The sequence below is a fragment of the Palaemon carinicauda genome, chromosome 14 (genome assembly GCF_036898095.1).
Source record: "Palaemon carinicauda isolate YSFRI2023 chromosome 14, ASM3689809v2, whole genome shotgun sequence".
NCBI lineage: Eukaryota > Metazoa > Arthropoda > Malacostraca > Decapoda > Palaemonidae > Palaemon > Palaemon carinicauda.
Genome location: NC_090738.1, coordinates 114,190,700 through 114,243,199, shown reverse-complemented (window position 1 = coordinate 114,243,199; position 52,500 = coordinate 114,190,700). Strand labels below are relative to the sequence as shown.

At 39.3% G+C, this 52,500-nt stretch overlaps 1 protein-coding gene and 1 long non-coding RNA gene across 2 annotated transcripts; both read left to right on the top strand.

The window, feature by feature from the left end:
• The first annotated feature begins 2,554 nt into the window (after positions 1-2,554).
• On the top strand, positions 2,555-3,715 carry LOC137653227 (uncharacterized). The gene is made up of 3 exons (XR_011046434.1): positions 2,555-2,644; positions 2,814-3,302; positions 3,556-3,715. It is a non-coding gene; the product is annotated as an uncharacterized lncRNA (long non-coding RNA).
• A 25,565-nt stretch (positions 3,716-29,280) lies between these two features.
• Positions 29,281-29,791, top strand: LOC137652933 (uncharacterized). Its single transcript, XM_068386327.1, has 2 exons — positions 29,281-29,460; positions 29,495-29,791. The coding sequence occupies exons 1-2, from the start codon at positions 29,281-29,283 to the stop codon at positions 29,789-29,791; spliced, it is 477 nt and encodes a 158-aa protein (XP_068242428.1).
• Positions 29,792-52,500: the final 22,709 nt, after the last annotated feature.

Below are 52,500 nucleotides of genomic sequence, written 5' to 3'. Positions count from 1 at the left end.
ACATAAGGATAAAAATTTGTAAGTCTGTGCTCTAGAATTGCTCATTTTTTTTTTTTTACAACCCATATTCATTTCATTTATGGATTACACAGGGAAATTATTCGGCCTTTCGTTGAAGTCCTTATTTCTACATCATTATTTATTATATAGTAATCATATGAAATGGCGGCATAGATATGTTCAAAGTAAAATAGTTCCCGTTTTTATACGTGATTTTACACATTCTACTTAAGAATGTTTTTAAAGAATTACAAATGTTATGTTTCATTTGAAAGGACATTCTATTTTAATATAGCATATAGAAAAGGGTAAACATATGAATATTAATATACTGAATAAAGGACTCTTATTGTAAATTTGGTTGCGTAAAAATAAAAGGCAATAGGACTTTTGTTTATGGGTTATATAGGAACTTTTTTTTTTTTTAGCTCTGCAATGTAATTTTCAGTTTCCTCTAGCTTTAGACTTTAGTTATACTAGAAATTCTACATCTTGACTGTACCCAAAAAGAAAAAAAAAATCTCTGGGGCAGTACCTCTTTTCCGTGGTCATGAGCAATGAACCTGATATAGTGTGTTATGGGAGAGAACACAAGAGTAACCGGTTAACGTAACTTGTCAAGAAGTTTGACAGTTTCTTAATAAATATTTTACAGTTGCTTACTAAATATTTTAGTTACTTGATGAATATCATAAAATATCTGAGGAAAAGCTGGTGACTACAGTTTTGTATATTGTAAGTTTTAGATATTATACTTGTCTTGAAAAAAAAAATGCAAGGCAAAAATTTTTTTAATTAACGATTTTCCAATTCTTTTTGGCCTGGTTCATATACTATGGTCTGTATTTTTCATAAATTATTTCTTATAGCAAACGTTCAATTAAATCATTGAGGAATGCCAAACTTCATTAATGACTGAATAACTGTAGTTTAGGTTAACAGGTGCTTAGTGCTTGGTAAACAATTAGGTTTTTAATCTTGTGAATCTATAATCTGCTTTTTAAACCTTAATTCCTAAAGAAGCTTAGTTACTTTTGTAAATTGGACGGTTAGTTTTTCCTTAGTTTTCGGTAAATGACTAAGTAAAGAAATTAAATTCTCTTTATTCTAAATGTATTTCATGTTGCAATTTTTTTTTTTTTGGGGGGGGGGGTGGTAGGGGAGAGAATATTGCAGTTTTAATGTATAGCTACACCCAAATAGAATGCTATCAAAGTAACTAATGGATAAAAGGGCTCCTACTGGATGGGCTATATTACTTGTAATATTTAAAGCTCGATGTAATTACTGTATTTTTTCTTTACAAGGGCTTGCATATTTATTTATATATAAGGAAAGAGAATCTATGATATAGGCCAATATTTTTTAAGGCAAGAGCTTTTAGGTATAGAGCTCTTGATTTTTTTTTAACAGAGCCTTTAGATATAAAGCTTTCATCTTCTAAAGTAAGAGCATTGTGATAGCCAGCCTTCGTTATTCGCGGGTTCTAAATTCGCGGATTTGGTTATTCGCTCCTCGGACATCCATATAACATTAAATAAAAATTCACGTATTCATGGTTACAACTTGGTGCTTGTGGGCAGACTTTTTCAAACCAGCTGTGCTCCTTTGCACCCGGTCTTCTTGCCTCTCTGCATGGCAAAACACCCTCTCTCTCCCGATTCTCGCTCTCGCATAGTCTCTACTTGTGCTCGCATCTCCCGCTACTCTATGTGAAAGCATCATATGATATTCCTTTCTAGACATCATGGGCACCCAATAGGTCTGCTTAATCATCTGAAGATTCTGCCAAGTGGCAGAGGAATGTCGTGACCCTTTCTTTGAACTTATCAAGGACTTTATCCTTGATAAGTGCAAGCAAGGGGTGTATGCAACCATACGGTGACTTTTCGAAATCAAGAATACCGTGAAGTACATGGATACGAACGAGAAGAAAAAAAAATTTGTGTTGCTGTGGCAGCCAGTAACCCATGAAATGTGATGGTTTTAACAAAGGTGAGGGAAAAGAGCATAATCTCGATCTTTGTATGAAAAAAAAAAAAGTCTATGCTCCACAATTCCACACAAGATAAACCACAGCTGCCCACCAGTCAATACAGCACATCCATGTATATGCCATAGCCATAAATGGCTGATTTGGCAAGTTTTTACAGCATTTTGCTTTGAAAAACATGAAAATTACCGGGAGTCGGCTTCTACGGACCATGAAGCGGAGGAGGGGAACTACCCAGAACAAGTTGGGAATATTGGTGAAAAAGGCAAGTTTATAAACCTTTATATGAAATTCTTAAATATTTGATGTCTTGATTTAGCTTTTTCAAGTGTTATGCACACTAAATATTAGACTATCAAATAATTGGTTGGTAACTATTTGCTTTCTTGATTTAAATTTTTGTGGTGTACTGTATGTATGCTTAATGTAAATTAGCATGCATACTTAGCACATAAAAGTTTAAGTAACTTGCATGAATAATACTTTTATTCTAATTATGTAATACTGTATTACATTAATCAAAGTACTGTAGCATTAAGATAATGTTAATTTTTTTTCCTTTATTGCTTGAAAGATTGGTTTTGGAAGAATGCCGCAGAAGACCTTCATTGGCCGTGAATGCTGTGCTCCAACGTAGTAAGCAAATGCCAGGTAGCCTTTGTAAATATTTTCCAGTTTCTGTAATTTAAATGCATGTATTCTTTTTCAGAATTTTGTTATTTGGTGAAGAAATTATACGTAACTACATATATTGTAATTGCACTTAATGAAATTATACAAAACCTTATTCTAATAATTGTGGCTTTTCTATCTTCCCCAGGTGTACATTAATTTTGTGAGGAAACTCCACAGGACTACTTATTCGGCAAGGTCCTGTGCACCAGCCCATAAATTTGCTACCCTTTTTACTGGATGCACAATAAGAAGACATGGAAAAAAAAGATAGGTCTTCCTGATTTGATCTTCCTCCCCTTATACCAGAATAAGAAATTTTTCTGATTTTTTTTTTTTTTTAAATAGCTGTAATAAAAGTTGACAGTACTAGTGTTTTGTCGAGATTAATTATATTGTAATGGGAATTTCATCCAAATTAGTAAGTAAATTTGAAATTAATAAAAATATACAGTGCATAATGTAATAATTTCTTTAAAAATTTATCTAAGCTAATGTGGCTTTAGCATACCTACTGTATTGTACAGTAAGTACTTTTATATATTTTGCAGTTCCATTATCTGAACTAATCCCTTTTAAATATCTTATTTCTTTACGGCAGTGATGACTTGTCCTCTTAGATGTGACATTCCAACCAGTTACGTCCCTACATCGTTCATTCCATCATTCATGCTCATTCTGCTCCCCAACTGTGACTGCTGAATATTTTCTGGGGTTATGTTACTATATTTAAACTTGCATTTTTTTAATTAATAGAATAAGTGTATTACTTTATGTAATTTAACAATTCTGTATTGGTATAAGTATGCACTATAGATGTACAGTATGTGCGTAATATTTGTAAAAAGTTGATATTTGTGTACATTGTTACTAATTACAGTATTTTTCAGGTTTTCGTACATTTTGTACAGTATAGTCTTTACTGTTAATAAATGTGTTATTGAATGTATGTATGGTATTGAAGTTACTGTAATGGACGCAACTACCAATCTCTCGACGCCTTAAGAATTGCATCATTTATCACAAGATGTTATAACTTTGAACTTCATACGAAAAATGGTTAGTGGTCACTGTTTTTCTCTGATACAGTATTTTTGGGCTCGAGCCATGACATCCTGATGGAAGGTTCCTTCAGCAGCTTCCTGAGGGTATATATGACTACAGTAGATATTCCCAGAGAATTAAACTAAAGGTTTCACAGAATTCTAACTTCTGGCGCGAGTACCCTAAAGGTTTCCTTTTAGGATATCTTATATCAACAGGGGACGTCTGCTTGACACGCCACATGGCTATTTGCGCCCCACATAGCGTTTACGCTTCGAGGGGGATAAGGTGGCAAGTTATAGGAGGACCCGTTGCAAAGTTATCCTCCTGCGTTACTGTTACTGTACCTCGCGACGTAAACAAACGGCAGCCATAGCTGTCCGCCATCTTGACTGACGTCACATCCGCCCGCTTCATTCCTTTATCTGTAGCATATCCTACCAGTTGTGTTTTTCCCACAGTATTCATATTCAATGATAAATACAATATAGTAAATGGTAGGTATACAAATTTGTACTAATAGTTTTTTGACGAGTTGGTAGGGTTGCGAGTCGACTTCGCCAGCCCTTCCGAGTGATATTTCTTCACCTTGGCTAATTAAGCTGTACTTTGGTGATAGTACGATATATATATTACAGAAATATACACTACAGTTGGAAGGGTCACACCTTTGTGTGGATTGGCATAGAGGTGTTGCTTTTTGTAATGGCTAGAGTGGTTAGTTCGGGCTTCTGACAGTCTTTCTTAGATGTTGGTGAAGGAGTTAGATCGTGTGGAAATGGACATATCGCCTGCATGTATGTACCTGTGGATGTTCTAGTACTGCGGCTGGTATTTTTTATAGACTTTAAGTAGCATCAGCACTGACCCTTGTGGAAGGCCGTTGTTTTGTATCCTACGTCTGCTTTTTATGCCATCCATTAGTAGGAAAAATTTCAGATTGGTAAGCAATGACTCGGTACAGACCTAGAACAGTGAAAAACATGAAGTGGGCCCTACTTATGAAACTTGACTTAATCTCAATTTAGGAAGTACTTGAATGCCAAAATTTATAATACATAAAGCTTTAGTTAAGAATGTCTCTAAAATATTTTGTAATAATATTGAATAACAGAGAATCTGTAAGCATAGAAAATTTAGAAATAATGAGTTGGATATTTTAGATTTTCTCCAGTTTCTCATAACTTTCTGTAGGGTCAATAGAAGTTATGAACAAAATGTTAACACTCAAGGAAAATTAGAAGCTTAAGGCTGATGGTCCCCCCCCCCCCCCCAACCTTTAAAAAGGGGAAAATCAACCCGTAAAATGGGTCTTTTTGTAATTATGGTATACATTATATAGATTTCTGTCAGACTGCTATTCTGATAATGTTTAATAATCGTACCCATTTGAATTTCAGACCATCAGCTTGTAGCATTAATAGTTTGTTTGAGGCTTCAAAGAGACTTCGCGGAGTATTCATTGATACCATTTGTGATAGAAATTAGTACATGGAGAAAGTAAACCTCATTAATGGACGAGGAAGAAGAAACTTGTAATAAAGTAAAACTATGAACTAATATATACACAAGTAAGTTTCAACCTAACCTTTCATCATGATGAGCTTTCACTGTGGGTGGGAACTTCTAGTGGTGTTGTGTTTATGCCTAGAACTTAGAGAAGTTATCTGCATACTCCTTTTCTTCACTTGATCTTCAAAGCAGAATTTCAGGCAACACTTTTTCTTTTTTATTTCACTTCCTGTCAAACTGGTATAGCTTCTTTAAAAAAGAAAAATAACTAAAATGAATGACAAATGAGGGAAATGGTATATATATCTTTTAGGAAGAAATATCACTATGCAGTTTCGATATAAGAACCAAATTAGGCATTTTTAAAACAGTAGATTTAACTTTCGTAGTAAGGAAAATTGTCACAACACTGGAAAAGACTAACTAAAGCACACCTATTTAGAGATTTATATATCTGTGCAGATGTTAGTTATTCCGAGAACACGGGAGTCTGTAGAATTTGAAGATTGAAAATATCCCAAACTTTGTGTGATTTCAATTCATCATAGTTTTTAGGTGATTTTTCAGGTAATATATTTTCTGTTTATTCTATTTAGTCATTTTTATAACTAAAGCTGTTAAATTTGTCTGTTTTTTAATGATTTATTGAATAAATTTACTATTGATCGGTTTTCTGTACACCATCATAATCATCATTATCATCATCACCATCATCGCGCAAATGTTGAACTCTCAGAAGGGCTTTGTGTGGCTCTCAGAGGTCTTGATCTGAGCAATGAGGGGCCAGTAGGCACCCTCGTAGGACGTGTTGCATTGTTTGAGGTGTTTTCCCACATGGCCATTTAGGATTGGTGGCTAATCCCCATATGTGGCAATTATTTCCAGTTGCAAACTTTTACCCTCTTCTGTTTAGGGTTTCCCTGTCCTTCCTGGTGAGGGTTGTTCCACTGGGCAAGCCTTCGTTTGGGCTGGGTAGTGCCTCATTGGATGGCCATCGGTCACATTCCCACCACTTCTTTAGCTTGTGAGCAGCTTCCTGGTTTGGATCTAATTCATCCACTATTGGGAAGCTTTTACAGGATTTCAGTTTTTGCTTTGTTTCCTGATGATTGTGGACTGGATACCTAGGGTCATTAATTTGTTTATTCTTTTCAATTTGTACTACAGTTTCTCATCTGATATGGGATTGGTGGGATACAGACTATTTTATATAAAGATGGTGGAGGTGTTGGTTTTAGGGTATCGGAAATAGACAGGACTTGTTTAGCTCTTGGTCTACCTTCTGCATATTGTATGATCTTGCCCTCACTGATGCACAGTATTCCGCAGTAGAGTAACTAAGCGCTAGGACTGTCTGTCTCCGAATCTTAGGTGTTCCCCAGCTGGTGTTGGAGAGTTTGTTGAGGAGGTTGTTCCTAGTTGCTATTTATTTGTATTTATTTATGTGCTCTTTCAAGGAGTGCTCTGTCAAGGGTGACACCTAAATAAACTGGGTAGGGGCGATTTTCCATTTCTTTGTCATTCCACTTGATCTTTAGCTTTTTGTTTGCCCTGTGATTATTCAGCTGGGAGGCACACACGTGTTTTGCTTGGATTGGCATTGAGGTGCCACTTTTTGTAGTAAGTGGAGAGGGTAGTAAAGACTTTTAACAGCCATCTTTGATGGTTGTGAAGGAGTCTATGTGGAAATGCACATGGCGCCTGCATGTATGTACCTGCGGGTGTTCTGGTACTGCGGCTGGTCATTTGTATAGATGTTAAATAGCATCAGCGCCAGCACTGACCCTTGTGGAAAGCTGCTGTTCTGTATCCTCCATCTGTATTAACTGCCATCCATTTCTATGAAGAATCGCTGCCTGATAAGCAATGATTCGGTACAAACCTATTACAATGAAAAACATCTGGTGAACCATACTTTTGAAACTTTACTAATCTAGATTTAGAAATGATTTGAATACCAGAATTTAAAATGTAGGTTTAATTAAGAATGCCTTTAAGATAATTTATTATAACATTGACTAGCAGGCGAATCTTCAAGCATATAAATTTTAGAATTTATTTATAGTTGGATATTGTAAATTGCTTGGTTTCTAATAACTATTTGTGGATTCAATGCAAATTAAAAAATAGAGAAGTAAGTGTAGGAAAATCAGGATAATAACACTGTCTCCTCTTAAAAATTGGAAAACCAACCCTTAAAATGGGGCTCTTTGTAAATCTGATATTCATTGTATGAATTTTTGTCACACTTTTATTCTGATCATGTTGACTAATCTTTTCCATTTAATTTCAGATCATCAGCTTGTAGCCTAAACAATACTTTGTTTGGGGTTTCAAAGACACTTCTGTAAATATTCTCTTTCAACTTTGATAAAAATTAGAACATGGAGACAGCGACTTTTGCTGATGGACAACAAAGTACCGAAATATAAACCTATTAAATAAAACTATGGACCAATACATTAACAAGTAAGTTTCAACATTTCATTATCTAAAGCTATTACTGTGTGTGGGAGCTTCTGGTGGCTGGTGTATTTATCCCTAATACTTTGAAAGATATCTGCTGACTCCCATTTCTTTGTGTAATCATCCAAGAAGAATATTGGCTAAATATTTTTTTCATTTTAGTTTAAACTCCATTTGTTATATATGTAAAACTATGACAAATAAGGGTTATATTTCATATAACCCTGAAAGAAATTATACTGGTGAGGTTTCCATTTCTGAAACCATTTATGGTGAGGTTGCAGTGACTAAAGGAACTAACGAGCTTGAGCGTGACTCTAACCCCAGTCTAGCAATCACCAGGCAAGGACGCTAGCACCAGGCCACCACAACCCTTAGTTAAAGAAAATTTAGAATTTCCGACTTTGCTTGAAATTAATTCAGTATAATAGTATATCATTACTTAAGACTAGACATTTTAAAAATCCTCTTCAGATGGTAAATAATTCCCAGATATGATGTTACTACTCTCGCCATCTGTGTGTGCTCCGTGCGGATATTGCTTGCCACTCCAGTCTTTGACTTGCATACCTTTCCACAGATGAGGATTCGAGGCTGTTATGACCTATCTTTTTCAGGAATGTTGCTTATACTTCCACCTATTTAAAGTGATGGACTGCACAGCCCTACGCCAAGGTGGTAACCCTTGTTGTTAACCTCCTCCAGACTATACCGTTACTTTTAAGGGTTTCCAGATAACATTATCCAGACTATACCGTTACTTTTAAGGGTTTCCAGATAACATTATCCAGACCACACCGTTGTTTTTAAGGATTTCCAGATAACATTATCCTGACCATACCATTACTTTTAAGGGTTTCCAGATAACATTATCCAGATCATACCGTTACTTTTAAGTGTTCCCAGGTTAGTTGGGGTTTTTATGCCAGCATAACAATCTAATGGTGAACAGCTTATCGTACTTTTTGTACTTTATTCAGGTCCCGTCATCATAAGATTTTTGCAATACTGTACATTAATTTTTTAGATTTTCTGGCCCTATCCTTATCATTTGTTTAATTCTGTTTTATTATCATTTCCATTGGTTAGGTTGACTTCCATGCTGCCAATACTGACTTTATCTCTTTTACTCCAACATCGAAGCTAAAGTATTTTGAGAAAATTTTCTAAACTTAATATTTCGTAGTATTTTCTTTAGGAGCTTTTACAACAGTGTTAAGGCCTTGCCGAGGTTAATAGAGATTGCTTTTTAAATGTGTATTTCCTGTACTTGCCTTGGTAAGGATGTATGTGGTCCTTCTTTCCATCCTAAGTCTCTGTGGCATTGAATCAGATAAATTTATAAGTGCAAGAGCATAACTCGACCTAATATTTTAGCTGCGGATAGAAGGAAAAAACTGTCTTTGCACTCTCTCTCTCTCTCCTTGTTCTTATGGATAAGAATTATTATGCTGTCTACCCAGGACTTTGGTATTTAACTTTCCATAATAAGGCACAGATGATCTTCTGCAGCACCTTTTTGAGAAGGTTTTAACAGGAATGCCATCAGAACCTTAACTTTTGCCTTCTTTAATACTTCTTTATTATGTCTGGAACTTGGTACAATTCTGAAAGCTTGTTGAGTTCCTAGATCATTGCTAGGCTCAGCGAGTATCAATAGGCTACCATTCTTCAATGACATTGCAATGGTTCTGTTTAACATGTGAATTCTCAGCCTTGTGGTTCGAAATCTGTTCTTTTGAGGGTGGTTGTGCCATAAAGTTTCCTGACAGGCAATTTTTTTTTTATCGAAGTCCATAAAATTATTTTATGGCATTTTGTTATAAGAGCCTTGCAATTAGATTTTGTCAGTAGAGGTTTTTAATTTCACCTCTGTAGCATACATATTTTGACAATGACGGCCTTAGGTCCATAAATTCTTTGGCTAATGAAAATGAGTGAGGGTTTATAGGGTAAATAACGGTACTTTCTGGACTTCTTGAAGTAATTGGCGTAGGCTACACTGTTAGTTCTCATAAAACCAGTCTGCATAAGAGAAGCCTTAGTGAAACTATTGTTGTTCTCTCAACATCCACTGTTTCTGGGTCTTCCTCAAAAATGCTGGTAAAGAAGGGTGAAAGGCAGTCTAGAATTTCGAGGGGCAAAGGAGCTCTTTTGTCTTTAGGTTTTCAGTGCAGCTCGGGTTGATTTTTTTAAACATCCTTGCAGATTTGATGTCAAATTTGAAGATGGATTTTGCCAGTCTATGATCAGCTCCAAGCATGACTACAGTTTTATATACATATTGTTATGAGTGGCTCTGCCTAGTTAGTTGTCTAGCATGTCTGTTTGGATGTGGAATGGTTTCTTTTAATGAAAAGATAGTGCTAAGTTGTTCCTCTTGCCAGTGATATATCGTTATTCATAAGGCTTTCACTTCACTGATACATGTTGGATCTTGGGTAGGTATGAAATTATTTTGGTTCTTAAATCAAAATTCATTGTGTGAATACTTTGAAGATTCTTTTGGTAAGCCTCTCAAGGCGTATCCATTGTTCCCTTTGGCGAGTTTATCCTTGCACAGGAGGCGTTTCGGTACAACAATGTTAAAGTTGTATCCACGAAGTTTGTTAGTAACTGATGCAGTTCTCCACGGTGGTCTTGTAGTTCTGTTGGTAGTTGGGTCTTCTTCTTTTTTTTTTTTTTTTTCTTTTTGTGATAAAAATTAATTTCCGGAATGTCCACAACTGGACATCTAGGAAAGTTTGAGGCCCCCTTTCTACGACTTTGCCTTTTAAAAGGTGAGCTGTGTGGCTTGTTACAAGGATAGCTCTGTCAGACGTGTGACTGTTGAAGACAGGGTACCACTTCAAAATCAGCTTGCTCACCATTAATCAAACATGCTTCACTCTTCATACAGGACTCTAAGAGCTATAAGTTCCAATGCAGACCTGCTCCAAAGGCTCTGCTCCATTGCTCGAGGAACTTGACAATTAAGGTGTTGAAAGATCAGAATCTGTGAGCTTGTCATGTGAAATCATTAATGTGAGATAAAGGCTTTGGCAAGAGTCTTGACTCCAAAGCTTGTCCAAATTCCTTAATGTAAGATGGGAAGGAGAAACCTTGACAAACTTGCAGGTGGCCCTGTTCAGGGGGACTTCCATAAAATCATATGTATGTATCTTAATTCATGCTTCAATGCCTGGACCCAGTCCCAGTGCATGTTCCAACCTTAGGGTGACACCTGCAGTCTTGGTTTCAAGAGACTTGACCGAGATTGTGGAACCACAAAATTTTAGTCAGTCAGTTGAGAGGGTGTGCCTGGATGTAGCACTTTGAACTAACAAGATTGAGTAGAAGTGCCAGTAGTGAACCCTCTTGGGCAAGATTGAGTAGATATGATGTTCCTATCAATAAAAAAAAAAAAAAACTATGCCACCTGACACCACAAAACACACCATACTAAGAAGTTACTTTTTCATAATTAACAAATGTCATGAACGTTGAAGCCTTGACACTTAATTTTGGAGCAATCCTTATACACAATTGTAGTCGTTAACCTTATTATATTTAAAGCACAAGCATTTTGAAGTTTCTTAAAGAAGGTTAATGTTCCAACTTTCACCATTTCAGTTCTTTATTTTGTATTAAGCTTTTAATCAAGAAGTACAAATAATTATCTGAAAGTCTGTCCTTACTATTTTGATGCTGAGATTAATAATATTCTACCAGTATGTAGATAACTACCTGTCAATTTGACTTTGAACCCTTGCCTGATCTGATTACAGCCAATTTCAAGTTTTATTGAAACTAAATTATTTTCAGATTTATGATGGTTCCATGGAGCATATTCTAATACGCAAAATGCATATACTGTACATATATTTAAAGTAAATCTTCAAGACAGTGGTATCCTACTTCGTTATACTGGTTGATATTTTTATTTGAAGGTCGGTGTGAAATTAATTTTTGAGTGAGTTCTTATTTTGAAATATAGTTTTAATCTAATATAGAACATCTAAGTAACAAAAAGGATGAAATAAACAAATAGAATGGATTTCAAACTCTTCAATTTCCAGGCCAAAAATAATTTTATAATATCCAGGCAAAGAAAATTGTGATTAAATGAAAGATTTCAAATCGCTGAAATATCTAAATAATGTCATTTGCATACTTCCCTTGTTCATGCCATCAACGGTAAAATAAGAAATAATTTTACATGTGATTAATCATGTACCCCTTCTTAAGTTTCTCCATATAGTATGGATGGCTGCTATAGTTTTCCATCTATTCCTTGCATCTTTTCTAGTCTTACCTCGCCACATCTATCCCCCTTCACTGACATGATCTTAGCTCTCTAGATTGGCTCCACCTTCTCACTTCTTTATTACATGACCATGTCGCCATAGCATCTTAGATGAGTTTTCCTAACTTACTCCTTTACATTACATATACAAAACTTTCTTCTTGCATATTTACTCTCTCAACTTTCCAGTAGGATGTTCCAGCAATTCTTCTCGGCCTTGATATCTCTCTTCTTTCCACCAGTCCCTCGTCTTCCTTTTTAAATTATCAAATTTCAGCCCAATATAATATCCTTTTCAAATGATCAAATTCCTTCTCCTCTTTAAATCATCAAACTTCTGCGCCATATATTATCCTTTTTAAATTATATAATTTGTCCCATGTAATAAATATCTTTTTTAGATTATCAAACTTGTCCCATATATATTTTTTAAATGATCAAATTTCTGCCCCATATATTATCCTTTTCAAATGATCAAATTTCTGTCCCATATATTCTTAAATTATCAAATTTCGGCCAAATATAATAGTATCCTTTTTAAACGATCCAATTTCTCCCTCATATATAATATCCTTTTTAAATTATTAAATTTCTGCTCCATATAAGAGAATTCTTTTTAAATGATTAAATTTCTGCTCCATATAATATTTTTTTTTTAAATTATCAAATTTCTGCCCCATATAAGAGAATTGTTTTTAAACTATCAAATTTCTGCCCCATAAAATAGTATGGCCCTGGAAACTTTTAATCTTTGTCTTGAGCCTGATAATATTTTCTTTACTAATCCACTTAAGTTATTCTCTTAGTTCTTGCTATGCTTCTCAAACCCCCCCCCCCTCCGTTCTACATCCTGTATCCTATGTTCTTCAATACTACAATTTAGTCTTATTAAAATCTCCCCCAGGTGTTTTTCCATGACCTAAGACCTCTTGTGGTCATTATTGTTCATTAATCGTAAATCTTTTGTGTGTGTGTGTGCAGGTACCAGTTATTCAGAGAAGTCTGGAATAGGAAGACAGGAACTGGTGGAATTTAAAGATTGAAAATATCCCGTACTTAATGATTTCTAATTCATTGTAGTTTTAAAGAGATTCAAGTAATTGACTATAAATCGGTTTCAGTTATTCCCTAAGTATTTTGGTAGCTAAAGCTATTTGATTCTTTAAAGCTAGTAGTTGATCAAAAACTTACCTTTTTGCACAAACCTGGAACAACGAAATGCATGATGTGAATTAGTGCTTTATTATATAGAGCCTATGAAAATTTCTTATGAAACTCAACTAATCTCAATTTTGAAAGAATATTAAATTAAGATTCTCTAAAATCTTCCGTTTTAACGGTGACTAACAGATTATTTAAGCATGAGAATTTTAGAATTAAAGAATTGGATATTGTAATAAGCACACAATTTCTTATAACTATTTGTAGGTCTAGTTGAAGTTAGCAGAGAATTAACAGCGGAGGAAACTTGGGACAATAAGGCTGAGATTCATTTATAAATGGGAAAAAAGTTAAAATGGTTATAAATACAGTATTAATTGTATAGACTTCATTACTGTCTTCTATTCTGAAAATTTAAATTAATAGTTCCCCATTAACTTTCAGATGAACAGCTTGTATTGTTTTGGGCGCTTCAGAGACACTGCTGAATATTACCTGACAACTTTACTGATAAAAAGGAGTACAAGCAGACAGTGAATTTCATTGATGGACGAGGAAGAAGTGAAATCTTCTGAGTAAATCTACAAACTAATACATTGACAAGTAAGTTTTGGCATTACATAATATTCAGCTTTGACTGTGTATAGGAGGCCTTTGAGGTTTGTATATTTATCTATGAAATCTTGAAAGATACTTGCCAACTCCAGTTGGTTAATTTAATTTTACAAGCTGAATCTTGGGCAACAATATTTTCTTCTACCTATACTTGGCTTCAACCTAAACCAGTTTAAAGTCTATAAAATTTAAAACTAAGGATAAATAAGGGAAATAGTTTATGTAACCTAGAAAAAGAAGTTTTGAACCCATTCAAGTTTTTTAAAAAGTAGGCTATAACTTTTATAGTAAGGGAGCAAGAAGTGTAAAATAAACTTCTTCGATTTTAATATAACCAGGACAACATTTTAAAGCATTATTGATACTGTTTAGTAAACAGAAAAATAAGCACATGTAGACTACTGGTTTACAAAGAATGCATGTAGAATGGGTTAATATTTTATACATTACTTATACAATACTGCATATAAACAAACTTAGACAGTCATTGACAAAATCAGCATTAGTGATTACTTTTCAGTGTCAGTAATTGTATAAAACTAGAATTTTATTTAGTTTTACTCATTCTTAGGATAAATAAAAGGTGTTTGAGAAATTTAATTTTTTTTCATTTTAATTTAATATAGATTGTTACTGAAGTGCTCTGAAATTGCAGATTTACAAATGGGATCGTTTCTGGTATGACAAATTTTATTTACATGGGTATAGGGAAAAAAAGTGGCTGTATACAAATTTTATTTACATGGGTATAGGGAAAAAAAGTGGCTGTATATTCTCAGATATTAAGTATTTACCAATGTCTAGAAGTTTATCCTCTTGCCAGTCAAAGATAAATCTTTGTGTTAGAATACTAGACCTAGGTAAGTTTAATTACTTCACTCTACATAATACGATCAAAAAAAATCTTTGCAATTATCTCTTCTGCGGGAAATTGTGATTCTGAATTTTTTTTTTTTTTTTTTTTTGTGATGTAAAATTAATGTAGTCTAACATTCAGTTGGCTAATTTTTCAGAGACATTAATTAGAAACTAAACTATTTTGCCAAGAAAATTATTCATTTTGCAAGTATAGATGGGCAAAATTTGTTGAAGTATTAAAAAATACAGAGAAAGATATTCAAGTTCAGTGGCTTATACTCTGACTAAAGATTTTGAGTGCTTAGGTTCAGTAATGGGAAAATTAGCAGTGTTGGATAAAATATTGTGATAAATTACACCAATTCTATAGCAATGCCTTTACTTTTATTAACTATGTTTTCAATGCTGCAGCTCGTGACGAGATGAAAGTATACTGCACTCCATGCTGATGCTCTCCACAAGATGTAAGTGATGCTACTCTAGACTAAATGAAAATGATGCTGCTCCATATGAAATGTATATTACTTTTGATACTGCTCTCAACGAGGTAAGAGAGACTGATCTGGTCGAAATGAAAGTGATGCTGCTCAACGAGATGGAATTGAAGCTGCTCGAGAAGAAAGTGATGCTGCTCTCGAGAGGAAAGTGATGCTGCCTTAGATGTTGCTCTAGACAAGATGAAAGTGATGCAACTTGCACTAGACGAGAGTGGTGCTGCGGAAAGTGATGCTGCCTTAGATGTTGCTCTAGACAAGATGAAAGTGATGCAACTTGCACTTGACGAGACGAGAGTGGTGCTGCTCTCGAGATGAAATTGAAGCTGCTCGACGAGATGAAATTGACGCTGCTCTAGATGAGATGATATTGTCGCTGGTCTCTGTGAAATTGACGCAGCTCTCGACGAGATTAGAGTCTTGCTGCTCACGACGTGATGAAATCTGTGCTACTGTCCATGCTGCTCTCAACTATATGAAATTGATACTGGTTTCAACCTAAAATTAATGTTCTTCTCGACGAGATGAAAGTGATGCTGCTCTCGACGAGATGAAAGTGATGCTGCTCTCGACGAGATGAAAGTGATGCTGCTCTCGACGAGATGAAAGTGATGCTGCTCTCGACGAGATGAAAGTGATGCTGCTCTCGACGAGATGAAAGTGATGCTGCTCTCGACGAGATGAAAGTGATGCTGCTTTTGAGATGAAAGTGATGAGATGAAATTGTTGCTGCTCACGACGAGATGAAATTGTTGCTGCTCACGACGAGATGAAATTGATGCTGCTCTCGACGAGATGAAATTGATGCTGCTCTCAACAAGATGAAATTGATGCTGCTCTCAACAAGATGAAATTGATGCTGCTCTCGACGAGATGAAATTGATGCTGCTCTTGACGGGATGAAATTGATGCTGCTCTCAATGCTGCTCTCGACGAGATGAAATTGATGCTGCTCTCAATGCTACTCTCGACGAGATGAAAGTGATGATGCTCTCAATGCTGCTCTCGACGAGATGAAATTGATGCTGCTCTCGACGAGATGAAATTGATGCTGCTCTCGACGAGATGAAATTGATGCTGCTCTCGACGAGATGAAATTGATGCTGCTCTCGACGAGATGAAATTGATGCTGCTCTCGACGAGATGAAATTGATGCTGCTCTCGACGAGATGAAATTGATGCTGCTCTCGACGAGATGAAATTGATGCTGCTCTCGACGAGATGAAATTGATGCTGCTCTCGACGAGATGAAATTGATGCTGCTCTCGACGAGATGAAATTGATGCTGCTCTCGACGAGATGAAATTGATGCTGCTCTCGACGAGATGAAATTGATGCTGCTCTCAACGAGATGAAATTGATGCTGCTCTCGACGAGATGAAATTGATGCTGCTCTTGACGGGATGAAATTGATGCTGCTCTTGACGGGATGAAATTGATGCTGCTCTCAATGCTGCTCTCGACGAGATGAAATTGATGCTGCTCTCAATGCTGCTCTCGACGAGATGAAATTGATGCTGCTCTCGACGAGATGAAATTGATGCTGCTCTCAATGCTGCTCTCGACGAGATGAAATTGATGCTGCTCTCGACGAGATGAATTTGATGCTGCTCTCGATGCTGCTCTCGACGAGATGAATTTGATGCTGCTCTCGATGCTGCTCTCGACGAGATGAAATTGATGCTGCTCGACGAGATGAATTTGATGCTGCTCTCGATGCTGCTCTCGACGAGATGAATTTGATGCTGCTCTCGATGCTGCTCTCGACGAGATGAATTTGATGCTGCTCTAGAAGAGATGAAATTGATGCTGCTCTAGAAGAGATGAAATTGATGCTGCTCTAGACGAGATGAAATTTATGCTGCTCTCGAAGAGAAGGAATTGAAGCTGCTCTCGACGACATGAAATTGATGCTGCTCTCGACGACATGAAATTGATGCTGTTCTCGAAGAGATGAAATTGATGCTGCTCTCACCGAGATGAAATTGATGCTGCTCATGATGAAATTGATGCTGCTCTCAATAGTGCTCTCGACGAGATGAAATTGATGCTGCTCTCAATGGTGCTCTCGACGAGATGAAATTTATGCTGCTCTCAATGCTGTTCTCGACAAGATGAAATTGATGCTGCTCTCAATGCTGCTCTCGAAGAGATGAAATTGATGCTGCTCTCAATGCTGCTCTCGACGAGATTAAATTGATGCTGCTCTCAATGCTGCTCTCGACGAGATGAAATTGATGCTGCTCTCAATCTTGACGAGATGAAATTGCTGCTGCTCTCAATGCTGCTCTCGACGAGATGAATTGATGCTCTTGAAGAGATGAAATTGATGCTGCTCTCAATCTTGACGAGATGAAATTGCTGCTGCTCTCAATGCTGCTCTCGACGAGATGAATTGATGCTGCTCTCGACGAGATGAAATTGATGCTGCTCTCAATGCTGCTCTCGACGAGATGAAATTGATGCTGCTCTCGACGAGATGAAATTAATGCTGCTCTCGACAAGATGAAATTGATGCTGCTCTCAATGCTGCTCTCGACGAGATGAAATTGATGCTGCTCTCAATGCTGCTCTCGACGAGATGAAATTGATGCTGCTCTCGACGAGATGAAATTGATGCTGCTCTCGACGAGATGAAATTGATGCTGCTCTCGACGAAATGAAATTGATGCTGCTCTCGACGAGATGAAATTGATGCTGCTCTCGACGAGATGAAATTGATGCTGCTCTCGACGAGATGAAATTGATGCTGCTCTCAATGCTGCTCTTGACGGGATGAAATTGATGCTGCTCATGATGAAATTGATGCTGCTCTCAATGCTGCTCTCGACGAGATGAAATTGATGATGCTCTCAATGCTGCTCTCGATGAGATGAAATTGATGCTGCTCTCGACGAGATGAAATTGATGCTGGTCTCAATGCTGCTCTCGACAAGATGAAATTGATGCTGCTCTCAATGCTGCTCTCGACGAGATGAAATTGATGCTGCTCTCAACAAGATGAAATTGATGCTGCTCTCGACGAGATGAAATTGATGCTGCTCTCGACGAGATGAAATTGATGCTGCTCTTGACGGGATGAAATTGATGCTGCTCTCAATGCTGCTCTCGACGAGATGAAATTGATGCTGCTCTCAATGCTACTCTCGACGAGATGAAAGTGATGATGCTCTCAATGCTGCTCTCGATGAGATGAAATTGATGCTGCTCTCGACGAGATGAAATTGATGCTGCTCTCAATGCTGCTCTCGACGAGATGAAATTGATGCTGCTCTCGACGAGATGAAATTGATGCTGCTCTCGACGAGATGAAATTGATGCTGCTCTCGACGAGATGAATTTGATGCTGCTCTCGACGAGATGAAATTGATGCTGCTCTCGACGAGATGAAATTGATGCTGCTCTCGACGAGATGAAATTGATGCTGCTCTCGACGAGATGAAATTGATGCTGCTCTCGACGAGATGAAATTGATGCTGCTCTCGACGAGATGAAATTGATGCTGCTCTCGACGAGATGAAATTGATGCTGCTCTCGACGAGATGAAATTGATGCTGCTCTCGACGAGATGAAATTGATGCTGCTCTCGACGAGATGAAATTGATGCTGCTCTCGACGAGATGAAATTGATGCTGCTCTCGACGAGATGAAATTGATGCTGCTCTCGACGGGATGAAATTGATGCTGCTCATGATGAAATTGATGCTGCTCTCAATGCTGCTCTCGACGAGATGAAATTGATGCTGCTCTCAATGCTACTCTCGACGAGATGAAATTGATGATGCTCTCAATGCTGCTCTCGATGAGATGAAATTGATGCTGCTCTCGACGAGATGAAATTGATGCTGCTCTCGACGAGATGAAATTGATGCTGCTCGACGAGATGAAATTGATGCTGCTCTCGACGAGATGAAATTGATGCTGCTCTCGACGAGATGAAATTGATGCTGCTCTCGACGAGATGAAATTGATGCTGCTCTCGACGAGATGAAATTGATGCTGCTCTCGACGAGATGAAATTGATGCTGCTCTCGACGAGATGAAATTGATGCTGCTCTCGACGAGATGAAATTGATGCTGCTCTCGACGAGATGAAATTGATGCTGCTCTCGACGAGATGAAATTGATGCTGCTCTCGACGAGATGAAATTGATGCTGCTCTCAATGCTACTCTCGACGAGATGAAATTGATGATGCTCTCAATGCTGCTCTCGATGAGATGAAATTGATGCTGCTCTCGACGAGATGAAATTGATGCTGGTCTCAATGCTGCTCTCGACGAGATGAAATTGATGCTGCTCTCAATGCTGCTCTCGACGAGATGAAATTGATGCTGCTCTCGACGAGATGAAATTGATGCTGCTCTCGACGAGATGAAATTGATGCTGCTCTCGACGAGATGAAATTGATGCTGCTCTCGACGAGATGAAATTGATGCTGCTCTCGACGAGATGAAATTGATGCTGCTCTCGACGAGATGAAATTGATGCTGCTCATGATGAAATTGATGCTACTCAATGCTGCTCTAGACGAGATGAAATTGATGCTGCTCTCAATGCTGCTCTCGATAAGAAGAAATTGATGCTGCTCTCGACGAGATGAAATTAATGCTGCTCTCGACGAGATGAAATTGATGCTGCTCTCGACGAGATGAAATTGATGCTGCTCTCGACGAGATGAAATTGATGCTGCTCTCGACGAGATGAAATTGATGCTGCTCTCGACGAGATGAAATTGATGCTGCTCTCGACGAGATGAAATTGATGCTGCTCTCGACGAGATGAAATTGATGCTGCTCTCGACGAGATGAAATTGATGCTGCTCTCGACGAGATGAAATTGATGCTGCTCTCGACGAGATGAAATTGATGCTGCTCTCGACGAGATGAAATTGATGCTGCTCTCGACGAGATGAAATTGATGCTGCTCTCGACGAGATGAAATTGATGCTGCTCTCGACGAGATGAAATTGATGCTGCTCTCAACAAGATGAAATTGATGCTGCTCTCGACGGGATGAAATTGATGCTGCTCTCGACGAGATGAAATTGATGCTGCTCTCAACAAGATGAAATTGATGCTGCTCTTGACGAGATGAAATTGATGCTGCTCTTGACGGGATGAAATTGATGCTGCTCTCAATGCTGCTCTCGACGAGATGAAATTGATGCTGCTCTCAATGCTACTCTCGACGAGATGAAAGTGATGATGCTCTCAATGCTGCTCTCGATGAGATGAAATTGATGCTGCTCTCGACGAAATGAAATTGATGCTGCTCTCAATGCTGCTCTCGACGAGATGAAATTGATGCTGCTCTCGACGGGATGAAATTGATGCTGCTCTCGACGAGAGGAAATTGATGCTGCTCTCGACCAGATGAAATTGATGCTGCTCTCAATGCTGCTCTCGACGAGATGAAATTGATGCTGCTCTCAATCTTGACAAGATGAAATTGATGCTGCTCTCGACGAGATGAAATTGATGCTGCTCTCGACGAGATGAAATTGATGCTGCTCTCGACGATATGAAATTGATGCTGCTCTCGACGAGATGAAATTGATGCTGCTCTCGACGAGATGAAATTGATGCTGCTCTCGACGAGATGAAATTGATGCTGCTCTCGACGAGATGAAATTGATGCTGCTCTCGACGAGATGAAATTGATGCTGCTCTCGACGAGATGAAATTGATGCTGCTCTCGACGAGATGAAATTGATGCTGCTCTCGACGAGATGAAATTGATGCTGCTCTCGACGAGATGAAATTGATGCTGCTCTCGACGACATGAAATTGATGCTGCTCTCGACGACATGAAATTGATGCTGCTCTCGACGACATGAAATTGATGCTGCTCTCGACGAGATGAAATTGATGCTGCTCTCGACGAGATGAATTTGATGCTGCTCTCGATGCTGCTCTCGACGAGATGAATTTGATGCTGCTCTCGATGCTGCTCTCGACGAGATGAATTTGATGCTGCTCTCGACGAGATGAATTTGATGCTGCTCTCGATGCTGCTCTCGACGAGATGAATTTGATGCTGTTCTCGATGCTGCTCTCGACGAGATGAATTTGATGCTGTTCTCGATGCTGCTCTCGACGAGATGAATTTGATGCTGCTCTCGATGCTGCTCTCGACGAGATGAATTTGATGCTGCTCTCGATGCTGCTCTCGACGAGATGAATTTGATGCTGCTCTCGATGCTGCTCTCGACGAGATGAATTTGATGCTGCTCTCGATGCTGCTCTCGACGAGATGAATTTGATGCTGCTCTCGATGCTGCTCTCGACGAGATGAATTTGATGCTGCTCTCGATGCTGCTCTCGACGAGATGAATTTGATGCTGCTCTCGACGAGATGAATTTGATGCTGCTCTCGATGCTGCTCTCGACGAGATGAATTTGATGCTGCTCTCGATGCTGCTCTCGACGAGATGAATTTGATGCTGCTCTCGATGCTGCTCTCGACGAGATGAATTTGATGCTGCTCTCGATGCTGCTCTCGACGAGATGAATTTGATGCTGCTCTCGATGCTGCTCTCGACGAGATGAATTTGATGCTGCTCTCGATGCTGCTCTCGACGAGATGAATTTGATGCTGCTCTCGATGCTGCTCTCGACGAGATGAATTTGATGCTGCTCTCGACGAGATGAATTTGATGCTGCTCTCGACGAGATGAAATTGATGCTGCTCTCGACGAGATGAAATTGATGCTGCTCTCGACGAGATGAAATTGATGCTGCTCTCGACGAGATGAAATTGATGCTGCTCTCGACGAGATGAAATTGATGCTGCTCTCGATGCTGCTCTCGACGAGATGAAATTGATGCTGCTCTCTACGAGATGAAATTGATGCTGCTCTCGATGCTGCTCTCGAAGAGATGAAATTGATGCTGCTCTCTACGAGATGAAATTGATGCTGCTCTCGATGCTGCTCTCGACGAGATGAAATTGATGCTGCTCTCGATGCTGCTCTCGACGAGATGAAATTGATGCTGCTCTCGACGAGATGAAATTGATGCTGCTCTCGATGCTGCTCTCGACGAGATGAAATTGATGCTGCTCTCGATGCTGCTCTCGACGAGATGAAATTGATGCTGCTCTCGACGAGATGAAATTAATGCTGCTCTCAATCTCGACGAGATGAAATTGATGCTGCTCTCGACGAGATGAAATTAATGCTGCTCACAATCTAGACGAGATGAAATTGATGCTGCTCTCGACGAGATGAAATTGATGCTGCTCTCGACGAGATGAAATTGATGCTTCTCTCGACGAGATGAAATTGATGCTGCTCTCGATGCTGCTCTCGACGAGATGAAATTGATGCTGCTCTCGATGCTGCTCTCGACGAGATGAAATTGATGCTGCTCTCGATGCTGCTCTCGACGAGATGAAATTGATGCTGCTCTCGATGCTGCTCTCGACGAGATGAAATTGATGCTGCTCTCGATGCTGCTCTCGACGAGATGAAATTGATGCTGCTCTCGATGCTGCTCTCGACGAGATGAAATTGAGGCTGCTCTCAATCTCGACAAGATGAAATTGATGCTGCTCTCGACGAGATGAAATTGATGCTGCTCTCGACGAGATGAAATTGATGCTGCTCTCGACGAGATGAATTTGATGCTGCTCTCGACGAGATGAATTTGATGCTGCTCTCGACGAGATGAATTTGATGCTGCTCTCGACGAGATGAATTTGATGCTGCTCTCGATGCTGCTCTCGACGAGATGAATTTGATGCTGCTCTCGATGCTGCTCTCGACGAGATGAATTTGATGCTGCTCTCGATGCTGCTCTCGACGAGATGAATTTGATGCTGCTCTCGACGAGATGAAATTGATGCTGCTCTCGACGAGATGAAATTGATGCTGCTCTCGACGAGATGAAATTGATGCTGCTCTCGACGAGATGAAATTGATGCTGCTCTCGACGAGATGAAATTGATGCTGCTCTCGACGAGATGAAATTGATGCTGCTCTCGACGAGATGAAATTGATGCTGCTCTCGACGAGATGAAATTGATGCTGCTCTTGACGAGATGAAATTGATGCTGCTCTCGACGAGATGAAATTGATGCTGCTCTCGACGAGATGAAATTGATGCTGCTCTCGACGAGATGAAATTGATGCTGCTCTCGACGAGATGAAATTGATGCTGCTCTCGACGAGATGAAATTGATGCTGCTCTCGACGAGATGAAATTGATGCTGCTCTCGACGAGATGAAATTGATGCTGCTCTCGACGAGATGAAATTGATGCTGCTCTCGACTAGATGAAATTGATGCTGCTCTCGACGAGATGAAATTGATGCTGCTCTCGACGAGATGAAATTGATGCTGCTCTCGACGAGATGAAATTGATGCTGCTCTCGACGAGATGAAATTGATGCTGCTCTCGATGCTGCTCTCGACGAGATGAAATCGATGCTGCTCTCGACGAGATGAAATTGATGCTGCTCTCGTCGAGATGAAATTGATGCTGCTCTCGTCGAGATGAAATTGATGCTACTCTCGACGAGATGAAATTGATGCTGCTCTCGATGCTGCTCTCGACGAGATGAAATTGATGCTGCTCTCGATGCTGCTCTCGACGAGATGAAATTGATGCTGCTCTCGATGCTGCTCTCGACGAGATGAAATTGATGCTGCTCTCGATGCTGCTCTCGACGAGATGAAATTGATGCTGCTCTCGATGCTGCTCTCGACGAGATGAAATTGATGCTGCTCTCGATGCTGCTCTCGACGAGATGAAATTGATGCTGCTCTCGATGCTGCTCTCGACGAGATGAAATTGATGCTGCTCTCGATGCTGCTCTCGACGAGATGAAATTGATGCTGCTCTCGATGCTGCTCTCGACGAGATGAAATTGATGCTGCTCTCGATGCTGCTCTCGACGAGATGAAATTGATGCTGCTCTCGATGCTGCTCTCGACGAGATGAAATTGATGCTGCTCTCGATGCTGCTCTCGACGAGATGAAATTGATGCTGCTCTCGATGCTGCTCTCGACGAGATGAAATTGATGCTGCTCTCGATGCTGCTCTCGACGAGATGAAATTGATGCTGCTCTCGACGAGATGAAATTGATGCTGCTCTCGATGCTGCTCTCGACGAGATGAAATTGATGCTGCTCTCGATGCTGCTCTCGACGAGATGAAATTGATGCTGCTCTCGACGAGATGAAATTGATGCTGCTCTCGATGCTGCTCTCGACGAGATGAAATTGATGCTGCTCTCGATGCTGCTCTCGACGAGATGAAATTGATGCTGCTCTCGATGCTGCTCTCGACGAGATGAAATTGATGCTGCTCTCGATGCTGCTCTCGACGAGATGAAATTGATGCTGCTCTCGACGAGATGAAATTGATGCTGCTCTCGATGCTGCTCTCGACGAGATGAAATTGATGCTGCTCTCGATGCTGCTCTCGACGAGATGAAATTGATGCTGCTCTCGATGCTGCTCTCGACGAGATGAAATTGATGCTGCTCTCGATGCTGCTCTCGACGAGATGAAATTGATGCTGCTCTCGACGAGATGAAATTGATGCTGCTCTCGACGAGATGAAATTGATGCTGCTCTCACAGAGATGAAATTGTTGCTGCTCGAAAAATTTATGTTGCTCTCTACCAATGATGAAAGTGGGGCTGCTCTCTACCAATGATGAAAGTGGGTCTGCTCTCGACCAATGATGAAAGTGATGCTACTTTCACTTGAGTAGCAAGATGGTGATGCTATTGTTGATAGAAGATGGATGTGACTCTGCTTTCAACATAATATTGCCTTGTCTCTGTGCTGGTCAGCAGAGGCTGACATGTTACCAATAGTGACATCAGATGCAAATTGATCTACCAAACGATACATTGTCTCCCACCTTTACACTAGATGCTGCTTTGTCCCTTGCTTGGAACCAGGTGCTTTTTCATTTTCTGCTAGCTCCCAATGCTACATTACACCGAGACTATGCCGAGAGAACTCTAGTTTGAAGTTATGTACAATATAGGATATTGCAATAAAAAGTGAATATGGCTCTTCTTACTTTTCATTTTCTAGTATATGTTAAGGTAATCGCAATATGGCCTTGCTCTCTAATTTGATTGTATCAAATATTAGCATTAACTTCAACTCAATAAAAAATCTATTCACATGCAAACTATGAGTTCCTCATGATATTTTTTGTATGTGATAGATCGATAAAATAAAACATCTATATTTACCTTTAATCTACTACATTAAAATATTGCGTGACATTTGTTGGAAATAAACTAGTTTACCCTAAATGACTACAGATGTTACGGAACTCTTATAATTTTCTATTAAAATTAATCTTTTATAAATGACCTTTTATAATGTTATATACACTATGGTCTTACTGATTCCACTGCCAAGAAACCAGTGTTTGTTGTTAAATAAAAAAAAATTAAAACTAAAATTTTATTTTACTTAAAGATTCTTTATGTTAGTCTTAGATATTTTTTAGGCAGTGTTATTAACTCTTCTTATTCAGGAGTTTAAAAGGCTTTTCAGTCTTTTTCTTTTTTAAATTTAACTAAAGTATTGAATAAGATTGTAAAACATGGTAGATGTTGGTATTATAAGTAATGGTATGTACGTTTCCTAATTCTGTTTAACATAACATTCTAGTTTTAAATTTTCGAAATTTTTAGGAATTTACGTTAAACAGAATTAGGAAATATAGATACCAACATTGAATTAGGGAATGTACATACCATTATTTATAATACCAACATCTACCATGTTTTACACTTTTATTCAATACTTTGTTAAATTTAAAAATGAAAAAGACTGAAAAGCCTTTTCAAATCCTAAATAAGAAGTGTTAATAACACTTGTCATATGTTGTCACTCAATAAAATAAATAGATAAACCCCCTTTTCCCATCCATATTTCTTTCAACTTTTCAGGACCTGCTAATATGCACTTAATATTCCCTAAATGCAAAATTTGAAGTGGAAAATTCTAAAAGATGTTGAGATTGAGAAAAAGTTGAGTTTTAAGAGGCTGGCAATTTATCAGGCAAAAAAAGCAAACACATACTAAATGCTATACACACGTCCCCTCATTCCCCTATTCTTTTCAATAAATTTAGGCCCCTTGTTCATACTCACAGGTGGCTGCAGTTCATACTCACAGGTGGCTGCAGCAATTAACCCATGATCATGAATAAACATATTGAGTTAAGTCTGTAAAATTCACTAAGACAAATCCTATACAATGACAATCTGCTACCCACTACATTACATCCAATTAAGTGCAATCCAAACATGATAGGGAGATATCCTCGGCATGAAAGTAAGTTCTAATCTAACATCTAGAAAAAGATTCTTTCAGAGACAGCAGAACAATTCCCCTGAAGTCCTTAACACCACTTGATATCGATACTATTGATCATATTCTAAAAGGTCTTAATTAGAAAAGAAAGAAAAAAAAAAAGTTAGAATCCAAGTGCATAGCTGTACTTTCGGCCAACCTATCTTGTACCTAAGCCTCCTCCCTAGAGGTAATGCTTTGAGGATTTTTAAAACACTCGAGAAATTATATAAAACATATGAGCTAACCATAAACCTCAAAACAGGTACTATTACTTTCTGCCACTATATATCCAATAACTAAAGCCATCTTCCCGGAGGCAATGCTTTGAGGACTTTCAAAAGAATGCTTGGGGAATTATCCGGAGGCAATGCTTTGAGGACTTTCAAAAGAATGCTTGGGGAATTATCCGGAGGCAATGCTTTGAGGACTTTCAAAAGAATGCTTGGGGAATTATCCGGAGGCAATGCTTTGAGGACTTTCAAAAGAATGCTTGGGGAATTATCCGGAGGCAATGCTTTGAGGACTTTCAAAAGAAACTTGGAATTACATAAAACTGTTATAAGCAAGCAAGCAATTGACCTAAGAACAGGTACTATAAGCAAAGAAGTGAAAAATTAAAGGGTGTAATTACCTTCATAAAAAGCTCAAAACCTCTATAGATCTTCATAAGACGATCCACATAAAACTTGTACACTGAAATGGAAAAAAAGGGTTAGATTATCAAATATACAGAACCAGTAAAAATTATCATAAAAAATTAAATATTTCCAACAAACTGTTAAGTGTTTGCTCATGCTAAAAGTGTCGTACAATAGGTTATCAATGTTCAGTAACACACTATGCTTCCTCAACAGATGAAAGTGACCTTTCACACCGAGTAATTAAAGTTGCTTCAAACCAAACAGAAAAACAACACAGTAAACATGGGGCATAGGTACCGAATATCAAAGTAGTTTAATTCTTGCCCAGACTGAAATCAAGGGAATGAGTTAACTTAAGATGAAACTGTCTGGAACAACAAAGACAGTCCCATGTTATTGAAAGTTGAATAAAAAGATATGGCCTCCACTTCTTACAGCAATTGAATAAAATTTGGTAACATAAGCAAAATTATAAATCTGAAATGTGATCCAGAACATCAAAGCCTAAACCTTCAACATTATATCGCGAAGAACACTTTCAAGAACAACTCTGAGGTAAACTAAGTTACCTCTTGGTAAGAGAAATAGAATACTTCAAAGCCTCTCGTGCATTACCTTTTTCAATACCTTCAGATTCTCCCTAAGGCTATGTCCACACTATCAAACATGCTCGACAGATGAACTATGATTCCAGATCCTAATGAGTAGCGAGAATGACGATTGATGACGTCTGAAGAGGGAAAACCACGAGCAGGGATCTGACAACAAATAGTGCTACCAGATGGAGTGGAGCCCACAATCTCTCCCCGTTCATCGGGTACAGACAACCGAGCAAAAAGAACACAGTGTACACCAACGTCATAATTTCCCATGGATAATTAATTGCTAGGAGGTATAATAGCCACGTACCACCTTAGACGTTAGGCTACCACATTTTATAAAATATCCTTAGCAACCATTCAAAACATGTAATTATTTCTACCTACCTTATTTTCATTAAATTTTCTGTGTTATAAAAATCCTTATGATATTCATAGTTATTCTAACTCTTACCATAACACAAACATTCTTTCATATAAATTTTAATATGTATTTACAAAAAACAATTACTTGATCAACAATCTCAAACAAACGGAGGCAAGTAGACATCAGCAAACATCTTCACTAATAATGAGAAAACTAATTACAATCTTCAAACTACAAAAGTTGACAATAGGGGAATCTCTTGAAAATCCAGATTTATGGAGGGAGAGAGAGAGAGAGAGAGAGACAGACAGACAGACAGACGGACAGACAGACAGACAGACAGACAGACAGACAGAGAGAGAGAGAGAGAGAGAGAGAGAGAGAGAGAGAGAGAGAGAGAGAGGAGAGATTAACTAACAAAATCATGTGGAAATGCCTTGAATTAAATTTGTTTTTTATCAGTAGTAATCATGCAGAATAGTTTATGTACCCTTCCAAAACTTACCTTGTACTATCATTGCTTATGTGCTACTACTATATCGTCACCATCAGTGAGGAAATAAAGGTCACCAAAGCACCATAACTCGGGGTTGTATACATCATCCGTCCCAGCCTGACTTGCTCGAGTTTACTGGTCGAGACAGCTTCTGGCGTTTCGTTTATGCTCACTCACAGGCAGCTGCCTGTTCATGTTTGCCCATCATTTCCTCACTTCTGATATCAACTTCAGGCTCGCCACCCACCCTCATAGCTTGAGTGTTGGAGTTACATCCCGTTATCGCACAAGTTTAAGCTGAAAACAGAGGAATATTACTGCACTACAAGCAACATGCCCAAACTGCATTATCCAACCATCCTCCAACTATGAAAACCAACCGCACCAAGGATAACCTGCTATTATGCATAACTACTGACACCATAATGATGACAACCTAACATTTGAAGGGTCTTACATCAGTAGACTAATCTACCCATATTTTCTTTACTTTATTCCCTCTCCTAATTTAGTTCAAAATATCCGAGCATAGCTAATCTTATTACTACGTACCAACCCTAAACCGAGTACCCGAGAACAAACTTTTCTACTTTTTCTGTACTTCAAAACTAATTATTTTATACTTTTTGCTTTCCAAGTATCCCAAAGAACATACTGTTATAAATAATCTCATCTCCTTAAGCAATCTTCTCTCGAGTCCACAAGCTGTACAAAAACTTGAAACTGCTAGAGCATATAAATTATGGCCAACTTCAAACTGCTAGAGCACATACAAATTATGGCCAAGTTGAAACTCCTAGAACACATACAAATTATGGCCAACTTGAAACTGCTGGAGCACATAAATTATGGGCAAGTTGAAACTGCTAGAGCACATATAAATTATGGCAAACTTGAAAATGCTAGAGCACATAAATTATGGGCAAGTTGAAACTGCTAGAGCACATATAAATTAGGGCAAACTTGAAACTGCTAGAGCACATTCAAATTATGGCCAACTTGAAACTGATAGAGCACATACAAATTATGGCCAACTTGAAACTGATAGAGCACATACAAATTATGGCAAAGTTGAAACTGCTAGAACACATACAAACTATGGCCAACTTGAAACTGCTAGAGCACATACAAATTATGGCCAACTTGAAACTGCTAGAACACATACAAACTATGGCCAACTTGAAACTGCTAGAGCACATACAAATTATGGCCAACTTGAAACTGCTAGAGCACCTAATTTATGGCCAACTTGAAACTGCTAGAGCACATAATTTATGGCCAACTTGAAACTGCTAGAGCACATAAATTATGGCCAACTTCAAACTGCTAGAGCACATACAAATTAGGGCCAACATGAAACTGCTAAAGCACATACAAATTAGGGCCAACTTCAAACTGCTAGAGCACATACAAATTAGGGCCAACTTGAAACTTCTAGAGCACATACAAATCTAAGCAAACACTGTACAGGAGCCCTGTAAAGACTAAATCAAATACAAAAACCCAATTTACAAGCATACAAATACAGAAAAAATTTCATCTAACAAATTATGATCAAAGACATTAACTTAAAATCTAAAAAATCAAATGCAGTACACAACTTAAATCTTGGAAATCGAATGATCCGAGGTAATAAAATAGGCCGCAACTATCAATATCTTAAGTATAAACTACTCCTGGATAAGCCAAAGAATAGGTTAAACTGTTGGACAAAAAATTATACTTCCAAAAATGCAACATAGTAAGGAAAACTACTAGTTGCAATAAAATTTCAACACACCAATCATGAAAACATTTTTTCAGTCAACTACCATTTAATTTACATCATAAAAAAAGAGAAAGCGTATGATAGAGTTGATAGGGAAGCAATGTGGAATGTTATGAGATTATATGGAGTTGGTGGAAGGTTGTTGCAAGCAGTGAAAAGTTTCTACAAAGGTAGTAAAGCATGTGTTAGGATAGGAAATGAAGTGAGTGATTGGTTTCCGGTGAGAGTGGGGCTGAGACAGGGATGTGTGATGTCGTCGTGGTTGTTTAACTTGTATGTTGATGGAGTGGTGAGAGGTGAATGCTCGAGTGCTTGGACGAGGATTAAAACTGGTAGACGAGAATGACCATGAATGGGAGGTAAATCAGTTGTTGTTTGCGGATGATACTGTACTGGTTGCAGACACAGAAGAGAAGCTTGGCCGATTTGTGACAGAATTTGGAAGTGTGTGTGAGAGAAGAAAGTCGAGAGTTAATGTGGGTAAGAGTAAGGTTATGAGATGTACGAGAAGGGAAGGTGGTGCAAGGTTGAATGTCATGTTGAATGAAGAGTTACTTGAGGAGGTGGATCAGTTTAAGTACTTGAGGTCTGTTGTTGCAGCAAATGGTGGAGTGGAAGCAGATGTACGTCAGAGAGTGAATGAAGGTTGCAAAGTGTTGGGGGCAGTTAAGGGAGTAGTAAAAAATAGAGGGTTGGGCATGAATGTAAAGAGAGTTCTATATGAGAAAGTAATTGTACCAACTGTGATGTATGGATCGGAGTTGTGGGGAATGAAAGTGATGGAGAGACAGAAATTGAATGTGTTTGAGATGAAGTGTCTAAGGAGTATGGCTGGTGTATCTCGAGTAGATAGGGTTAGGAACGAAGTGGTGAGAGTGAGAACGGGTGTAAGAAATGAGTTAGCAGCTAGAGTGGATATGAATGTGTTGAGGTGGTTTGGCCATGTTGAGAGAATGGAAAATGGCTGTCTGCTAAAGAAGGTGATGAATGCAAGAGTTGATGGGAGAAGTACTAGAGGAAGGCCAAGGTTTGGGTGGATGGATGGAGTGAAGAAAGCTCTGGGCGATAGGAGGACAGATGTGAGAGAGGCAAGAGAGCGTGCTAGAAATAGGAATGAATGGCGAGCGATTGTGACGCAGTTCCAGTAGGCCCTGCTGCTTCCTCCGGTGCCTTAGATGACCGCGGAGGTAGCAGCAGTAGGGGATTCAGCATTATGAAGCTACATCTGTGGTGGATAACGGGGGAGGGTGAGCTGTGGCACCCTAGCAGCACCAGCGGAACTCGGTTGAGTCCCTTGTCAGGATGAGAGGAACGTAGAGAGTAGAGGTACACTTTTTGTTTTTGTTTCATTTGTTGATGTCGGCTACCCCCAAAAATTGGGGGCAGTGCCTTGGTATATGTATGTATGTATGTATAAAAAAGATAAGGGATTGCAAGTGATGTGTGTGGCAAGAAGTTTGTTGGAGGCAGCATGAGGAAGGGCAGTGAATGGTGGAATGAAGGAGTGAAGGTAAAAGTGGAAGAGAAAAAGAGGGCTTTTGAAGAATGGTTGCAGAGTAATAGTGTAGAGAAGTATGAAAGATATAGAGAGAAAAATATAGAAGTAAAGCACAAGGTAAGTGAGGCAAAGAGGGTAGCTGACCTGAGGTGGGGTCAGGGATTGGGTCATTCATATGAAGAGAATAAGAAGTAGTTTTGGAAAGAAGTGAAGAGAGTAAGGAAGGCTGGTTTAAGAATTGAAGAGACAGTGAAAGATGGAAATGGAAGGTTGTTAAAAAGAGAGGAGGCAAGGAAAAGGTGGGCGGAATATTTTGAAAGTTTACTGAATGTTGAGGATAATAGAGACGCAGATATAACTGCTGTTGCAGGTGTTGAGGTGCCAGTGATGGGAGATGAGAATGAGAGAGAGATTACCAGAGAGGAAGTGAGGAGAGCACTAGATGAAACGAGAGTAGGAAAAGCATCTGGTATGGATAGTGTGAGAGCGGAGATGTTGAAGGAAGGGGGTGCGACTGTACTTGAATGGTTGGCGAGATTGTTTAATGTTGTTTTGTGTTGCTAATGGTACCAGTAGATTGGGTTTGTGCATGTATTGTACCACTATATAAGGGTAAGGGAGATGTGCAGGAGTGTTGTAATTCACAGGGGTATTAGTTTATTGAGTGTAGTTGGAAAAGTGTATGGTAGAGTACTGATTAATAGGATTAAAGATAAAACAGAGAATGCAATCTTAGAAGTACAGGGTGGTTTTAGAACAGGTAGGGTTTGTATGAATCAGATTTTTACAGTTAGGCAGATATGCGAGAAATATTCAGCAAAAGGTAAAGAGGTGTAAGTTGCGTTTATGGATCTGGAGAAAGCGTATGATAGAATTGATAGGGAAGCAATGTGGAATGTGATGAGGTTATATGGAGTTGGTGGAAGGTTGTTGCAAGCAGTGAAAAGTTACTACAAAGGTAATAAAGCATGTGTTAGAATAGGAAATGAAGTGAGCGCTTGGTTTCCGGTGAGAGTGGGGCTGAGACATGGATGTGTGATGTCGCCATGGTTGTTTAACTTGTATGTTGATGGAGTGGTGAGAGGTGAATGCTCGAGTGCTTGGACGAGGATTGAAACTGGTAGACGAGAATGACCATGAATGGGAGGTAAATCAATTGTTGTTTGCGGATGATACTGTACTGGTTGCAGACACAGAAGAGAAGCTTGGCCGATTAGTGACAGAATTTGGAAGGGTGTGTGAGCGAAGGAAGTTGAGAGTTAATGTGGGTAAGAGTAAGGTTATGAGATGTACGGGAAGGGAAGGTGATGCGAGGTTGAATGTCATGTTGAATGGAGAGTTATTTGAGGAGGTGGATCAGTTTAAGTACTTGGGGTCTGTTGTTGCAGCAAATGGTGGAGTGGAAGCCGATGTACGTCAGAGAGTGAATGAAGAATGCAAAGTATTGGGGGCAGTTAAGGGAGTAGTAAAAAATAGAGGGTTGGGCATGAATGTTAAGAGAGTTCTGCATGAGAAAGTGATTGTACCAACTGTGATGTATGGATCGGAGTTGTGGGGAATGAAAGTAACGGAGAGACAGAAATTGAATGTGTTTGAGATGAAGTGTCTAAGGAGTATGACTGGTGTATCTCCAGTAGATAGGGTTAGGAACAAAGTAGTGAGGGTGAGAACGGGTGCAAGAAATAAGTTAGCGGCTAGAGTGGATATGAATGTGTTGAGGTGGTTTGGCCACGTTGAAAGAATGGAAAATGGCTGTCTGCTAAAGAAGGTGATGAAATCAAGAGTTGATGGGAGAAGTACAAGAGCAAGGCCAAGGTTTGGGTGGATGGATGGAGTGAAGAAAACTCTGGGTGATAGGAGGATAAATGCGAGAGAGGCAAGAGAGCGTGCTAGAAATAAGAATGAATAGCGAGCGATTGTGACGCAGTTCCAGTAGGCCCTGCTGCTTCCTCCGGTGCCTTGGATGACCGTGGAGGTAGCAGCGTTATAAGCTTCATCTGTGGTGGATAATGGGGGAGGGTGGGCTGTGGCACCCTAGCAGTACCAGACAAACTCTGTTGAGTGTCTTGTCAGGCTGGGAGGAACGTAGAGAGGAGAGGTCCCCTTTTTTGTTTCATTTGTTTGATGACAAAAAAAAAAAAAAAAAAAAAAAAAAAAAAAAAAAAAAAAAAAAAAAAAAAAAAAAAAAATTTTAAAGGAGGGGCAGTGTGGGGGGGGGGGGGGGAAGCGGGTTCTTAATAAAATAAAAATGGGTGAGAAGTCATTACACAAAGCCCCTATTCTAGTGATTCAGAAGTATTGTAAAAAATATTCCTTTCCTCGGCCACTACAGAGATATGGTTGATCAAATCAATTATAGGAAATATTAAGAGAACAAACAAAAATCTATAGCTTTTTTAAAGTTGTAAAATTACATCCATGACTTAAACTATAATCTAAAATCAAAAGTAAAATCGTAGCAGCATCAACATTTCAAAAAAATGAAAAATTACAATTGCAATGAATTTGGAAATAAGAAAGTTACTGAAGAAAAGGAAAATCAAATTAGCACTATAAAGATGTCCACATTAAAAGGAATCTTTTCAAGTACTGTATATGGGAAACAAAGACTTACACTGAGGTGTCTAATTTTGATGCACTGTATAGTTAAGGACAAACTATACCTATCCACTACACCTAACAAAAGGTGAATTATGTTATTTTCCTTAGTAAAATAAATTTTTGAATATACTTACCCGATGATCATGTAGCTGTCAACTCTGTTGCCCGACAGAAATCTAAGGTCGGGATACGCCAGCGATCGCTATACAGGTGGGGGTGTACACAACAGCGCCATCTGTGAGCAGGTACTCAAGTACTTCTTGTCAACAAGAACTCAATTTTCTCCTCGGTCCACTGGTTCTCTATGGGGAGGAAGGGAGGGTCCTTAAATTCATGATCATCGGGTAAGTATATTCAAAAATTTATTTTACTAAGGAAAATAACATTTTTCAATATTAATCTTACCCGATGATCATGTAGCTGATTCACACCCAGGGTGGTGGGTGGAGACCAGCATACATGTTAACATTAGAAGCTAAGTATCCCGTATTTCATTTTAGCAGTTATTCAAAATAACAAGCATAAAACAAATAAGTACCTGGTAAGGAAGACGACTTGAACAATTACTCTGCCTTTTTAAGTACGTCTTCCTTACTGAGCCTCGCGATCCTCATAGGATGCTGAGCGACTCCTAGGAGCTGAAGTATGAAGGGTTGCAACCCATACTAAAGGACCTCATCAAAACCTCTAATCTAGGCGCTTCTCAAGAAATGATTTTGACCACCCGCCAAATCAAGTAGGATGCGAAAGGCTTCTTAGCCTTCCGGACAACCCAAAAATATTTCAAGAGAAAGATTAAAAAGGTTCTGGAATTAGGGAATTGTAGTGGTGGAGCCCCCACCACTACTGCACTCGTTGCTACGAATGGTCCCAGAGTGTAGCAGTTCTCGTAAAGAGACTGGACATTCTAAAGATAAAAGACGCGAACACTGATTAGCTTTTCCAAAAGGTTGCGTCGAATATATTTTGCAGAGATCTCTTTTGTTAAAAGGTCACGGAAGTTGTGACAGCTCTAACTTCGTGTGTCCTTACCTTCAGCCAAGCTTGGTCTTCCTCATTCAGAAAGGAATGAGCTTCTCGTATTAACAGTCTGAAAATAATAGGATAAAGAATTCTCTGACATAGGCAAAGATGAATTCTTAACTGAACACCATAAAGCTTCAGACGGGCCTCGTAAAGGTTTTAAAATAGAACTTAAGAGGTCTTACAGGACATAATACTCTTTCTAGTTCATTTCCAACCATACGATAAGTTTGGAATGACGAACGATATTGGTCAAGGCCGAGAAGGCAGCTCGTGTTTGGCTAGAAAACCAAGATGTAGAACATGTAGCCGTTTCGGATGAAAATCCGATGTTCTTGCTAAAGGCATGAATCTCACTGACTCTTTTAGCTGTGGTTAAGCATATCAGGAAAAGAGTCTTAAAGGCGAGATCTTTCAGGAAGGCTGATTGAAGTGGTTCGAACCTGTCTAACATAAGGAATCTTAGAACCACGTCTAAATTCCAACCAGGTGTAACCAAACGACGCTCCTTCGTGGTCTCAAAAGACTTAAGGAGGTCCTGTAGATCTTTATTGTTGGAAAGATCTAAGCCTCTGTGACGGAAGACTGATGCCAACATGCTTCTGTAACCCTTGATAGTGGGAGCTGAAAGAGATTGCTCTTTCCTCAGAAAAGAGGAAGTCAGCTATTTGAGTTACAGAGGTACTGGTCGAGGATACAGATACTGACTTGCACCAGTTTCGGAAGATTTCCCACTTCGATTGGTAGACTCTAAGGGTGGATGTTCTCCTTGCTCTAACAATCGCTCTGGTTGCCTCCTTCGAAAAACCTCTAGTTCTCGAGAGTCTTTCGATACTCTGAAGGCAGTGAGACGAAGAGCGTGGAGGCCTTGGAGTACCTTCTTACGCGTGGCAGACGTAGCAGGTCCACCCTTAGGGGAAGAGTTCTGGGAACGTCTACTAGCCATCGAAGTACCTCGGTAAGTTATTCTCTCGCGGGCCAGAGGGAAGCAACTAGTGTCAACTTTGTCCCATCGTGAGAGGCGAACTTCTGCAGTACCTTGTTGACAATCTAGAACGGAGGGAATGCATATAGATCTAGATGAGACTAATCTAGTAGAAAGGCATCTAAAAGAACCACTGCTGGGTCTGGGATAGGTGAGCAAAGTATTGAGAGCCTCTTGGACATCGAGGTTGCGAAGAGATCTATGGTTGGCTGGCCCCAGGTGACCCAAAGTCTCTTGCATACATCTTTGTGGAGGGTCCAATATGTTGGAATTATTGTCCCTTCCTACTGAGACAAACTGCTAAGACATTCAAGTTGCCTTGGAAGAAACTTGAAACTAGTGAAAAGTCTAGATCTGTTGAACAGGAGAGGAGGTCATTAGCGAACTCGCACCATGTCAGAGAGTAGGTCCCTCCTTGCTAGGAGATGAACATCAAAGCAGGGAGAAGTCCGTGTTCACCTCCACTACTTTGCCTTGAAGGAGAGACCTGAAGCTTTTCCAGGTCAGACGTACTGCCAGAAGCTTCTTGCAGTTAAAATGCATTGTCCTTTGACTCGAGTTCCATAATCCCGAGCATTCCCTACCGCCTAAGGTCGCACCCCAGCCTACGTCCGATGCGTCTGAGAAGAGAACTTGGTTGGGAGTCTGAACAGTCAGGGGAAGACCCTATAAAAGGTTGATAAAGTCCTTTCATCAAGTCAGACCAGACTTATCTTCCGGAAACCGGGATCGAGACCGCTTCTAGCGTCTTGTCCTTTTCCAGTGAAGAGCTAGATGAAACCGAAGAGGACGGAGGTGTAGTCTTCCAAGTGACACCAATTGAACCACAGATGACAGTGTCCTAACCAGACTCATCCACAGCCTGACAGGGCCGTGTTCCTTCTTCAGCATCTTCTGGATGGATAGCAGGGCTGGGGGTTGATCGTCTTGTTCAGCCATGTCCTCATCAGAGGGTTCCTCATCCGAAACTGATGAGGAAACGGCAACGGAGCGGGCAACGTCTGACTCGCTGAATCCGGTCGCACTGGTGGATGCGTGACGGAGCCGGACACAAGATCATAGTACTGCTGCACAGTCTGTGAACTGTCAACCATGGGGAAGCGAGGAAGTACAGCGACAACCCGAAACTGTCTAGACTGTCTGGGTAGTGCAGACAACCCCTTATCGGGTTGCTGAGGTTGCCGCACTGCGTCACAACAAGTCACCTCTGCTGGTTGTTGAACGTCTTCCCAGTGACACACTGAACGTCCACAACCACCTCCGAGAGTAGCTTAACGTCAACGTGCGACTGGCAACCCACACTGGGTCGCACCGGTGGAGGAACCATCTCAACTGGCGGACGTGAGTAGGAAGGTTGTTGGCAAGAAGGTTCTTCTCCGTAAAAAATCCTCTATCAAGGACTAAGCTTGGACTGCATGTCTTGCAACAAAGCTCAAGGTCTATGGGAGCAGGTGTGGCAACAGACGGGGTTAGCGACTGAAGCGGAACCATTTACCCTCCCTGGAAGCATGTTATGCTTTAATTAAAGTCCATAGGAGGCTAAGCAGCTTAAGGCTCCTCTCCAAATGACAGAGTCCTCAAGGGAATATCAGAAGGAGGGAGAACAGCACTTTCTCATCTACAGGAACCATGTCCGAGAAAAGCTAGGTTATCTCAGTGAGGGTTTCACTGGTGCATAAGCAGCAGACCAGAAGGCAACATTATGAAACTGCTTGACAGTCTGTGAACTGTCAAAAACTGAACTGTCAACCCCAACAGGTGCGTGAGGACATACAGCACTGGTGTATTAGTAGCACACCAGAAGGCAATGTCATGTAACTGTTTGACAGTCTGTGAGTTGGCAACAACCAAAAGCCTCAACTCCTGACTGACTAGTTTGCTGCGGGCGAGTGGCGGTAACCACAGTGTGTTGCTGAGGCTGACACACCGTGTCAAAACACGGCAGCTTGTGGTAGCTCACGCACGGCAACGGAGTGCTCCGTGTGTCTGTGGGAGTCATCATACATCTGGCAGGGTTGACTGTGCATGGGTGGAGGAGCTCTCACAACAAGAGTGTGGGAGCAGGCAGCCATGCCGGGCGCACAACCGTGGTAGGTGTAGGCCCACGGGTGCATCGTCAACCTTCTCCGCAGTCGGAGAGTGGGAGCTGGCAACAACAAAAGCGGAGTGCTGGTGCGTGGGAGGGACTGCCGTGGGTTGCGGAGCATGCCGTATGGGAAGCGGAGCATGCAGCATGGGTTGCGGAGCATGCCGCATTGTGTCAAAACACGGCAGCTCTACAGCACCTTCCCACTGCTGATGCGGTAGCTCACGCATGTCAACGGAGGGAGCAGCATGAACATGCGTCTGGCAGGGTCGACTGCGCATCGGAGGTGGAGCTCTCACAGGTGGAGTGTGGGAGCAGGCAGCCGCAGTTTCTGCTGAGCGCACAACCGTGGCAGGTTGTAGATTAACAGGTGCATTGTCAACCTTCTCAGCACGATACTCCTGCATGAAGGAGCAAACTGAGACTGTAGTCTGCAGCATGGACCACTAGGGTCTATAAAAGACGGCAACAAACGGAGCTACTGTCCGTTGTGACTGAGGGTCTAAAACAGCTGGTGCGGCAACAGACGGAGTTACTGCCTGTTGCGGTACCACCTTGCCTCTCTTGGGAGGTGTGCAGTCGTCGGATGACTGGAGCGAGTCCGAACTGACCCAGTGGCTACACCTAGGCCGTTGGACTTGCGCGGAAGGGACCGACTTGCACTTAAAGCTGCAAGATTTGGTCCATGGTTTCTGCGAGAAACCTCTTCCGTAGACGAGGAATAAATGGGCTCTCTCGTCTTTGTGTGGGTGGGGTGATCACGTCGGCAACGTGTGTAGATACACCCGAAACCACGGAGGGAAACGTCTGTTTGTCGATCAAGGCCTGTGGAACCCATAAGTCCTTCGACATTACTTCTCCCCTGGGCTTGGGAGCTTGTAAGAGGTATCGGACTAGGTGAACAACTGGCACGAACAGACGAACCCTCGAACGCAACACTGTAACACTTGTGCATATCACTTTATCACTTTTGATTTTCTGTTTGCACTTATTTCACTGAAATCGAAACTTTAAGTGATTTGTACCTGAAACACGCAATCCTATCCTTCATTAAAAGGTAGTAATTGCGAAAACAGTTTACAATGCAACAGAAGAACATAATGAAAGATAAAGAAATCAGTGGCTGGAAAAGAGACTAAACACTAGATCAAATAAACTACGTTTAAAATCTCTCACCGCATAAAGCCTGGGAACAAGAATAAAACTCTAGAAACGTTTTACCTTCTTCCCCTATAGCGACTAGGGAGGAGAGTAAAAAACGAGAACAACGTTACCCGCTTGAACGAAACGTTTATTCTCCTCTCTCTCCCTCCGTCTCTATCTCTCTCTCTCTCTTGACTTAGAACCTGAGAGAAGAGCCCAATTATATATCGTTAAAACATATTATTTGTTAAAGGAAAAAACTGAAAGGTTTCCCAAATAAAAAGTTCCTTTATTAGAATTAAAACCATTTAAGCTAGGAAAGAATGAACGAAACGCTAGAATCGGTTTATTCTTACTGCAACGTGAAACCGTGAAATACTCTCTCTCTCTATCGTAACGATAGAGCGCATGTTGAACGTTCTGAACGTCAACAACTGCGGAGACTAAACTAAACGTTAGTTCATCTTTGAAAACAGTACGAGACTATCAAAGAAATTCTTTCAAAAACATTAAAATTAAAAAAGTAAAAATTCTTAAAAGGAAAATACGAAATGACGGGCTCAATGTTAATTAACTTCGGTTCCAAGTAAGGACCGCCTACTATTAGGAAAGGTCGCATATAAACAAACATAAAAATTAATTTTTTATAAGTTTATAATAAATGGAAAGTTAATCGAAGAGGCCTATAAAGGCGGAGAGATATAAAATAAATAGATCTATAACTTGTTAAGCAAAATTACCAAAAACCTAAACACACTTCCGTCTAAGGGAAGGGTCGGTCAATTAAAATGAGAGAGAGTCCATACTCTCTTCGTCACCAACACTTCCGTCTAAGGGAAGGGTCGGCCATTTAAAAGTGAAAGAGAGTCCATACTCTCTTTGTCACCATAATCAAATCTATCCAAAACGAGTTCAAGTTTTGAAATGAAGATAAAACCCCTGCATAGCGAAAGCTCAAAACTGGAATAGTGTACTTCACCAAATCGTTGAGAAAACAAATCCAGTTAGGGACGGCGTATTTAGTAGGTCTTGCCTGTGGCACGACAGAGGAAAAATTGAGTTCTTGTTGACAAGAAGTACTTGAGTACCTGCTCACAGATGGCGCTGTTGTGTACACCCCCACCTGTATAGCGATCGCTGGCGTATCCCGACCTTAGATTTCTGTCGGGCAACAGAGTTGACAGCTACATGATCATCGGGTAAGATTAATATTGAAAAATTATTACTTACACAAGAAGACTATGATGAATTATTCATGCCAGTAAAATAAAAAAAAAAAAATAAAATAAAAAAAAAACGTACTGGTACGTTTCACAAAACCCATCCCTTTACCCCCATGGACGTACCGGTACGTCCTTCCAAAAAAATGCTATATATATTTTTTTTTTCATATTTTTGATAATCTTTTGAGAAAATTCAGGCATTTTCCAAGAGAATGAGACCAACCTGACCTCTCTATGACAAAAATTAAGGCTGTTAGAGCAATTTTAAATAAATATACTGCAAAATGTGCTGGGAAAAAAATAACCCCCTGGGAGTTAAGGGTTGTGCTAACAAGAAGAAAATTTAGTATCCAGTATCTCAGTAAATAAAAATACCAACAAAAGTAACCATCATAGAATAGCTAGGTTTTAGGTAAAAGGGTTAAAGTAAAAATAAATTTAACTCCTTTTTTTAACAGTGATATGAATTGTGAATTCAGGAACAGATGATCAATACAAACCATACAAAAGAAATAAATGTAGAAAAAAAAAAAACATTTAGAAAGAAAAATAAATCTAGATTGACCAAGGATCATAAGAATGAAATAAAACATTAGAAAAAAAACTCCAGGATGAAATTAAGTAACTGAAACACAAATAAAACAGACAAGACATTAGAAAATCAACATCAAATAAGAATAAAAGTGCTAAATAAATCCTTAATACCAAAGATAAACAGTTCAGTGCATCTAAAATAGCAAGATAAAAATTTTTTAAATCCTGAGAAAAATAGAGCAAATCTGTAAAGCTTGCCACACACTGAGCCCGAACGGAACCACCCGATCAGAACCGAAACGTCCGATAGAAATCGAAAGCATGCATTCTTACCTGGCTGTGCCCATTGGGCCAGAACAGAACGGAACTGACGCGCCAGAACATACCGGAACCGACACAGTATTCTTTGAAAGATATTTTTTCCAAAGCGTCGGTGGCGTCTGACAGGCTACGCATGCGCAGAAAGACTGCAGCGGTGGTTTTGGAAAGGGTTGCTGAGGAATTCGGAGGTTAGTGTAATAGCAACCAATATTTTTCTAAAGACAGAAATTTGATGAATGTATTTTAATAACAATGATGTAAACATATGATTTAATACAAAGATTTTAGGAGTGATTATTATTTATTGTTAATTATTATTATTATTATTATTATTATTATTATTATTATTATTATTATCATCATCATCATCATCATCATTATTATTATTATTATCATTATTATTATTATCATTATCATTATTATTTTTGCTGACGTCAGAAATTTGACGAATGTACTGTACTTTAATAACAATGATGTGAACTTATGATTTAATACAAATAATTTTGGAGTGATTATTAATTATTATCATTATTATTATTATTATTATTATTATTATTAAGATTTCTATTTTGAAAACATATAAACATCTGGCTTATGGATTCAATAAAAGATTGATATACAGAATATCTAATCATTGTAACATCAATTAAATAAAAACTCAGTTATGATTAAGGAAAACTTCCTTCGTTTATTTAAAATTCTGCGTTGGTTCCGTTCTGTGGCTTCTGGCTCAGTGTGCGCGCTGGACGTCGTTTCTGTTCTGTTTTGAGGCTTCGGCGGCTTAAGGGGCGGTTCCGTTCCAGCTCAGTGTGCGACAAGCTTAAGGAATGTAACCAAATCGTATCCTACAAGTGCAGTACATATGAACAGATTTTGAAACAATTTGGAATTATCACAGTTACGTAATTTGTATTTCTCCTAACTATACCACAAACCACAGTCATTTAATAGTAGTATGATTTCAGCAAAGCTGGAACTCTGCTGTTAAAATGAATAACAAGGAGTATGTAATTACTTGGGGGTAGCGGCGATACCCAGCCCCCATCCCCCTCCTATCACAAAGATTAGCCACTTTCAACTACACCTAGGCTTGCAGGGTAGACAAAGCAAGAAGTATAACCGAAATGAATTTACGTCATATGCAGAGGGACACAGGCTATTAGAATTTATTAAAGTTTTATTCCTCCAACAGTGAGTCTATAAACTAACTCGGGGAAATGACATACTTTGTATTGTGCTAATAAGAAGAAAATCTAGTATCCAGCATCTCAGTAGATAAAAATACCAACAAAAGTAACCATCATAGAATAGTTAGGTTTTAGGTAAATATTCCTCATCTAAAAAAAATGAAAACTAAAAAATCTATATCTCTCATCTAAAAGAAATGAAAATTATCAAAAGTCTATACTCCTCATCTAAAAAATATGAAAATTATAAAAAATCTAGACAACAAAGTAACTGGATACAACTGAAGGAATATACAAACAACTTGGAATACGACAAAACTGAACAGATACAGAATAGGACTCCTTTGTAGAAAAATACAAAGAATAAGAGCTAAATATATACCGCATATAGACATTTTACCAAATTGAACTCCAAAGCCCAATTGATTCAACAGAGAAATGGCCAATGCAATAAGAAGCAGACAAGAAACAGTCCTCACCATGAAATATCCCAACACAAAAGTTGAGCAGAAATGTAGATAAACTAGTAAGAAATGCTACAATTAATGAAGAGAAATTAGTAGCTTCAGCTTGTAAAGAAAAGCCACAAATATTTTTTGCATATGTAAATGGTAGAAAACCAATTGAAAATAACTATAGTTCAATAAGAGACTCAAAAGGGTAATCTTAAAACAAATGATTTAGAAAAAGCCAAGCTGATAAAAGGGAAGGAGAAGACTAATTGGTAAGGGACCTCTGGTAGTGGTTTTAACACGCCCCAGTCTCTATACTGACACCCTATAAGGGTGAGCGAGCTGGGTATATTCCTGGCATTCCATGCAACTTTTTCTCTGGTATATCTAGCAGTATTTATACCTTAGAAATGGTGCTATAAGGAGCATTTCACTGGGCAACACAGGTTGAGCCAAGAAATGCATATTTCACAACTGTATTCACTAGGGAAGAATCAATGACCCTACCTAAACCAGCTATCAAATATGAGGGGTCACAACTACTAAATAGACTCCCCTTTACAATGGAAGATGACAAAAATAAAATAAAAAGACTAAGTCTAGGCACCAGGTTCAGATGATATACATCCAAGAGAGATTATAGACCTAGGAGAAGAGATACCCCACACTTTTACAAAATGTTCCACAAGACAGCCAACAAAAGAAAGCCATTATAAGGATGAATATTAGGCAATGTTCCTCCAATCTACAAGCAGGGACCTAAAGAAGAACCTGGCAATTACAGACCTGTGTGTCTTAACCTCAGTGACTTCCAAAAATTTTTAAACAAATATAGAAACTTCATTAGTAGAACACACATGATTTTAGAAAAAAAAAATCCTTTGTGACAAATCTGTTGAAATTTTTCCACAACATGTTTAACATATATGACAAAAGTGCAGCCATAGACAACATCTTATACCTAGACTTTCAAAAGGCTTTTGATAAAGTCCCTCATAAAAAAGTAATGGTTAAAATTAGAGCACTAGGCATCATTGACGAGCCAGCTGAGTAGATCAAAGATTGGCTGAGAAACAGAAAACAGATATGAAATCAATGGAATACCCTCATAGTTGGCAGCTGTTACAAGCCAAGTACCTCAAAGATCAGCCCTTGGTCCATTACTATTTCTGACTTATATTAATGCCATAAATTTAGTATTAACTATAATAGCCAAATTTGCCAACGATTCTAAACTAAACAAAGAATTCTTACCTTAAGAGAGGAACTAATTAAGTTAGGAGAATGGTCCAGAAAATGGCAAATAAATGGCAAATGTCTTTCAACTGTGGGAAATGCAAAATTATGCACTTAGGGTTCTAGTAACCCACGAGCAGATTACTCACGCTGAGTGATGAAATAGAAAGTGGGGACCAGGAAGATCTCAGCATTATTGTTGCAAAGATTTGAAGTTCACCAAGCAGAGCATAAAAGATGAAAAGAAAGCACAAAAACTAATAGTTTGCATAAAGAGAGAATTAGAATACAAAAACAAAGGCACTATACTACAGCCATACACATCATTAACAAGACCATATCTAGAATAAGGAGCCCAATTCTGGGGTTTAGGTATTCAGAAGGATATAAGATAGACATGAAGCAGTACAAGTAGGGCCATCAAATTAGTCTCAACACCAAGACAATTTGGATATAGACGGAGAATGGAATGTTTGAACTCGTTTGATCTACAAACTCGATGACTTCGGAGATAGCTAATAGAGATATACAAAATTCTTAAAAGGAATAACAAATGTTGCCTACAAACCTCTTCACACTTAAGAGGTAATGGGTACAAACTGGAACTGAAAAAATACAACATCACGCAATGTGGTCATTTCTTTGCATACAAAATAGCAAACACATGGAAGACTTCAAGGGGATGTAGTGATTATTAACATGATAAACTAATTAATGAACAAGTTAGACAAAGATTATAAAAACTAATTCGCTCCACCCGAGAGCAAATGAAGTCTCCACTGATGGACGAAAATTTGGGACATCCAAAATCCTTGTAACCCCTTGTAACTGAAATTACAGGAAGTCCTTGTAACCAAAGTGGACGGTTTGAAATCCCAAGTTATCATATACTCAGTTGATTCTAGCCCACCTCCAATGACCTGAAATTCAGGTGATAGGACTAGATTTCTGTAGTAGACAGTCATGGGATATGTTATTTTCAATTCAAGGCTAAAGTGATGGTTTACCTTACTATTCACCCTCCCTCTCATGAGAGGATGAGAGAAAAGCACTTCTACCCTAATCTAAAATAGAACAGTAACTTTACATGGTAGCTTACCTGCCTCAAGGTTTGATTCAGCAACATAATGGTTAGACTACTGCACTTTAATAGGGAGAAGGAGAAGAAAAAAGGCCAGGCATTCTTACTCTGATCCTAGCCAGATGTCACAACCACTATCTTAGATGAGATGTTTCTTTTTCTGTGAGGGAGCTAGGTATGCTACACCATCTGCCGAATTTCTACCATGGGTCTTAAGAAAATGTGTATCGAGTGAGTTGTGGGTGCATTCCCGTAAATAGTGGCATATGGAGGTTGGCGTTCCCAGACATAAGCCTTGGCCCACTGACAGGTTCTTCCTAAAGGTTAACATGGCAGCTATGCCTCCGACATCTTGAGTAAAAGGCAGTTCTGGTTCCTCCAGCTAACATGTTGCCTAGGTTTGTGCTCTGTTAATTGTCTCTCTAAGAAAGGAGACTGGAATTTTGGAGATCTGTTTGATCCAGTCAGACCTGGTGAAGAGGTTCTGTAGTTATAGTCTGAAGGGTTGAATCGGCTTCAGGTAGCCTTTTCCTGGCCTCACAGGGCAAAAAAGTAAATCCTCCAGATTTTCAGCTGCTTTCCAAAGTGAGGAGATGGAAAAAGATTTGAAACTTGTATAGTTTGTGACCAGATTCAGTTTTTTCCACAAACTCTGGAACAAAGGAGAGCAAAACCCTTCTTTACTCCTCGGAATGACTACAATATGTAAATATGATAACCTGTGCAGCTCTCCTACAATCTTTGTAGCGCATAGGACCATATTGAGATTGGACACTTGCCTCATAGGCTCATAGGGGCCCTTTTCAAGGACCTTAGAACTCCGGTTGCATTCCACACGGAAGGTTCGAGTTCTCTCAAAGGCAGGAATACTCAAAGCTCTTCACAAGCACTACAAATGCCTAAGTCAAGGACAGGTTAATGTTTAGCATTTTGTAAGACCTCGACCAACCAGTCATCCTGTGCTTTAGTGACCTCGTCATAGTAGTCATCTTCGGAGAAGTAGGCATTATGATTGTGCACATAGCTATCATAGCTGAACTTCCAAAGCAGGAGACTGAATATTCAGGAGGGGAGGAAGCAGAAAAAGGCATCCGCTGCTTCTTCCCAGAATTCGAGTTTCATCATTGAATACCGAGTCTACGCAGGCAAAGTGGCTATAGGAACAGAATTTTCAGGCTCTTCCTCTGCAGGGGACAACAGCAGGAAAGCATCAGCAGAAGACTTCAAGGCTCTAGCAGATACAAGTGCCTCCAAAGGTTTCTCCACCAATGGAGCACTAGCAATCCTAAGCAAAGGTCAAAACATTGAAAGATCCAAAGTCTCGCCAGGTTTGTCAACCATAATCACAGTGTGGGGAGATGGTCGAGAAAGTGGAGGGGGGGGTATTGCCCCACTGGGGGAGGACCACGTAACCACCTTCCCTGAACCAATCCCGTTGGGTTGAACAGCCTCTCTTCCTTCGACACGTTTCCCCAGAGAACTGAACCTTGAAAGATACTGCAGCGAAACAGCCAGCTTCATTCCCGAAGAAGAGCATACCCTCTAACTCCAAAGAATCCCTCTTAGACCTCCTCTTTGCAAATTCCAACCATTGCACAGGAGCCCACTCCCTAAACACCTAACAGGGGGATGACCACAAACATTATTCCTCCCTGCAAAAACCACAAAACACACGAGGGTCCACTTTCGGTTTACTCATACTGGCCATACCTGTGGCAGAGCCACATATCTGGTTTAGGGGCTGACTATCACAAATAGCTCACAAATACTCGGGGGGGGGGGGGGGGAAGAGAAAGAAAGAGATCAGTTTAAAAGCAAAGTCAAGGAATGCAGCTGTAAACATATATACTCAGCAGCGGCCAAAGTCTAAAGTGAGGGCAGCTCTGCCTGTTGGGTGGGCAGGGCTTACCCCAGCACCCTGCAAGCAGCTACGTTTACCTTGTTAAAGCGTACTGGCCATTCAGCTTTGCCAATTGTCACACTCCTATTAAATGTCAATGGTTTGTATTTATGCGTAGAAACATAAGGTTTTAATTCTATCAATAGTTAAACTTCTACAAGATAATTTTACAGTTAAACCCCCTTTCAATAACTAAAAAACTCAATAATGTTAATCACGGGTCAACAACAGTGGGATTCCCTAGCTAATATGTACAAGTAGTCTAATAAAAACATCCAATGAAAACAACTCTTAGGAAATCTTTCATTAAAAATTTAACTGATCTATAAAGAGATCCTTTGGTAATAAATCTTACTTAGTTAAAGTACCACATATTTTTGTCTCCATCACAAAAACTTACTAAGAACTTAAAAATAAGGTTCACATAAGAAAATTAGTGTTTTTAAACTTAACACACTCAAAGGTTATATTATGTTAATACTCTACTGCCTACGCTTTAAAACTTATTGAAATTTGATGTGGGTTAACCTAAGTTAAATTACTGCAACAATAACAAAAACTAAGAGAATTCCTCTTATGATGAGAGCTTAAAGATTTCAATTTGTAATCTAAAGTAAAAAAAAAAAATAACTGTATTGCTTACAGAATTCCAGTGATCCTCCTGTTTATGAAAAAACTGTACACTTCCTGCTTACATAATCTCTTGATGAAACCCTGCAACAATAGAATCTTCCATTAGACAAAGATTTAATCAAACTTACAACATATAAACAGCATAATATGATTACATTAAGATTCCAAACTCCAAATATTAAAAATTTCTTCCACTACCAAAGAGTGCTGCCATTTCATTATTCTAACCATCAAAACTGATGTTAATAAGTATGACAGGATTTAAAAATGACCACTGTATTGTAACCCAAATGGAGATCTTTAAAAATCAAGGGTCAAAAAATAACCTAGATCATAAATCTCTTCAGTGACATAAAGCTTCCTCAAGACATTCTGAAAATATTTTGTTGATGGGAGAGACTTCAGCATGTGCAGACTCTCAATGCATACACAATATTAATTTCATATTTTCTTAATGCATACACAATATTAATTTAAAATTTTCTTAATGCATACACAATATTAATTTCAGTTTTTTAATGCATACACAATATTAATTTCACATTTTTTAATGCATACACAATATTAATTTCACATTTATTTTATATAGCTCAAGAAAAAAATTTAAAACGGTATTTTGTTACTTAATAAAGACACCAATTTTTTTACCAAACTTCCAAAATTCTTTTAAACTGAACAGCATTCTACCTATCCATACTGTCATGTCCCCCTGTATTATCAGTTTACTGTGTTATTTTCTTCTTTCTAAATTTTTAACAGTGACTTGGCCCATAGAATAATAATGTAGTTTAATTACTTTATTCTATAAATGAAAGTTTATTCGAGTTCCTTTCATTTGTATGAATTATTTATAAATGCATGATTTCTCCTACAGATATGCACCAAAAGACAAATGAAATAGCTACAGGAACATGACAATATAGATGGCTAAAATACGGTTTTGTTCAAAAGGATTTTGAAAGTTTGGTAAAAAAAAAAAATTGGCAGACAGGATCAAGTTCGTGAACCACTCCTTCTCTGGGTTTACCAAATGCTGACCAATTGTCAATCCATGGCAGCAGACAGATGCAGAAAATGTCATGACCTAGCTCTTCGGTCTCTTCACAAAGGTCCATGCCAAAGCTTGTGTTGAACAGGAGGAGGAGAAGGGTCAGCATCTCTAGTACATAAAACAAACGCTGTTGATATACCATCAATTCCCAGATCTTGTTTACCACACAATCTAAAGCAACTCTAGCAAATACAAACCAAGGACGCTCAACGGCAGGCTTCGATTCTTGAGGAATGCCGAAGTGCCAGTCAATGGACTAATTCCATCCTTGATAATAGCCAATGCGTTGCTTCCCCAAGACTGCCGAATTCCATAATAAGAGCAAAGACCATGATAAACTTAAAACTCAAGTCTTATTCTCTGTCTCTGCAGATGAAGGTCAAGAATCAGGTGCCATTGGGTCCTTAACATAAGCACAAATTGTTGAGCTTTCATAAATCTACAAGCAAAGTAATTTTATTTTAAAACACTTGCATTCAAAACCAGATCAAGTAAAATATATCTATACCTCCGTAATTTATAACAGAAGCAGAAATAAAACATGAAGTGAGCAACAAGTAACAAATCAAAGGTTAAAAGACAAGATTAATATCACTTAGAAATTTCACTAGACCATACAGCCTTCGTAGCAAACTTATGAACCATATGAAAATACACTGTATAATACAACTTTCTACTTCATTTCATGTGGAGTGCAGCACAAACTGTGATGAAGCAAAAAACTCAAAATTGGAGAAACAAGGCGATTACCAAGTAAGGGAAACATAGTACATTATCATAATCATCATCAATAAATATGTTAACCAGACCACTGAATTAATATTTCTAGCCAACAAAAGTCTGGCTTAAAGTTTATTTAAAGGTCACTTATGATTGGCAGAGACAAGCAACAGTGATAATACTCTAAAGACTGACCATATATACCTATGATCAGTGCTCAATCTCCCTCTACACCCAAGCTAGGACTAGGGAGAGCTAGGCAATGGTTGCTAATGACTTGGCAGGTATACTCAATAGGCTCCCCCAGAGGCCCTCCTCCTTATCTCACAAGGATGGTGAGGATGCAGACACCACAAGAAACTATCAAGCGGGTCTTAAACCTCTGTCCAACAGATTGCCAAGCAGATACATTCCAACAGACTGCTAATGAAAATAAATTTAATTCAATATATTGCCACTTCTTAAAAATTCAATGGTATAGAAAGAAAATGTTGGAAGACACCATAAGTCTTTAAATAATTATTTCAGAAACTTGATATATGTAGAGAGCTAGCCCTAAAGCTCCACACACTAGCTATCAAGTAATAAATTCATGATAAGATATTAAAGGAAGTACTTGGGACTTTCTAAAAGCTTCAAGGTTACTCGTAAGCAGCTAAAGCAAGGTATAGGATGATGTCCTACAAACCAACCATAGTTTAAAAATGATCAGTGCCTAAGACTCTTTCTACCCAAGCCGAGACAAGGGAGGACCAGACAATGATTGTTCACCGACGATTCACTGGGTAAAATTACAAGTTATCCCAAGCCCCTCTCCCTAGCTCAAAAGGACCAACTCAAAACTCATGAATTACAAGCCAGGAACATTCATTTTACATTGATAACTTTGACAGCTACTGTCGTATCTTAAACTTTGACAGATTAGCTTAATAATGATACACTACACCAATATGGTACAGAATTACAAAAAGTCACTGTGAGCTTCGAAGTACAGATTAGTATAACATCAGTATCCTACTTTAATAGACAACAGGTTTGGGAGGTACCTTTTATCAGTGAATGTTATTCAAGATAACAATCAATTTGCTGAAAACTGTGGGATAAAGGTATATGTTTTAAAAAAGGGATTTTGACGAAGGAAAAATCTATTTCTGGGAAGAGGCCTGTGACGCCCGGTGAGAAAGGTCCTTCCTTATACCTTTCCTAATATAAATCTTCCAAATATACTAGAGAAAGATAAAAGCATGGAATGCAGAGGTTACAACCCTCGCGCGAACACCTTGTAGGTGTCGTGTATTAAACAAAGGCGTGTGTAAACCACTATTCACAGGTTGTCTTCCATTTAGATAATCCCTTCATCAATGGGGAGGGCCGTGACAGGCCCTAGATAACATGGTTGAACTCCCCAACGACACCTACCACGCGCGCCCTCTAGGACATCCTTCTGCAAGAACATATGGCTTGGCAAGGAAAAAGAGGGGTGGGGTCCGTATCAAATAACCGGGAAGGGTTTCACCGGGCGTCACAGGCCTCTTCCCAGAAATAGATTTTTCCTTCGTCAAAATCCCTTTTCTGGGGGGCCTGTGACGGCCGGTGAGAATGTACCAGAGAATGCCTTCCAAGCCCAATAAATTAATAACATAATAAGGAGAAAACAAACACCATGTAAGGCAAAAATATAATACTGTAAGTAAACATAAATCATAAACTAGCCATAGGCATAGGGGATGTAATGCTAAAATAATATGAGGACCAGGGATCACCTGAGTGTCCCGTCGTGAAAGGAATCAACCTTACATGTCTAAGCATATCTAAACTTTACAGGAATGATAATTACAATAACAGTTAAATCATAACAATTAAACATGGCAAAATAACTTAGGGCTAACGAACCACCCAGGAGAGTGGCGACGTGGTGTGAGAGGTGGTCAGGAGGGAGGAGAGAAGAGATGGAATAAAGAAATAATCAGAGATTAATGGGGGGAGATAAGACTCCCCGCTGCAACCGTAGGGTATTTAAGGGCCTGTAAGTTCTTTAGATAGTGGCGTTTGAAAACCATAGGAGACTTCCAACCCGTGTATTTTTTAAGGTCATCAAAGTCCATGTTCTGGAAGTAATTGATAGAGGTAGCTATTGACCGTATATCATGAGCATGGGGAAATGATTCCGGGTTAGCATGTTTAATGAAGTAGAGGATTTGTTGTCTGATACCTTGAATGGTCAAAGTACCACCTTGTTCCCTGATAAATAAGGGGCCAGACGAGCGGGTGGCAGATCTAGCTAAAAAGGTCCTGAGAGTAGTGACTGGACACAGCGAAGGATCCTGGGGAAGAGAGATGATCTTCCAAGGGGACCACCTATTTTGCGGGTCCTCATTTTTTGCTAGGAAAGCTCTGTCTGGGGTAAGCAGTACTTCGCCTGTAGGGAGGAAATCTATGTTTTCCGGGTTACGTGAGAGCGCTGCTAGTTCTGAGATTCTAGCACCTGAGGCCATAGCTGATAGAAATAACGTCTTCCTA

What these genes read in the sequence shown, in the direction of transcription:
- LOC137652933 (XM_068386327.1), top strand. Translation starts at nt 29,281, where the DNA reads ATGGCCAACTTCAAACTGCTAGAGCACATACAAATTATGGCCAAGTTG. An exon ending in CTAGAGCACATAAATTATGG is followed by an intron (nt 29,461 to 29,494) that starts GCAAGTTGAAAC and finishes CATATAAATTAG; the next exon opens with GGCAAACTTGAAACTGCTAG.